Raw genomic sequence first — 72,089 nt, forward strand, 5'->3', positions numbered from 1 at the left:
TAACAAGTAGAGGACAGATTGACTGCTCCAAGGGGCACAGATGAGTATTGACAATATTGAGATCCACATGACAAAATTAAGGTGCTCAAATTTTGTGGGGGCATTTTAAAAATTCACTTGTCTTTCTGGGAAATGGACTGAGCAGCTGCCTTGTTCTTCTCCAGGAAAGGGTATTTGTGACCTTATATAGAACCCTGTCACATTTCCAGCTCACAGCCACATTTAGCAGCAATATTAATTTCAGCTTCTCACAGTTGCAGCTGTGAACAACTGAAAAAGGTCATTTTTCTATACTTGAAATATAGAACACATATTAATTTTCCAGTAGATTAACTTAATGATCAAAAATGGAAAAGAAAACACTTTTAGGAGGAAAGAAGGCAGGCAGCCGTCTGAGTCCACAGAGCCCTGTTTCCTTCCCTGCAGACGGGCTGTGGCTCTCACCTGATGCCTATATTCCAGTTCTGGGCTGCGCTGCCTGCATCGGTGTCACCCTTGTCTCCCCAGTGGAGCAGTGAGGGGCTGCAGATGCAGCTCTCGTGGCAAGGAGAGAGGTTGCACAACAGGTTCCGCAGCCCCTATGGAGTCGACCCCTCCGCATACCCCACGTTTACTCTAGATGCCTGGAGGCTGCCTGAAGAAACTTACTGCCATTTATTGTCACTTTTGCCTCAGGGTCCCTTGAGTCCTTGTGATGTCCTTGAGTCTCACCCCGAGATCTGGGCCCCTTGAATTACTGGAAGCACTTTCCTGGCCTCTCTCACTTCAGTAATTCCCTTTTTTTCCAGGATGCCCATAAGTGTAAACACTTCTCCCAGTCACCATATTCAGAATGGCGAAAAACTTATGTAACCATTTTGATCAAATTCACCACAAAATATTCTTATGTAACTTCCACAGAAGCATCTACTCCCTTGGCAAAACTATCATTCATTTGGGGAATTCAACCAGATGGTTGAGGATGTTTATTGAATATCTACATTATCTCAGCAACTCAGATGAAAACGCTAAAAAAAAAAAGAAAAAAGAAAAAAACAGAAATAAGGGAGATGACATAAGCGGAGTTTGTATAGAGTCAGTGGCATGACTGGGATCCTGGATCACCATTTAAAAGGCCAAAGGAGCAGTGATTTGCAAAACCAACAGATGGTCATGTGGAGGAGGGCAGTAGCCTATTGGCCTCTAAAAGCTCTTCCCTGATTCTACATTCTGTTGGATATACATCTATCTTCCTTTTTTTTAGGTCCCTTTTGACTTGTAACATGATTGGCACATGACAGGTTAGCTGTATGCGTGAAAAGTGCATAACTAGTAAATGCCATTTCTCCTTGCTGGACACCTGCATTTAGTTTATCTGATTCCTTATTAACATGAGAGAGAAGATAGAGATAAAAAGACTTTGTGCCAAACCTGTAAATTAATTGTAATAGCTGTATTACCCTTCCTGGGGTCTATGTTATGTGTTTGTTCTTCCTTTTGGCATTCCAAGTAGTTACCAGTTTTTCTCTCTCTTATTGTCCCCCAGATCCTGGCTTTATATTAGAAAATTATTGCCTTCAGTAATATTGACTAGTCCATTACTGTACCTGACATACCCCTCACTTTTTGTAACTAAGATATGCACATTCTCTTCACTTCACAGCCATACTCCACAAAGGAAGTATAACCTCATCACTGTAGTTCTATTCTTTATGATTACGGTATTCCAGAACTTGCTGGAATACAATTCCAAATTCTTTCATAGTATAAATTCTATAATAAAATTCTAAATTCTTTTATGGCTTCTTTTTTTGTTTGCCAATTTAACCAAAAATTAAAAAAAAAAATCCTTTTAGGATTTTGACTGAGGTTGCATTGATTCTATTGATCATTTGGGGAAGAATTGAGATCTTCGCAATATCACGTCTTCCGAACCAGAGGTGTAGAATCTTTTACTTAGGACTTCACTTTCTCTCAGCCAGGTTTATAGTTTTCAGAAGTCAGGCCTTGCATATTGGTTGTCAAATTTGTTGCTTACTATTCTATATGTCCATGCCATTATGCACATATTTTATTTATTTCAATTTCCATTTTGTTAATTGCTAGTCTATAACAATATGATTTTTTTGTTAATTTTCTACTCTGAAACTTAAAAAACTCATTGATTAGATCTAGTACTTTGTAGATGCTATTAAATTACCTGTGTGGATAGTCTTGTCATATATGAATAATGATCATTCTACTTACTAAGGTAAATACCCTTTTATTTCTTATTCTTGCCTGATTGCACTGGCCAGACTTCAGTGCAATGTGGAATATATGTTGTAAGATAAATATCCTTCTCAGTCTCTCATTAAATATGAAGATTTAGCTCATGAGTTTTGTTGATGTCCTGTGTCAGGTGAGGAAGTTCCCTTCTGTCCCTAGTTTTCTAAGAGCACTGATCAGGAAAGAATGTTGGATTTTGGATGTATATGTTTACTGCACATATTTAGATGATCATGTGGTTTTTCTGTTTTGGCTTTTAATGTTTTGAACAACATTCTTAGATTTCTGAATATTAAATCAACACTGTATTCTTATGAGGAGCCATATTTAGGATATATTTTCCTTTTTATATGTTGCTGGATCAATTTGCTGAAAGATTGTTAAGAATTTTTGTATTTGTTCTGAGGGAGATCTTACTGCATTTTTCTTATCTTGTAACAACTTTTTCTGATTTTGGTATCAGGTATCTGGTTTCTGGCTTCAAAGGAGTTAGAAAGGTTCTTTCCTCTATAATTTTCTTGAATAGTTCATGTGTGTATATTCTGTTATTAGGGGCATAATGTTCAGGTAATTGTTATAAAATGACCTTCATTCTTCCTGTTAATATTCTTAAAACTGAAATCCTCACTAGGTATTTATAGAGCCTGTTAGATTTCTTTTTTTAAATAATTATTTTTTATTGAAGGGTAGTTGACGCACAGTATTATATTACATTAGTTTCAAGTGTACAACACAGTGGTAGAACATTTATATACATAATTCTAGGTTCCAGCTATCACCCTACCAAGCTGTTACAATATCTTGACTATATTCCTTATGCTATACATTACATCCCGGTTACTTATTTATTTTACCATTGTAAGTCTGTCTTTTTTTTTTTTTTTTTTTTGTGAGGGCATCTCTCATATTTATTGATCAAATGGTTGTTAACGACAATAAAATTCTGTATAGGGGAGTCAGTGCTCAATGCACAATCATTAATCCACCCCAAGCCTAATTTTCGTCAGTCTCCAATCTTCTGAGGCATAACAAACAAGTTCTTACATGTAGAACAAATTCTTGCATAATGAATAAGTTACATAGTGAACAGTACAAGGGCAGTCATCACAGAAACTTTCGGTTTTGCTCATGCATTATGAACTCTAAACAGTCAGTTCAAATATGAATACTCATTTGGTTTTTATACTTGATTTATATGTGGATACCACATTTCTCTCTTTATTATTATTATTTTTAATAAAATGCTGAAGTGGTAGGTAGATACAAGATAAAGGTAGAAAACATAGTTTAGTGTTGTAAGAGAGCAAATGTAGATGATCAGGTGTGTGCCTGTAGACTATGTGTTAATCCAAGCTAGACAAGGGCAATAAAACATCCACGTATGCAGAAGATTTCTCTCAGAACAGGGGGGGTGAGGTTCTAAGCCTCACCTCTGTTGATCCCCAATTTCTCACCTGATGGCCCCCCTGCGACTGTGCCTGTCTTAGGTTGTTCCTCCCTTGAGGAATCTTACCCGTCTCTGGCTAACCAGTCATCTTCTGGGGCCATACAGGGAAATGTGAAGTTGGTAAGTGAGAGGGAAGCCTTATTGTTTGAAAAGGTTAGCTTTTTACTTCTTTGCATATTTATGCCCTGTGGCTTCTATGCCCAGCATTTGTCTTGAGGTATCTTTACCACTTGGAGGAGTTATGATACTCGGTAAATTTGATATGAGGCACGAATTCTATTTAAGGGTTGTAATTAGGAAGGAAGAAGAAAAGCTATAGAAGTAGCAGGCGGAAGAAAACATGGGAAGATTGATTATTTCTTTGACAAATCTTCTTGTAGAGTAACTTCAGCATATATAGGTTTTAAGCTACTACTTAAATTGCGCACACACATTAACATAATAGGAGTATAGTTACATAACCAAAGCATATCTGTAATTACCAGCCATCTCCAGTGAAACCAAGAAAACCATTAAGGCACCTTAGGCATTTGTGAAAACTTATCTATGATATGGTGAATATTGTCCAACTGAACTTGAACAGTCTGAGAGAAATCAGACAAATTAAAACAACCCATTCCTGGGGACTGTTCACATGCCATATGTTCTTTTAACAGTAAATAGTCTGTAGTTGTAAGAGTTTGGAGCGCTACAATTTGCACTTCTCCAAATTCTTGGTTGAGTTCCAACAGTATAGATCCAATCAAATTTGTTGTTTTACTGTATGCACAGGCCAGCTTAGATATCTCCTTCCTCATTCCCATGGCAAGTCCAGGAACTGGTGGGATGAGTACATCTACAGCTGTAGCAGTGCGTGGATCTTTGTTGGGGTTTTTTGATGATCATCTTCTGGCATGAGTCTTCCAGAGAGTGCAGATGTTGGAAGTTCTTTTTCATATCGTATCTTAGTTCATTTTCGGGGTAGCCCAATTAGGCTTTGATCCTCTGTATAAACACAAACAGACCCTTTGCCTACACTTTTATATGCCCTTTATACCCTTGTGTAGAACTCGTTGGAGGTTACCACACAGGAACTGCCCTTTTTTTTTTTTTTTTTGCTTTGTTTTTGGTATCACTAATCTACACTTACATGACGAATATTATGTTTACTAGGCTCTCCCCTATATCAGGTCTCCCCTATAAACCCCTTTACAGTCACTGTCCATCAGCATAGCAAAATGTTGTAGAATCACTACTTGCCTTCTCTGTGTTGTACAGCCCTCCCTTTTCTCCTACCCCCCCATGCATGTTAATCTTAATACCCCCCTACTTCTCCCCCCCTTATCCCTCCCTACCCACCCATCCTCCCCAGTCCCTTTCCCTTTGGTACCTGTTAGTCCATTGTTGAGTTTTGTGATTCTGGTGCTGTTTTGTTCCTTCTCCTTTGTTCTTATATTCCACAGATAAGTGAAATCATTTGGTATTTCTCTTTCTCCGCTTGGCTTATTTCACTGAGCATAATACCCTCCAGCTCCATCCATGTTGCTGCAAATGATTGGATTTGCCCTTTTCTTATGGCTGAGTAGTATTCCATTGTGTATATGTACCACATCTTCTTTATCCATTCATCTATTGATGGACATTTAGGTTGCTTCCAATTCTTGGCTATTGTAAATAGTGCTGCAATAAACATTGGGGTGCATCTGTCTTTCTCAAACTTGATTGCTGCGTTCTTAGGGTAAATTCCTAGGAGTGGAATTCCTGGGTCAAATGGTAAGTCTGTTTTGAGCATTTTGATATACCTCCATACTGCTTTCCACAATGGTTGAACTAACTTACATTCCCACCAGCAGTGTAGGAGGGTTCCCCTTTCTCCACAGCCTCGCCAACATTTGTTGTTGTTTGTCTTTTGGATGGCAGCCATCCTTACTGGTGTGAGGTGATACCTCATTATAGTTTTAATTTGCATTTCTCTGATAATTAGCAATGTGGAGCATCTTTTCATGTGTCTGTTGGCCAACTGTATTTCTTTTATGGGGAACTGTCTGTTCAGTTCCTCTGCCCATTTTTTAAATGGGTTATTTGTTTTTTGTTTGTTGAGGCGTGTGAGCTCCTTATATATTCTGGACGTCAAGTCTTTATCGGATGTGTCATTTTCAAATATATTCTCCCATACTGTAGGGATCCTTCTTGTTCTATTGATGGTGTCTTTTGCTGTACAGAAGCTTTTCAGCTTAATATAGTCCCACTTACTCATTTTTGCTGTTGTTTTCCTTGCCTGGGGAGATATGTTCAAGAAGAGGTCACTCATGTTTATGTCTAAGAGGTTTTCGCCTATGTTTTCTTCCAAGAGTTTAATGGTTTCATGGCTTACAATCAGGTCTTTGATCCATTTTGAATTTACTTTTGTATATGGGGTTAGACAATGGTCCAGTTTCATTCTCCTACATGTAGCTGTCCAGTTTTGCCAGCACCACCTGTTGAAGAGGCTGTCATTTCGCCATTGTATGTCCATGGCTCCTTTATCAAATATTAATTGACCATATATGTCTGGGTTAATGTCTGGATTCTCTAGTCTGTTCCATTGGTCTGTGGCTCTGCTCTTGTGCCAGTACCAAATTGTCTTGATTACTATGGCTTTATAGTAGAGCTTGAAGTTGGGGAGTGAGATCCCCCCTACTTAATTCTTCTTTCTCAGGATTGCTTTGGCTATTCTGGGTCTTTGGTGTTTCCATATGAATTTTTGAATTATTTGTTCCAGTTCATTGAAGAATGTTGCTGGTAGTTTCATAGGGATTGCATCAAATCTGTATATTGCTTTGGGCAGGATGGCCATTTTGACGATATTAATTCTTCCTAGCCAAGAGCATGGGATGAGTTTCCATCTGTTAGTGTCCCCTTTAATTTCTCTTAAGAGTGACTTGTAGTTTTCAGAGTATAAGTCTTTCACTTCTTTGGTTAGGTTTATTCCTAGGTATTTTATTTTTTTTGATGCAATTGTGAATGGAGTTCTTTTCCTGATTTCTCTTTCTGTTGGTTCATTGTTAGTATATAGGAAAGCAACAGATTTCTGTGTGTTGATTTTGTATCCTGCAACTTTGCTGTATTCCGATATCAGTTCTAGTAGTTTTGGGGTTGAGTCTTTAGGGTTTTTTATGTACAGTATCATGTCATCTGCAAATAGTGACAGTTTAACTTCTTCTTTACCAATCTGGATTGCTTGTATTTCTTTATTTTGTCTGATTGCCGTGGCTAGGACCTCCAGTACTATGTTAAATAACAGTGGAGAGAGTGGGCTTCCCTGTCTAGTTCCCGATCTCAGCGGAAATGCTTTCAGCTTCTCGCTGTTAAATATAATGTTGGCTGTGGGTTTATCATAGATGGCCTTTATTATGTTGAGGTACTTGCCCTCTATTCCCATTTTGCTGAGAGTTTTTAACATGAATGGATGTTGAACTTTGTCAAATGCTTTTTCAGCATCTATGGAGATGATCATGTGGTTTTTGTCTTTCTTTTTGTTGATGTGGTGGATGATGTTGATGGACTTTCGAATGTTGTGCCATCCTTGCATCCCTGGGATGAATCCCACTTGGTCATGGTGTATGATCCTTTTGATGTATTTTTGAATTCGGTTTGCTAAAATTTTGTTGAGTATTTTTGCATCTACGTTCATCAGGGATATTGGTCTGTAGTTTTCTTTTTTGGTTGTGTCTTTGCCTTGTTTTGGTATTAGGGTGATGTTAGCTTCATAGAATGAGTTTGGGAGTATCCCCTCCTCTTCTGTTTCTTGGAAAACTTTAAGGAGAATGGGTATTATGTCTTCCCTGTATGTCTGATAAAATTCCGAGGTAAATCCATCTGGCCCGGGGGTTTTGTTCTTTGGTAGTTTTTTGATTACCGCTTCAATTTCGTTGCTGGTAATTGGTCTGTTTAGATTTTCTGTTTCTTTCTGCGTCAGTCTTGGAAGGTTGTATTTTTCTAGGAAGTTGTCCTTTTCTCCTAGGTTTCCCAGCTTGTTAGCATATAGGTTTTCATAGTATTCTCTAATAATTCTTTGTATTTCTGTGGGGTCCGTCGTGATTTTTCCTTTCTCATTTCTGATACTGTTGATTTGTGTTGACTCTCTTTTCTTCTTAATAAGTCTGGCTAGAGGCTTATCTATTTTGTTTATTTTCTCGAAGAACCAGCTCTTGGTTTCATTGATTTTTGCTATTGTTTTATTCTTCTCAATTTTATTTATTTCTTCTCTGATCTTTATTATGTCCCTCCTTCTGCTGACCTTAGGCCTCATCTGTTCTTCTTTTTCCAATTTCAATAATTGTGACATTAGACCATTCATTTGGGATTGCTCTTCCTTTTTTAAATATGCTTTGATTGCTATATACTTTCCTCTTAAGACTGCTTTTGCTGTGTCCCACAGAAGTTGGGGCTTAGTGTTGTTGTTGTCATTTGTTTCCATATATTGCTGGATCTCCATTTTGATTTGGTCATTGATCCATTGATTATTTAGGAGCGTGTTGTTAAGCCTCCATGTGTTTGTGAGCCTCTTTGCTTTCTTTGTACAGTTTATTTCTAGTTTTATGCCTTTGTGGTCTGAAAAGTTGGTTGGTAGGATTTCAATCTTTTGGAATTTTCTGAGTCTCTTTTTGTGGCCTAGTATGTGGTCTATTCTGGAGAATGTTCCATGTGCACTTGAGAAGAATGTATATCCCGCTGCTTTTGGATGTAGAGTTCTATAGATGTCTATTAGGTCCATCTGCTCTACTGTGTTGTTCAGTGCTTCCGTGTCCTTACTTATTTTCTGCCCAGTTTATCTATCCTTTGGGGTGAGTGGTGTGTTGAAGTCTCCTAGAATGAATGCATTGCAGTCTATATCCCCCTTTAGTTCTGTTAGTATTTGTTTCACATATGCTGGTGCTCCTGTGTTGGGTGCATATATATTTAGAATGGTTATATCCTCTTGTTTGACTGAGCCCTTTATCATCATGTAGTGTCCTTCTTTATCTCTTGTTACTTTCTTTGTTTTGAAGTCTATTTTGTCTGATATTCGTACTGCAACCCCTGCTTTCTTCTCACTGTTGTTTGCTTAGTTTGAAATATGTTTTTCCATCCCTTGACTTTTAGTCTGTACATGTCTTTGGGTTTGAGGTGAGTTTCTTGTAAGCAGCATATAGATGGGTCTTGCTTTTTTATCCATTCTGTTACTCTGTGTCTTTTGATTGGTGCATTCAACCCATTAACATTTAGGGTGACTATTGATAGATATGTACTGATTGCCATTGCAGGCTTTAAATTCGTGGTTACCAAAGGTTCAAGGTTAGCCTCTTTAGTATCTTACTGCCTAACTTAGCTCGCTTATTGAGCTGTTATATACACTATCTGGAGATTCTTTTCTTCTCTCCCTTCTTGTTCCTCCTCCTCGATTCTTCATATGTTGGGTGTTTTGTGCTGTGCTCTTTCTAGGAGTGCTCCCATCTAGAGCAGTCCCTGTAAGATGTTCTGTAGAGGTGGTTTGTGGAAAGCAAATTCCCTCAGCTTTTGTTTGTCTGGGAATTGTTTAATCCCACCGTCATATTTGAATGATAGTCGTGCTGGATACAGTATCCTTGGTTCAAGGCCCTTCTGTTTCATTGTATTAAATATATCATGCCATTCTCTTCTGGCCTGTAGGGTTTCTGTTGAGAAATCTGACGTTAGCCTGATGGGTTTCCCTTTATAGGTGACCTTTTTCTCTCTAGCTGCCTTTAAAACTCTTTCCTTGTCCTTGATCTTTGCCATTTTAATTATTATGTGTCTTGGTGTTGCCCTTCTTGGATCCTTTCTGTTGGGGGTTCTGTGTATTTCCGTGGTCTGTTCGATTACTTCCTCCCCCAGTGTGGGGAAGTTTTCAGCAATTATTTCTTCTAAGATACTTTCCATCTCTTTTCCTCTCTCTTCTTCTTCTGGGACCCCTATAATACGGATATTGTTCCGTTTGGATTGGTCACACAGTTCTCTTAATATTGTTTCATTCCTGGAGATCCTTTTGTCTCTCTCTATGTCAGCTTCTATGCGTTCCTGTTCTCTGATTTCAATTCCATCAATGGCCTCTTGCATTCTATCCATTCTGCTTATAAACCCTTCCAGAGTTTGTTTCATTTCTGCGATCTCCTTTCTGGCATCTGTGATCTCCTTCCGGACTTCATCCCATTTCTCTTGCGTATTTCTCTGCATCTCTGTCAGCATGTTTATGATTCTTATTTTGAATTCTTTTTCAGGGAGACTGGTTAGGTCTGTCTCCTTCTCTGGTGTTGTCTCTGTGATCTTTCTCTGCCTGTAGCTTTGCCTTTTCATGGTGATAGGAATAGTCTGCAGAACTGGGACGAGTGACGGCTGGAAGGACTTCCTTTCTTGTTGGTTTGTGGCCCTCCTCTCCTGGGAGAACAGCGACCTCTAGTGGCTTGTGCTGCGCAGCTGCGTGCAGACAGGGTTTCTGCTTCCTGCCCGGCTGCTATGGAGTTAATCTCCGCTGTTGCTGTGGGCGTGGCCTAGCTTGGGCAGCTACTCCAAAATGGTGGAGTTGCGTTGGAGCAGGAGCTGCTTGGAGGCTATTTATCTCCGTAAGGGGCCTCCCTGCTCCCTGCAGCCCAGGGGTTAGGGTGCCCAGAGATCCCGGATTCCCTACCTCTGGATTTAGTGACCCGCCCTGCCCCTTTAAGACTTCCAAAAAGCACCCGCCAAAACAAAACAACGCCCACCAAAAAAAAAAAAAAAAAATTTTTTTAATTGGAAAAAAAAAAAAAGTTTTTAATTAAAAAAATAGGTGGTCGTTCGTTTTTCTTTATTCTCCGGTGCCAGCCTCAGGCCTCTGCTCACCGGTCGGTCTTTCTGCCCTGTTTCCCTAGTATTGGGGTCCCTATCCCTTTAAGACTTCCAAAAAGCGCTCGCCAAAACAAAACAGCAAATAAGCAAAAAAAAATGGTCGCGCGCTTTTCTTATGTCCTCTGTCGCCCAGCCTCCAGTGCCTGCTCACTGTTCTTGCTGCCCTGTTTTCCTAGTATCGAGCGCCCTGCACTCTGGCCCGGATGTCGGGGGCTGGGTGCTCGGCAGTCCTGGGCTCCGTCTCCCTCCCGCTCTGCCTGCTCTTCTCCCTCCGGGAGCTGGGGGGAGGGGCGCTCGGCTCCCGCGGGGCCGGGGCTTGTATCTTACCCCCTTCGCGAGGCTCTGAGTTCTCTCAGGTGCGGATGTGGTCTGGATATTGTCCTGTGTCCTCTGGTCTTTATTCTAGGAAGGGTTGTCTTTGTTATATTTTCATAGATATATGTTGTTTTGGGAGGAGATTTCCGCTGCTCTCTTCCGCCCCTCTAGATTTCTTTTTGATGGGGATTAGCCTGATATGTCTTTTTCTATTCCCCTCCTTTTGACCAACTTTCATTTATATTTAAAGTGCATTTACTATACAAAATATTTTTCCTACAATCTGACAAGTTCTGATTTATGATTAGAATATTTATACCATTTATATTTCATGTGACTACTGATAGAAATACATGTAAGCCTATCATTTTTCTGTCTTCGATCTATCCTATTTGGGTTTTTTTGTTTGTTTTGTTTGCCATTTGTCTCCTTTCTTTCTTCTTTTGGACTGAGCATTTTTTATTACTCTGCTTTATCTCCTTGTGGCATATTAGCTAAAACTCTGGTTTCGTTTTCAACTCATCAAATATAGTGTTTATAATATGTCTGAAAATATCTTGATGTTCACTTCATTTTTGAAAAAAAAATTTTCTCTAGATAGATTTCTAACTGATGGATTTTTCATTCATAACTTTGAAGATGCTATTCCCTTCTCACTTGCATTTTGTTTCCAATGAGGAATTGCCTGTAGTTTTTAACCTTGCTGCTTTCTGCACAGTGTCTCCTTTAATATTTTCTCTGTTCCCTTTAATCTTTTTGGATGATTCTTTCCTCAGCATCAGATAGCTTTTCACACACATGCACTGAACTGACTAGTACTCTGCTAAATACTTGAAGGGGACCATCTGCAGATTGCCGGTCTCTCTCTGTCTCTATCTTTGCTTCCTTCCTTTCTTTCTTTCTTTCTTTTCTTCTCCCTTTCTTTTTCTCTCCTTTCTCTCTCTCTCTCTCTCTCTGTGCCTTTCAAAAGTAACCATCATTATATTATTAATTCCTATGATTCCAAATCATGTTTAGATTCTAATCGATGGTTCTTGCTAGTGTCTCACATGTAGCATCAGACAGTGGCCAGACTGAGGTCATTTCTGAGGCTCGCTCACATGGCTAGAGGTTGACACTGGCTGTCACCTGGCACTTCAGGGAGGCAGCTTGGTGGAATGCCTCTCTCCCCTTCATGGAATGGTGACCGGCCTCCAGGGATGACCATCTCAGGAGAACTGGCAGAAAATCTACTGCCAAGCCTCCAAAGTCTCAGTGTCACTTCCACTGTACCCACAAGCCCACTCAGACTCAAGCAGAGGGGGTGCCCAAGCCACACTGCAGGGAACGCCTGTGGAAGGGAGACCGTCTGCAGACTTCACAGGAGTATAACTGCCACAATGACCCTCATTACAATGCTTGAATATAATGACATATCATCACAGGCAGTGCCATGAGCCGGAATGTGCTAAAAATAACAGCTCACTCTGGGCTTCTTGGGCAATAAACTAAGAATGGGGAATGCTCCTTCCCCTTACGTTAAATAAGCCCTGATGGGAGCTTAACCTCCCAGGGACCAGTGGGCTTTCCCCCGGCCTCATGCTGGGCGCTTTCCTCCCCAGCACTGGGGCTTCCCCTTCCCTCAGACCCCGTGTTTCCCAGATGCCGAGTGGCTGGGTTTCCTAGATAACTCCTGTAAATATTTGCACCCCCCTCCAGACCGCTGGGGTGCCGGGAAGCCTGAGAACCCCCACTGGTGAGGTGCCCCACCTTGCCTGCCCTGCAGAAGTGCAGAGTACTGGGGAGGGGGCTGACCTTTCGCAACATAGCCCGGCCCTGCAGGATGATGGGGGGTGGGAAGCTGCCTTGTCTTCTCCCGGTCCCCGTTGGCATATTAAGCCTCCTTTTCCTCTGATGAAGCCTTTTATTTAACCCATATTGTATGACTTTATGTAGCTTTCCCAGTCCTTAGTGAGTGATTGGCAGAAACTCAGAGGGAAGCCTCACAGCAGAACCACATGGAGTGAAGAAATGCACTTGATGTATTTGAAGGTATAGTTCTCACCCGTAGCATTTATGGTGAATGGTGAACGAACTAGTGGCATTGTATTCATTTACTTCTTATATTTATTTGCTAAATCATTGACAACTGTGCAATTTACAAGTATATAGTAAAGACTTATCTGGCATATCGTCAACTCCCTAAGAGCAGCGATGGTACTTCAAACACCTATTTTGTTTAATGTGGTACCTGGCACACAGGTACTGGTCCAATGCATTAGTTGAATAAATGAATAAATGCATATATAGGAATTTCCTGGTCATTCATACTCCAAAATACCTATTCAGCAGGCCCCCAGAGGCCACCTTTCATTTTGTGAGGGGTCCTTGGTTATCGCAATCATGTTGCACATTATAATGAGCATGACTTTCATTGGGCATCACTAACAATGTCCTGCAGCTAGGACAATGTCTTAAAATTTGTTGGACACAAACTGTATCAAACATATGACCTCCCATGAGACACTGGGGCTTAAAAAATTTTTTTTTGTAAAAATAATTTCTGTTTATATGACAACCAAAATATCAATATCTTTAATATTTAAAGCACCTTCACAAATCAATAAGAAAAAGAAATGCACATCAATAGAAACAAGGGCTTAAGGACATGAATAATCATTTCTCTGTAGAAGCAGAAAAACTGATGAATGGATGAAAACATTGTGGATGCTGACTACAATATAGATGACTAGTCAGACTGAGAACAATGAGCATGAATGATAACACACACTGAAGTGACAAATGAAATGTTATGAACTTCCAGGAAGATGGTAAATTGATGCAAAGTTTCTGAAGAATGGTTTGGTAATCTTTATTAAAAATTTCAACTAGGCAACTCTTATTTACATAAAAATAGCCTAAAGAAATAGTTAGAAATGTTTCCAGATTTTCAATTTTATTTATTATATCAGAAGATTGAGCTAGCCTTAGTATCTATAAAAATAAATTTTTAAAAATAGCAGCACATTTATCCATGGAATATTATGTAGTGAGTTAAAATGTCATAGAGTAAAATTTCATAACATGCATGTTTGCTCCGTATGAGGAACATTTCAAACCACCATGTACCACATGATCTCTTTCTGAAATAAGATCAAATGTTGGTAAGTAAGAAAAGGACTTGACGCATTACAAGAAATTGCAGAAAGAGAGTCTTGGTGGGGTTGTGGGTGATTTGTATTTCCTTTTCTGTATGTTCTCATTCATATGGTGTAAGTGAATTAATTTTGTTTGGGAAGACAATCCCAAGGAAAAGCAAATAAACAAAGCCCAGAACTGAATAGAGCTGGAAGCTACCGTACCTTCTTTGACAGTGGCCTCCTTGCCCACCGAGCAGCGGGAAAGCCATCTGGAGCCGATGGAGAGAACATATGTCCTGAGAACCTAAAGTCTTTTTCCCAACTCTCTTCAGTTTCACTTGGATAGCTTGCTGCAGTCTAAGTTAGATAACTAGGTGATTTCTCCCCAGTTATGGGTTAGTTTGTCTATCTCAATCAGAATATAAATGATTACTAGTTAATTAATTCACCCATGCAGCATATAACAAATGTTCATTGAGTTTCTGCTGCCGGATTAGGCATCTGGGGCATTTGAGAGAGGTCAAATGGAATGCCTGTTTTCTGAGTGCTTGGTGGTTGAATATCATTGCAAATAATTTTCATGCATCTTGACTGCTTGCTAAGGATATATTTTAAAGTAGGATTAAGTTAGCAGATTGACCTCAAAAATGTCCTAAAAATTAGCTGCATTATTGCATTCAATGTACTGCTTTTCACTGTGGATATTTTAATGATAGATCTTCTAAATGACTATTGATAAATGGATAACCATGATACATGTAATTAGACTATTACAGATCTTCCTACCTAATGAAGAGGAAACTTTGCAGGACTCCTGCATTAGCCTTAATTCTTTCTTCTCATATGCTTTGAATGAAGTTCACATTTTCTATGTTTATTTATAAATGGTGGAACCAGAACACATTTTCAAAAATTATAAAATAAAAAAATAATCACCATTGAAGGAGTGAAATTGAAGCTATTATTTTTAAATAGAACTGGTCACAATATTCATAAACAGGTCTCAGGAGATGTTATCCTTGCGCGAGTAATTTGCAGAAAGAAGAAAGTGTTTGAGACACTGATGGAAACACAGGAATTAATTTATTAGCCAAACTCTTTCCTGGATACAAAATATAAAGTTCCCCCAATATTCCCTGTTATCTTTCTACATCTCTGAAAACCTCCTCTCTTGTTTATATAGTGAGGCAAACATGTCCATAATATACCCAGAAGTCTGATGCAGGTATATAAGATCAAAGGTTTTCTTTCCTAAGTCGGAGCTTAAAGGAGAGGAATCTTTCTGAGTTTTCTGTTTAACCAAAGCAGTTAAGCAGTTATTATGGCCACAGGCTGTCTTCCTCTCCTTCTGTGTTCAGGAGATTTAAGTCACCATCTCTCTCTTCATAGCACTGAGTGCTGTAATAGACTTTTCTGAAAGAAGATAAAAAAATTTCCGCTATCTTTTTGTATGATAAAAATTCTGTGCCTTATAGAACTAGAAATGCTTTCCAAGCTTTTTGGAAAAGTTCATCTTCTGCAGAAGGTGAGTAATTTGATGTGGCAGTAACATACCCTCTTGGTAGAGAGAATAATTGAGTCCTACCATACTCTGCACTGGCGATAGCCATATGGACCTATGAGGCTTTATCTCACTGCAGTCCAGCAAGTTACACTAATGAATGCCTGATGCTAATTTAACATTAGGAAACCCATTTATTTTGATGCTTTATGATCACAGTGTCTGAATTGCTTTGAAACAAACCTCTTTAGCATTATTATTTTCTGTGTAGGAAGGAAAACATTATTCACCATCCTGAGTTAGTAGAAAAGGTAACTCGGATTTGAGAAACATATATACCGGGCCTCTTAAAGCAGAGAGGAAGGGAAGGGTTCCACTATCCATGACTCCAGTATAGTCTGCACATTGCCATTCAATTACATTTAATCACAAATCCTTTGTCATGTGATTTCCTTGATGAAAAATTCCAGGGTTCTCCATTTGTAAGCACCATGGCTAAATGTGGGTTATGAAGACAAAATTCTTGACATGAGGGTAAGGTCAAGATCAGAGACAGGACTGAGGAAGCCGACGGTCAACTGGGGCTAGACGAGTAGGAGTCCTTGAGCTCTGAGATGCATGGAAGTCAAAAGTCAGTAAAGCAATGGGGCAGAAGCGAGCAGGTACAGAAGAACCAGTTAAACAGAGTGTGAGCGATGGTCCAAGTCCAGAGTGCACAGTCCTCCCAGTCACTGGTTAGAGAAGAAATGAGCACCTGGCAGTTAAGTTGACATCACAGAGCAAAGACTGAGAAAAACTAGGATGACACAAAGCGGTGAATTTAACGTCCTGGCAAGTAATTCCATCATCAACAAAGTCAGATAAATTGTGAGGCTAGTGGACAAAAGATTATCCCCATTGCATCCCATCTTCTCTTACTCTAATGCCATGTTCTTTACGGGGGGGACAAAAAGCCAAGTTACACTGGGAATTTAGTGCAGTGTTATGTCCATCCTGGTTCAGTAAAAATGATGATAATCACCATGAATTTAAGGAAAGAGGAGGACCAGTTTTTCACGCTAATGTTATTCAATATCACATTCATTTGACCATGTGGAGGGTATTAGACACTTAGATATAAGGTATCATATAAATATTATTTGTACTGTAATCCTGAGGCCTTTTAATATATAAAATAAATATACAGAGACATGTCGAATTAAAATGTTTGCATTTAAACTAGGAGTCTTTTATGAGAGTCAGGGGAGAAATCTAAGAGATGTAATTGGGTAATAATGCCCCTACAGTCTGGCCACGGAGAGATAAGAGAAACAGCCTTTCCCAGATGAGACACATTCAATTCATTTTCCTTAAGAGATTTTCTTTACATTTTTAATGAGTCATTCCTCCTCTTGTTATAGCTGCCAGTTTATAGCAGGGGCAAACAGTGGTTTATAAAGAAACATGACTGTCCAGGTTCTTCTCTGTAAAAGTTGTTTCGAAGAAGTATATATAGGATAAAGCAGACGTATTAAGCTAAATAAAGTATGTTTTCTCTTGTACTGTGCATTTGTTTCATATTCAATATCGTTTACATTGACTGGAGGTTGGGAATAATTTCCTCCTCAATAAAATGGTCTAATCAGTGATGCTTAAATGATTAATCTTACAATGCCCCTCCTATCTTAAACTACCTGCCTAACTGGCTTTTGTTTCTGAGCAGTCCCCTGAGGCATCGTAGCTGGGGGGAGCAATGGCTCTACCATGTCCTCTCCATTTTGCCGTCTGGAGCAAAGGCACACAGGACAGGATTTATTATCATTTGCGTCACGGTCTGTTCATGGTACGGGTCCTTGATGTTTTCGCCCAAGTTAATCGCTAAAGCTCTCGAATGTGATGAGATCCAGATGTGTTTCACAGGCCCACCCAGGATTCCAAAAGCGCCACTGGCTTTTCTCAGTGGATATAAATCTCTGCCTTCAAGGTGTCCCAGGTTTGATGGCCAGATCGGTGAGGAAGATGAAAGGCAGCAATGATTTTCTGAGTGAGAGGAGAGAGGATGCCAGTTGTACTTACTGATCCCTTCATACAGCTTTGCTTTCTTGTGAATTCCCCTAAGCTGTGTCATAGGTGTTCCATGTGATGGAGAATTTAACCTACTTATTTTTACAACAATGACAGTAGCTCTACCTTTCTTGATCTTAGATTATAAACATCTCAAGGGCATGGACTCTGTTAGTTTAATTTGCCTCAAATCAAGCGTAGCGCCTTTACAGAGAAAATGTGACCCTTCATCCTTTTTATGGGTAACTTTTTACCACTGTTATTCTTTATATACCCATTCCTTTTCATGGCTAAGCTTTGGATTGGTGTGCTGTCTCCCTTGCTCTTTGGGCCGCCAAGGTGGTTGTTTCTCTGAATGATTGCATGTGCACCTGATTCGTTAAGAGGATATATTCCTCCATGTCTGGAGGATTGTGTCGGAACTCTTTCCTGAATGTATGCCCCTGACCACCTGCTGTTCTTTTCACTGAAGTTGAATTTAATTCAAACTGGATATTGTAATCCTGGAATGTCTTATATATCTATGCCTTTGTATTCAAAGAGGCCAGGAAAATCAGGATTTGGGGGAGCATGGTGGAGGGGCTTCAATGTTGTCATTAGATCGGTTATTGGAAAGAAGCATCCTAATTTACAGCTCTGCTTTTAGGCTTAATGATCATTCTGAAGGCTTTTATTTAAAAGAGCAATTTACCTCTCAGAGCTGCTGACCAGATGATTTGAGTTCCTGGATCAGCTTCTAGCCTCCAAAGAGTGTGGTCCGTGCCTGAGCATCATCAGCATCACATGGGAAATTGTCAGAGCTGCAGAAATCCTGGTCTTCAAGGCTCACTCCAGACCCCTATGTTATATATACATAATACATAATATATATACCCAAATAAATATGTATATACTTAGATACATACTTACAATTCTATAATATATATTCTTATGCTTTATATATATTTTATATATTATGTATACTTACAATTACTGAAGACTGAGAAAACGCTGCCAAAGAGGAACAAGGAACACCTGTGATTTGTGGTCTCCTAAGTGGCAAGAGAAGAGAGTGTTTCCACACAGAAGCAGACAGCTTGATGCAGGCACCTGCGAAGTCAGAGGAGTGCTGAAAAGTGTCCGCTGGATTCATCCCCATGAGTCACTTTCCGCTGGACTCCGAAGAAGCAAAGGCATGTTCTAAACCCATGCATTTTTGTTTCCTAAATATTAATACTCTGCCCTATTGGTCAGTTTATCCAAGGTCCTAATTGTGGAGACTTGTAGAGGAATTCCCATTTCTTTATTTGAGAATTTCAGATATTGTTTAAACTCTGGGGTTTCTGGTGAGGCTCTAACAGCCCTGGCAGCTCATCAGAAAGGGGGCAGAGGTCTCTTCACTGCAGCCCGACAGACACACTCCGCAGGCTGTTTCTGCTGGAACTCCCCACAGGGGTGGCTGTTGGTCTCCTGAACCCTGCCTCTCATGCACCACACTTGTTAGTTTGACCTGGGAAGTCCAATATAACTCTTCCTGAGTAACAAAGAACATCAAAATATTAAACTGACATTCCTTTCTTTCCTTCATTTAACTTGCAACTTCAATCTCAAATGCAAATTATCGGTCACAGCTTAATAACACTAAATGTGCTTATCATTGTCTAATTGGGAATAATCACCAGAAGTGAACTAATACATTTACATTGTCTGGCACATGGTTGGTATACTTAATAAAATAGAATCCCTTAGTAATATTACTACTGGAGATAGAGGTAAAATAAAACCCTGCTTTAACTACATGCAAAAGGAAAAACAAATCTGATTTTTCCTTTTATCATCCGTGCAGGTAGTTCAACATAATTTGAAAGAACGGACTTGTCCAAAGCCTCTTCTGTTACATCCTTGATGAGGCTGATTGATGAGTATGACAGAGGTACCTGGAGCTACACCTCTGAGCCCATTGCCAGTTACGGAGGTGGTGTGGAACCGAACTGAGGACTTAGGTATCGGTTGGAAATGACCACAGCTCTGGCCTGGGTGCTACTCATGTTTACACTCCCAGGTCACAGCTGTGGAAGCACCTTGAGTCTCCAAACCACGATCAGGTCCTCTGCTCTCTTCACAGAGCTGTGGTGAAGGCCAGAAGTTTAATTATATAGTTTCTGGAAAGTTTAGGATCCAAGAATTCAGAATTCAGAGCAACTATTCCCTATTCTCTTCAAGTATACTGGAAGCAATTGTATTATCATTGCCAGCTTGGCACATTTGCCTTCTCAGCTACTAAGCTAAGACTTTAGTCCAATTTAGAAAACAGAACACATACCAAAGTGAATCAGCTAAGTCAATTCATCTTTAGAGGCATTTAAACCCTCAAAAATTCTCATGTTAAATAAAAAACATGGGAATCCAGGTCAAATTTGGGGATCAAAGCACATTTCATAAAGAATATAATTTTATTTAATAATGGAAATGTATTTTATTTACCAAGTGCTTATTCCATGTATGGCTTTTTATCAAGAAATAATATGTATCATATTATTTATTTTGTCTAACAGTCCTACAGGGTAAAACTATTCCTTATGTTCAGTGAACATGTGAGAAAAAAAAAGTAACCTACCCAGTTGCACACGACAAACGAGCAGCGTGACTGGAATGTGGAGTTATGTCTGTCTCCTGTAGGGACTATGTCCTGCCCTCTTACGTTTCCACTCCAAAGCAAACATTTATTCTTAAAAATGTTTATATCCTATAATTTAATTTGGAGGTGTCCCTACTACAGAAATAATCATAGATGTATTCTCATAAGTATTTTGAAGTATGTTTGGTTTCCCTTTTTAAAATAAGAAAACATTAGAAACAGTCCATGCACACAAAAACTGATTATTGATTAAATAAATAATAAAAAACATATTATTTTATTTTACCTAGCCAACATAAGTGAACATTCTAAAATTTTGTCGAAAATGCTTTCAATAACATGGCATGTGACAAAAAGCAGACTGCAAATATTACATATTTTCACAACCCCATATACAAGTTTTGACACATTTGCATACAAGCATTTTAACACATACTCTGAAATGTAAACAGATTTTTATTAGTTGTAGCATTATGACCTTTTTGTCATTGTTTCCTTTTACTCTTTTGTGTTTTCAAGGTCTCTACAATGACTATGTGTTGCTTTTAAAATGAGACAATCACTAAACGAAAAAATAGATTTGGTTTTTAAAGTTAACGAAAGAATCATTATACAAGTTTTTCTTAGGCTAGAAATATGGCCGTTCATTCACATGGGACCCCACGTCCCTGGATGTATTAAACTGAACTCCTTCCTGGTTTCATGGAAGTCCAGGATCACACCCACCCCCCTTCTCCAGGCCTCCGGGCTGTGCTGTAAGTGTAAGACGCACTGAACTCCCCTGGACTACGCTCGCACTTCTAACTTCTGGATTCCAGCGTCTGACTTCTTTGTTTTCAGCAAGTACCGCAACAACTAAGGCATTTATAATAGTGTGTTTCAGGGTACAAATCAAATTCAGTAACTGTTAAGTCAGACAAGGTGATATGTGCTGTCAAACTCGACCACTGTGAACTCTGACAGACCCAAGCTGGCCAGGGAAAGAGACTGATATTGATTATTCCCCCTTCCGTGGGAGGCAGTAGGTCTTTGTGAGGTGTACACAGGAAGGAACGAGTGGAGATACAGTTGACGTTCCTGACCGGTATTGGATTCTCGGCAGCTAATGGGTTCTTCGGGGAGATCTTACACTCCCAAGGCGCATTTGTCCCGATTTCAAGTTCTGTAAGCTGTGAGGTGTCTTGGAGGTTGGTTCAGTGTATTGTAGCTTAATGTAAATACGGAAACTTTTAAAATCAAACACAGAAATAACACGCATGTGAGCCTGTATAAAAGCCATTCAAGGAAGCTGACTTTGTGGAAAATTCAAAGATAATATGCTGCTCTGGGACAGGAGGAGGGTGCTTGGCCAGGCTTTCCTGATCAATTATAAATCAACAACATTAACTGCTTATCTGCTGCAGACCAGGCACTGTACCAGAGGTTGGAGCGGTCAAGTGTGATGAGACCAAGTGGCTTTGAGGAGCCTTTAGACACTTCCTTTCCATGAGCTGGAGTCTCAGAGTTATTTCTGCAAAATTTCAAGCCAGCACACAGTCAACCAGAGCTGTGCCTCCCAGGGTAGCTCATACTTGCAGAACACAAATACATGGGTGCCGAGCATCTCGTGGTCTATGGTGATATGGACAGAGCTGTTTCCTCACTTCCCCCCTTCCCCTTTTCTGCCATCTCCATCCCCCTGGTGCCTCCGTTCAAACCCGTAACCCTGCCCCGAAAACTGGCCTGCCACAATAACTTCCTGATTACTCCTTGCTGCAGCTGGTTCCCTGTGATAAGCCCCTCACCGTGTCAGCCTGTTCTTGCTAGAGCTCACTGCTGCTCTTGGCTTTTCGTGCATGAAAATACCTGATGATTTCCTATGGTTAAGAGCATGGATGAACTGCGGTAAGTCTTACATACACATATATGTTTGTGTGTGTGTGCCCATGCACACTGATATGTATATACTTGTATAGTGTTCATTCTCTACATGAAATTTTGACCATGATTTGAAGAAATAGTTTGAATATATCCCATTTAATTTAATAAAGTACAGTTGTTTAAGATTTTTGAACCAATGTGTGTTATTCTATATATAACTGGACAATATATTTAGCCAATCTATTATCATTGGGCATCAATTTTATTTCATTTTTCAGTAGTGTAAACAATGACTAATAAACATCTTATATCACAACATAGAAATCATATAGAAATCTCTGGTTATTTTCCAGGATTGAATCAATGGAACAAAGAAAATAGTTATTTTGGTATAACTCTGCATTTGTCAGTATACATCTTTTCTAAAGTCAACATTTACTGATAAACGTGTAGCTCTTTTCCCTTGAAAGTTCTGCTTCTAGAAATCATCAAAGAAGCATCCATTTTCAAATATAAAAGCACATGCTTTGGGTATAGGTGGGAGAAGAACCATATAGCTTTTAGCACTTAATGCAAAATCTTGAGGTTTTAAATGTTAATTGGTCTACCTATCACAGATAATGTGATAAACCCTCAAACTGCCTTTTTAAAGGGAAATCAAGAATAAGAATTTTGAATGTGTTAAATCCTCAATGAGCTTCTTTTCGGAGAAATCATAGAATCCGATGTTTTTGTTAGGAGGGGTATTTACAGTGATCACACTCACTGGGAGAAGCAGAAGAGCCACACACAAAAAAATGCTAACGCTGCATTATTTTGCAGGCGCCAGAAATGGCAGGTTCGGAAGGGGATAGCAGAGTAGGTGGTGATACAGAGTAAATGCAAATCAAACAGTCATTTGCTCTTTCCTTTCCCAAGCTCACCAAGAAAAGATTCAGATAAAGAATTGTATCTTTAGCTTCTAGCGTCTAGTCTAGACTCCCAGATAAACTCTAAAAAGATAAATGATATCATGCGAGGGAAGTAATGACAAAGTTCTTTTCTATTTGTCTGTATGCATCAGCTTGGTCTTTTCTACTGTACATTGAAGAAAAAGGAGATTCATTGGGTAGTTGCTATATTGTTGAAGACTCTGAGACTAAGTCTAAGACTTTTAATATAATCTAGTTATCAGTTGAGCAAAAAGAACAGCATATACTATTCTGAACCATATTCTACCTGAATATACTTTGCAAAAAAGCTAGTTGCACACTTAAACCACCTGCTTGCTGATGAGAATGGGATTATATTCTGTTCCATGAGAAACACATTGGACAGGCACAGGAGCAAGGCAGAATTTATCGAGATGAAAGCATTGATACCTTAATCCTTGGGGGAGGGAAGTTAGCAAGTGTCCTGTGTGAATGGTTGAAAATAGTTATTTCTTTAATTAATTACAGGAAAGAAATGATAATACACTTACTTTTTGTGGATTTCGAGATGTTAGAAGTTTTAAGTATTGCATGGAACTTAATTTACTAAGATTTTTGCTTCAAAATTTAGTTTTAAAATAAGGAAAGCCATTGGTGTCCACTTCAAACCCTGCAAGTCTCTCTGGCTCTTGTAATTTATCTTATGCACCTTACTTTTTACTTATTTATGTTTTTTTCTCAAGAGTGAAAATTTTTAGAAAGTGCCTCAAGACTGTTCTGGAGGAAAAAAAAGTAAAGAATAATAAAGACACAAATCTGACTCTTCAAATTCATGTGGCTTCTCTCAGTGATGTATTTATCATTGGGTGGACTCCAACAAAAAGCTTCAAAAGATGACTAAGCATGTTGTTATTTACACCTGTCGGCAAAAAATCCTTTGGTAGCTATCACTAGGCATTTGTTTCACATACATGTTAACATGTATGGTATAGGTCTAGATGTGGGCTCATAAAAATGAACTCATTACCTGGAGCTGCGTTTATAGCTCCATTGTCAATAAAGCACCTTTTGCTTAATGGAGGTGCTTTAATTATCATCATTACTGACTGTCAGTGAGAATTCAGGTCCTTAAATTTAACAAGGAAGTAAACTACAGACTTGAGTAAATTTCCTAGTAAGGGGCCAAGCTCAGAAAACACATTCATAAGAACCACAGCTCTGGAGAATGTACATGTTGCTAACAGCCTGCATCCTGTAGATGTGAACAGCAATCTTGGTCAACAGGTGGGCGCAGATTCTCCGAAGCCACAGACCCATCACAGGATGTGACCCTCAATACTGCCCAGCAAGCGGGTGTGTCCCCTAGCTGGGCATAGAATGACCCTGACACCGCCTTACCTAGGACCCCAACATCTTCTCCGGGCTGTCACCACCTAGAAGGCAGCCACACTTGATTCTTCACAAGTAAAGAGAGACGGGAACTCTCTTTTACCTCTCTACTAAATCTTCCAGCCTCCGTGTATGGGTGCTTAATTCCCAGCCTCCGCTCCTGCCACATAGGAAAGAGCATCTTCATGTTCCTGTGAGGCAGGGCTTCTCAGCCTTGCATTCAAGAAACCTGTTCAGGCTACTTTTCCTAATTTTGACGTAACAGAATACTGTATATAAACTGCATAATATCTATGCTTTAGGCATAAAAGGAGTAAGATATATTGCCCCCTGAGAACTTTTTCTCAGCCCAGTGGTGTTGAAGCTGAACCTACTGAGAACATATGCTCCAAAGGACAACTGTCCGTGTGTGCTGTCAGTGGACGTATGTGAGCATGTGTGGGTGTGTGCACACACATGTGTGTAGGGGAAGGGTAAGTAATAGAACAGTCAAACTAAGGCATCTGACATACAAGAGTACAAAAAGAGTACTTACTGTTGACTCACATTTCCAAGACTTCAAGTAAAAATGAATTTCATACAAGATAATCAGGGCTTTAGCTCCATTTTTCTGATTCTCTTGTCTCTGCTCTTAAACTCTCACTTCAGTTGCATTTAAAAATTGAGCTGTTAGCTTATTATTGCATTTTGAGAGTTCTATATATATATATATGGGATATAATTTCTTTATCAAACATGCGACTTGCAAACATTTTCTGCCAGCCTGAGGGTTTTTATTCTCTAAGAACACCTTTTAAAGACATAAATTCTTAATTTTAGTGAGTTTCAGTTACCAATGTTGTCTTTTATGGTTCATTTTTTTGTACTGTATCTAAGAAATTTTGCTTGCCCCAAAATTACAAAGATTCTTCTTCTTTATTTCTTGACATTTATATTATGATCCATTTTGAGTTAATTTTTTATAGGATACAAGATATGGATCAAATATTTTTCTTTTTCTTATAGATTCAATTCTTTTAGCACCATTAAACAAATACTATCCTTTTTCAAATTGCTTGCTTTTACTAAAATCAATTGATGTTCTATATGGTTCTATTTCTGGCCTCTTTTTCTCATTTAATCCTATATGTAAATACTTCTCCAAATATACTATGTCTTGAATATGTTAGTCTTATAATAAATATTTAAGTCAGATGGTGTAAATTTAATTTTGTTCTCCTTTTTCAAAATTGTCCTTTCTAGTTTCTTTCTATTTCTGTGTAAACTTTAGAATCACCTTGGTAATTTCCATAAAACTTTCTTTTAATATTTGTCTCTAATTGAGTTGAATCTATAGATAAGTTTTTGAAGATTTGATTTTAGTATCATATTGTCTTTCAACCAACATGATGTATCTCTCCATTTTATAATTTTGTAAATCATTGTATTGTCCTTGATTCTTTTCATCAATGTTTTGTAGTTTTCAGTATATAATACATTTTGAAAGATTTATCCAAAATGATTTCATGATGTTGGGTCTATTTTAAATGGCAATTTTTAAAGTTTTAAAATTGCTCATTGCTAGCATGATTTTTGAAAATATATCTTATGACCTGTGTGAACCTAAACTCACTTCTTAGTTCTAGTACTTTCTCTGTGGTTCTTTCTGAATATCTAGTTAACAATTTTGTTGTCTACAAATAAAACATTTTTATTTCTTTCTTTCTAATTGATGCATCTTTTGCTTCATTTTTTGCTTTCCTGATATTTTCAGTAATTTGTAACAGGAGTTCTGAGTGGACAGTCATGCTTGTTTAAGACCTGAAGGGTAAAGCATTCAATTGTTCACCATTATATGTAGCGTTATCCATAAGATTTTTGTAGATAGCTTTTATCAGATTGAGGAAGTCCACTTCTATTCTGGGTTTGCTGAGAATTTTAATCACAACTATAAAAAGACGAGAAGGGCATGGCCAGGAAGGAGCCAGGAGATACTCCGCATTTAGAGGGAAAGAGAAATGGATGCAACAAATGCACCTGAGCAGGAGCAGCAAGTGAAGTAAATGTTAGGGGGTCCAAAGGAAGTGTGTTGAGTGACTGAGTGACAGAAAACGTGGCCATGGAGATTCGCAACTAGGAGGTGAGTGTCACCCTTGGTAGGAGCAGCTTCAGTGAAATGGTGGGAATGGGAGGAAGATTCAAGAGTTGCAAGAATGATTAGAGGGTGTTAGGTAGGCAACTCGTCTGTTTTAGTCCTTTCTGTGTCAAGGGGCTAGAATCATGAGAGATTTCTTGCGAGATGGGGACATGAGAACAGGGTTTCCATTCCAGTGCACTACAGTGTGCTTCTGGACGAAGGCCGTGATCTGAGAGAAAAAGTGAAAATGGAGGTAAAAGAGAAGAAATGGGAATAACTACAGATACGTCACAAGGTCAGAAATAGAAGTAAAACCAATGAATTGCCCAAGAGGAAATGAGTAAAGATTTATTGTGCACACACCAAATAGAAAGTTTGCAAATCAAGAACATTCAAAGCACCCTGGGAGGAGGCTTGGGGAATATTGTTGTAAAGCAGCTTCTGCAGTGAGAAAGCTGTGGCTGCTGTTTCTGCACAGGGATTGATGATCATGTTGGGTGAAATGATGGGGAGCTGGTCAGCGGTCACCTCCTATCAACCTCAGGAAAAAATTCAAGTTTTGCTTATGATTGCCAGAGGCCTAAGCAAGAAGGGACTTGAGTCAAGTTAGTCTTGCAAAATAAGCTAAATTAAGCTTTGTTTGTATGACTAAACAGGTCTGGTCTGCTTAGGGCAGTTTCATGGCTGGTCTCCTTTGCTTTATTTTTATTTCACTAGATGTAATTTCATGAATAAAGCAACAGTGCAAAGGAGTCGAAGCAAAGCTAGGCTAGCTTGGTCTCTAAAAAGAGCAGGGAGCTTCCTTCTGAGTATTCTTATTCCTGACACAAAAGAGAAAGAACTCATAAAATAGAAAAGTGCAGAACAGATATCCAAATAGGAAGGAGTGTGAAAGCAGGGGTACCTAATCCACCGCAGAAAAAATATATAACTAGCAAATAGAATCATTTTAAGAGCCTCAAAGTAACAACAATAATAATCCAACGCAAGTTAAAACATCTAAGTGATTCTGGGTACACACGTCCCTTTAAGTCCCTAAACTCAACTGTAAAACTTTGGAAGAAGGCATGTGCACAGTTGAGAATTCTGAGTAGTGTATGTGCCTGGCTGGGTCATAGACATGAACCAGAATGCACGTGCAACACAACAGTGAGGAGGTGACTCTCATTTTCTGTCTAGTATCCCCCAGCCTGAGCAACACAGAATCTGAGTCCAGATGTGACCAAGTGGTGCAGGTAGGAGAGATCCAAGAAGGACTCCAGTTCCTGCCCACACAGGAGAAAGCTCAGAAAGAGCTGGGGGACCCACCAGGACTTCCCATTTTCTCCTCTGGTCATGCCTCCAGCCCTGGGCTGTCCCAGGCAGAGGCAATGGCAGGACCATAGCTGCCAGGACCTGAGCTGTAGGGGTCAACTTCCCAGCAAGGGAGCCTTCCTCTAAGGGCAGTGCTTACGGTCTGTTCCAGGTACCCTGTCACTGCTCAGTCCCTCACAGCACCGTCATGGAAGTGGGGAGTTTCCTGCAGGGGAATTAAAGGGGATCCTAGGGCAGGGGTGAGCCCCTGGGCTCACCTTATGGGACATGATGGAAAGGGAAGAGTATGGGAGCGCAGCCCTGCATGCGGCTTTATAGACTCTGTGCTTGCCCCCCTGGAGGGCTCTTAGCTTGGTCGCATAGCGAAGGTGCCTAGAATTAAGCTACAGGGTGGACTTCTGGCCAGGGCTCAGACCGGCCACGGCTAGCATGGCATGGAACACCATGGCAAAGGCTTTGTCAACAGAGCTGACACTTTAGCCTTGGCCCACGAAAATGTCAACATTCTCCACAGAATGTAAACAAGACTCAGACTCTCATAATGTACCATGTCCAAGGTACAAACCAAAATTACTCAGCATATGAGAAACTCAAAAGATCTCTGCTCACTTTGGAAAAGACAATCAAAAGAAATAAATGGAAAGAAAGAAAGACAATAAAGAAAATGTCAAGTACATATATGTAATTATGCAGTGAACTTGACCTATTTAGTATACCTTTGCATTAATATTTTTATACTGCAGACAATACATATGAAAATTTCCAGGGCTGACAGCTTGGAGGTTGGGAAGATATTGCATGGGTCTTCACATGATTGTGTGTGAGATGTACCCCAACAGTAACACCCTTGCTCCCATTGTGCAGACGAAGATTCTGAGGCAGACTTTTCAATCACTTGCTCACTGTCTCCTAGCTAACAAATATGTTCTGGAAACTATTCAGAGCATGTGGCACCTGCTTCCACCTACTCAACCACTGTACAATGGTGCCTCCCAGAGAAGCCAGCAAAAAGCAAGGCTGAAAATGCTGCAAAAAGAAAGGGAGACAAAATAATGTGTGGAAGGTTTTCCACTGAAATGTAAATAAATTTTACTTAAACCTTCAGTGTTTCAGAATATCATTTTTCAGGATATTAGGAAAGAAATAGAGAGAAGACACAAAGATTAGCAGTATACACTTGGCTGCTGGCTTCAGGGAGTTATAGTCTAGTGGGGAACTTCAGGCCAATTATTAAAAGGCAATAAAAATCCATAAGGCTTTTTAGACATATAACCTCTGTTTGGGGATGAATTGTGTCCCCCCAGAATTCATATGTTGAGTTCTTAACCTACAGTATCTCAAAATGTGGGCTTATTTGGAGACAGAGTCTTTAGAGGTAATTATGCTAGAATGGAGTCCTTAGGGTGAGCCCCAACTCGGGATGCTGATGCCCTTATAATTAGGGGAGATGTGGACACACACACATAGGGAGAACACGTGGGAAAGTTGGGGTTACACTGCCACAAGATAAGGAGCTGCCAAAGCCAGGAGGGAGCCTGGCACAGATTCCCCCTCACAGCCTCAGAAGGACCCAGCCCTGCCAACATCTTGATCTTGGACTTCCAGCCCCCAGAACTGAGAGTTAATACATCTTTGTAGTTCAAGCCGCCCTTCAGTGGCACTTTGTTACAGCTGGCTGAGCAAACTGGCTCCCCTGGGTGATAAGAATTTAGGAAAGAATTGGTGACATTGGTCTTCAAGAGAGAACTGTGTTAGCAGCCATGAACCAGACACACTTTTCTTTCATTCTCTACTAATCCCAAATAAATACCATGGCCTTGTGGTCAGAGCAAACATAAGAGACTGAAAGATGGAGAGCAGGAAAATGGGCCAGGCACCTCAGGATCCAAGAAATGATGCGGTGCTGAGTTCTGAGTTTTCTTTTTCTCTCATATTCCCCAGACATTTCACTTGCAACCCAGAAAAAAATACACACACACACACAAAGACCCATGGAAAGTTAGCTTTTCCCAGCCAAATGTCTATAAAAGGGACATACCAGAGTGGTCCCAGTGGCCATGGGAATCTCTAACTGCATCACTGTCGATATCCTGGTTGCGATTTTACCTGTGTTTTCTTCTAAGAGTTTTATGGTTTCATGACTTATGTTCAGATTTTTGATCCATTTTGACTTTACTTTTCTGTATGGAGTTAATGCAGCTGTCCAGTTTTCCCAACACTAGTTATGGAAGAGGCTGTCTTTCCCCCATTATGTATTTATGGCTCCTTTATCATCTATTAATTGACCATATGTGTGTACATTTATATCTGGACTCTGTTCTGTTCCATTGAGGGGTCTGTTCTTGTTGCCAGTACCAAACTATTTTGATTACTGTAGCTTTATAGTAGAGCTTGAAGTCAGAGAGTGTAACACCTCCAGGTTTACTGTTCTTTCTCAGGCTTGCTTTGGCTATTTGGGGTCTTTTGTGGTTCCGTATGAATTGTAGAACTATTTGTTCTAGTTCATTAAAGAATGCTTTTGGTATTTTGATAAGGATTTCATTGAATCTGTAAATTGCTTTAGGAAGGATAGCCATTTTGACAATATTAATCCTTCCTATCCATGAACATGGGACAGATTCCCACCTATTTGTGTTTTCTTTAATTTCTCTCAGGAATGTCTCATAGTTTTCAGAGTATAGGTCTTTTACCTCCTTGATTAGGTTTATTCCTAGGTATTTTATTCTTTTTGATGCAACTGTAAATGGAATTCTTTTCCTCATTTCTCTCTCTGCTAGTTTATTGTTAGTATACAGGAATACAACATATTTCTGTGTATTAATTTTGTATCCTGCAATTTTGCTGAATCTATTCTTAGTTCTAATAGTTTCTTGGCAGAGCCTTTAGGGCTTTCTGTGTATAATATTATGCCATCTGCAAATAATGAGAGTTTAACTTATTCCTTACAATTCAGATGCATTTATTTCTTTATCTTGTCTGATGGCCATGGCTAGGACCTCCAGTGCTATGTTGAATAAAAGTGTTGAGAGTGGATTTTATACTCTAGGTTTACAAGATGCCACCATGACAGACACTTAGGTGCAGTGTACATGAGGGTTCTCTGTATTATTTCTTAAAACTGCATGTGATTTTAAAGTAATCTCCAAATAAATAAAAAGTTTAAAAATATAGGATTGGGGAAGAAAGAACCCAGCATAGAAGGAAAATAATAATGATGATAATAATAATAATAATAATAATAATAATAATAATAAAGCATGAAAATGCATAGGATTCGATTTAACATTCTATTCATGGACTGACTTGAATTTTCATAAACGGTGGGTGTTTTTTCAGCCCTCCCTGTATAAGAACGTGAGCATGGGCTTTGGAACCAAACTGTATGAGTCCAAAATCTGGTGTGGGTCACCAGGCAGAAATGGTCTGTGAACTGCTTTCTGTTTTTGTTTTTCTTTGAATCAACTCTCTGAAGGCAGAGACTTGTCTCTCTCAGAGTTTATTTTCTAGTGCCTTGTCAAACACATTAGGAGAAAAAACATTTGGGTAATTAAAATTAGAATGTGTTCTTAAGTTCAAATAATTGGGTTTTTGAAAAACGAGTTGTTTTAACTTGTTCACTATGTATAACTCTAAAAGAGTCTTTTACTCCTAGTAGAATAAAACCAATATGAAAACATTCTTTTTTGTATTCCTGAATTATTTCTGTCTCATAAGTTACAAAGAAATAGGCCACACATTTTAAGAACTAAGCTATTAATATTTTCTAATAAGAGATTTTATTTTTTACAAGGACAACTACAGTGTAATTCTAGTTAATATGATTTAGCTTCTTCTTGATTCTTCCTAAAATCAGTGACACCAGATTTACCTATGCTTACTGAGCATAAATTTGGTAAGTGTTGCGAAAAAAAAAAAGGATAAATTTTATACTTAAATTGATAGCATGTGAAAGAAAGCACATGCATCAATTATATTTAAAACATTATATGTTTTTTCTGTAGTTTTGTGATTAGCTAAGCATTTTATACCAGATAGATTTAATTTCCTGATGCCAAAGCAAACTACATTTTTCTCAAAAATATTTATGTAGTTTCTTCAATTTGCATTTGCTTATAAAGTGTTTGATTCATTTTGGTAATGTTACTGAAAGATTTCTTATATAAAATTCAGTTTACCAACTTCAATTTAAGCACATACAAAATATGACCTTGCTTAACAACTTTATTCTATTCATAACTGGCAAATAATTTGAGCCACTATTACAATACTTTATGTCATTTAAGTTAAATTTAAGTTGGTGCAGCAAATATTCTCTGAGCATCCACTATGTCCATAAAAGGGTACTAGGTGCCTCAGATACCAATAGGAAGGAAAGACTTGTGAATTTCCTGTCATGGCAGAATCCATACTGAAAAGTAATCAGGCAATTATAATGCATTGTGATAAATGCTATCATAATGGCAGGGGTGGTGACCATGAGACACATAAGAGTATTTAACTGGAAACTGGGGATTGAGATAGAGAAAACATGTCCAAAGAAGTAACATTAAAAGTGAGACCTATTAGGTGAGTAATGAAGAGGTTATGCAAGCAAAATATCCGGGAGGAGATGGGAGAGGAGGGTGCCAAGCAGAACTAGTCCGTGCTCAGGCTCAGGTGTGAAAATGGAGCACATCTCAGGGTCTGGATCTAAGGGCAGTACAGGAAAGCTGGAGGGAAGGGCACGTGAGGAGTCACAGGGCTGTGAGAAGTCAGCAGAGGTAGACCTAGAGCCCTGAGAAACAGTGAGGGTGATGGGAACCTGTGTGGGATTTTTTGAAAGGGTCTATGCTTTAGTTCAGAAGTATCACTGACAGTGCAATGGACAGAATGTTCCAGAAGACTGTCAAAAATAAATGCTGAGCCCAAGCAAGATGCTGCAGACATGACCCCTGGAAGGTGATACCAAATGTGGGGAGCAGTCGATGAACTGAGACAGTCAGAGCTTTAGGTCAGTCACAGCAGAGGCTGCTTCTCTGATGGATGATGATTAAATATAAAAGATGACACACATTCCTGATTAGAGCCTTGGGATGCCAGCCACGCTTCACCTTCTAGAGGCGAGGGCCACTGCCCAGCAGTTGCTGTCCCGGGGAGAACACTTCCCTGCTCCCCATGCGTTCACATGTGGCCACGTGAGCAGTTCTCAGCAGAGCCGAGGCAAACCACTTTCAGGCTAAGGACCTGAGGAGGCAACAAAGCCTGGACCCCCAGACTCCATCAAGAGAAGATCTCTGAAGGCTGTGTTGGCCCAAGGAGGGGCATAACCAATGATGTCCCCTTAGATTTTCCATGAAGAACAAAGAGCAAAACGAATTCCCAGGACTGAGCTGGAACCACAGGGGAAAATGGGTAAGGAACAGAGCCGGTGGCTGGACAATTGGTTAGGGTGACCACCCATCTTGACTTGTCTGGCACATCCCTAGGTTTGGCTCTGATAGTCCCACGTCCTAGAAAACCCCTCAGCTGCAGGTACACCAGAATGGTTGGTTACCATACAGCTAGGAATGAGTTTTTCAAGGTGAATCCTCTGATAGAATAATGGGACATGGAACATGGAGATATCAGTAAAAGTGTGGCTGTAGCCATTCTTGGTAATTCCAAGCCAACTGGGAACAGAAGATATTAGGAGTACCTAGGGGGAATCCGGAGGGAACAGGGGATAGAAGTCACGGTGAAGCCACAGTGGCTTTTTGATGCAAAAATCTTGAAAGTGCAGGCAAAGTCATGAATGAGGATGTAAAGAAAAGACACCAGATTCCTCAACTGAGAGGTAGTCCAGAGTGATTTATTTGCTTCATGTCAGGGTCTAATGTAGACGGCAACCTGAATGCAGTGAAGGCCTGGGTGAGCCAGAGAATCCTTTGTAAGCGCGCTGAGAATGTGGATATGAAGGCATTACAAGTGAGCAGTTCTGTGCCTTCCATTGTGGTGATTCGATTGTAAAAGCCTCTAAAATTTTGTTTCCAGTTCATCCCGGTTAACAACCGGCCTCAGCACACCCCACTCCCTGTTGGTACTAACCTAAAAAAATCCCCGTCTGATGTAAGAGAGGCGTTCTTTCTTTAATAATTTGGGTGAGCTGGATAGAGTCAGCACCAAGTTACCTCCAGAAGATAGAGCAGAAAGCAGACATGGGTTTGGTTTTATTTTATTGTATTATTTACTGTCTGACTAATGTTGATAGGTTTGGAAGAAGGCAGGAGAATATGGAGGGTGAATTTTAATTCAATTCACAGTATATGAAGGGCAAGTTCACAAATGATGTGCAAAAAAAAAAACAATCTTATTGGTGGGTTAGTGGATGAGCTTGGAGCTAAATTATGCATTTAGGCTCTTTTACTTGAAAATGAGATTACTCGCTCTCAGATTCATGGTGTCTGCGTGGTGATACAATTGTGGAAGTTTGGTACGAACCATATTGCAAGCTATGAGTTTGAATTAAGCAATTGTGATGATCATCAGAATCTCAGAAAAGCAAAACAAAACAAAAACAAAAAAAAACAAAGGTACTTTTCTTGACATGAATAAAAATGATTTTGAGCACTGAGCTGCCTTAGGAAGAACACTCAGGGTGCCACTTAGCTGGTTCCTTTTGCTTTTCAGTCATTGTTTAGAGGCATTGAAGTTCATCAAGTTAAATCTGTGGCTGGCAGTTACTGGGAGAAAAGAGCAGGGTTAGGTTCCAGAGTCCTGACTGAATGAATCAGCTAGCTTTAGACTCTGCAGAACCTGGACGAATACAGCCCAAGCCTCGTTAAGCATAACAGGTGAGCAGTCATGTTGTGGTGGGCTTCATTACCGTCCATCACTTGCCTATATTTTTGCAGAGGGCATAGGTTATTAAATGACTGTCAAGGGAAACAAGACTTACTAGGAAGGGGAATCAATTGTATTGTATTATTTGGCTTTGATTAACCCAATTTGAGTGCCTGCAATTATTAGAAATACCAGAGATAAATCTTTGTAGTGTACACAATAGGAAGTTATGGGCAATATATTGGCAACTTTCTTGTGAATTCCTCAGAGAGATTTGGGGAAGGTTTTTCCCTTCAAACTGGTGGGAAAAACATTCTATGATTGATGTTTGTTGTGGTTGTGGCTGTTCTTTGGGACCCCCTGACAGTCAGGCAGCACAATCTCCAGCCCCCATCTCTCTGAAAAGACCAACTCAAATCTATCCAACTTACTCCTACCCAGCAAATACTTGGCTTCCTGGTTTACAAAGGATGCCAGGATCTTTTGACTTAGAATTAAATAGACATTAAATGGCTGTCTCACAATTCACATCACAAAGCTTTGTGAAATCTCTAAAGACAAATGACAAGATCCTACCCTAAAAAGATCAACAGTGTAGCAGCTTTTTTTAAAATAAAAAATCATAATGAATTTCCTACAAGTTTTCTCGTTGCACTGGCTTTTCCAGTCAGTTTATACTTGTTTTTCATGCCTTACTTTTAACTGATGAGATGAAAACATCACTGATTCCAGCTCATGAACAGAGAAGACACCCGAATACAAGGTGGAACTCAGCTGCCATGAAGAAAAAGGGTAAGATTGCTAGAGAGACTGGCCAGGGAGCACAGGCACAGCACGCCTGTCAAGGGACAAATCGCATCAGGGCATGAGAGTGGCAGTCCCCATCCCTGCAGTCATCAACACTACCACCACTGGAGGTGGGTCTTAAAGGAACTGTGATCGATATGTGCAAGGATTTAAGAGAAAAATGTGGCTGGCATCCATGAACAGGTGGGGATTTAAGCAGAGGGAAATAAACTACAAGCAAGGAGTGCATAGAAATATCAGAAATTTAAAACAATAACAGTTAGAGAAACGAATATCTCAGTGGAGATTCATCAGTAGACTTGACACTGAGAAAAGAATCAGGGAATGTGGAGATACATCAAAAGAGATTATGTAAATGGAACCACAAGGTGAATAAAGGGATAAGCAATGAAAATAAAACAAAGGAATTTCCAAGGACTGTAGAACCATATCAAATGAGCTGACATGTGTATTGGAATCGCAGAAAGAGACGAGAGAGTGAATGGAGCACAAGCAATACCTGAAGAGATAATGACTGTAATTTTCCAAGAATAATTAGAGATAACAAGAAATAATAATAAGATCTAATAAATTCACTGATTCCAAAATAGGAAAAATACCAATAAGAAATAGACATATTATATTCAAACCACTGAAAACTAATGAAAGGTGAAAATCTTGAACATACCCAGAGTGAGGGAATAAACACACACAAAAGAGCAAAGATAAGGATTTTGTCATATCTCATCAGAAGTGTGCAAACCAGAATAATTGCCTTTAAAGAGGTAAAAGAAAAAAAAAACACCAAAAACTTCACAAACCCTAATTCTACACAGAACAAAAAGTTCTTTCAAAGATAAATATGAAACAAAAACATTTTCAGATAAACTAAACCTGAGGAATCCCATTCCCAGAAGATTCACTAAAAGAACTGTGGAAAGAAGTTCTGGCAGAAGAAAGAATTACCAGACCTACAAAAATAAAGGAAGAACTCTTGAAATGAGCAATATGAACATGAATATAGGGAATGTTTTTGTTGTTTTAAGTGGCTAATAAATAATGGATTTTCTAAAGCAAAAACATGAACAATAAACTGAGATGACAAGCATATATGAGGGTAAAATATATGGCAAAAATAGCATACATGAGAAAATATAAGCATGTTGTTTTAAGTTTCTTAAACTACATATAAATTGGTTAATTTTTAATAAATGTAAACCATAAAAAAGTAAAATACACATTGAAAACCCTATGGCAACACAAAAATACTAGAAGATGCATAATTAATAAACCCATTGTGGATATAAAATGGAAACAAAAATTACTCAACTAATCCAAAAGCAACCACAGAAAGGGAAAAAATGAAATCAGAGAAGGAACCAAGGAGTCACAACCTGCAAGACGATAGGTTTAGATGCAACTGCATTGATCAGCCATGCCCACAGCTGAATCTTACAAAAATAGTGCAGAGGCAATTGGACATCCTTCTAAAAGAAATACCCCCACCTTATCCCATCTATGAAAATGAAGTCAAAATAGATTATTGGCCTAAACATAAAACTGAAAGCACAAGAATTTTATAAGAAAAAAATCTGGCACCAGATCTTTGCAACACTGATTTAGATAAAGACATTTTTTAGATAGAACACAAAACATCAAATTATAAAATAAAAATTGATAAATTATACATCATCAAAACTTCTACACCTTGAAAAACACTGTTGAGAAATTTCAAGGATAATTCAGAGACTTGCAGAAAACTTAAACATAAGTTTTCTTATGCATATTATAAAAAGGGCTTGTCTCCAAAATATATAAAGGGCTCTTACCATTCAATAATACAATAAATTTTAAAAATTGATTAAAGATATGAATAAATAGCCAAAGAAGAGGAGTGGATGGAAAATAAGCACATGAAAAATTCTCAAAATGATTAGTCATCATAGAAATGAAAATTAAAACCACAATGAGAAATTTCTAAATATTTGTATAATTAAAATAAAAATTAAACATCTTATAATACCAAACAAATACTAGTAATGATGTGTAGCAACTTGGACCGTCATAAATCTCTCATGGAAATTTATAATGGTATATCCATTTTGAGAAATAGCTTGGCAGTTTCTCAATTTACTTTTACTTTTAAAATGTGGTTAAATACACATAACATAAAATTGATCACCTGAACTATTTTTTAAATTTACAGTTCCATGATATTAAGTACATTAATATTGTTGTGCAACCAGCACCACCAGTCATCTTTCAAACTTTTTCATCTTGCTGTGCTGCAGCTGTGTACCCATGAAATGATTACTCCCCATTCCTCCCTTCCTGTGTCCCTGGCAACCACCATTCTACCTTCTGTCTTTATGAATGTGACTAATCTGTGCATCTCGTATGAGTGGAAACATCAAATATTTGTCCTTCTGTGAATGGCTTATTTCACCTAACATAACACTGCCAAGGTTCACTGAGTGTTCTAGTTTGTGCTAAAATTTTCTTTTTTAAGGCCGAATAATATTTTAATGTATGTATATGCCGCATTTTGTTTAACTATTCATTCTTTGATGGACACAGATTGTTTTCACCTTTATGGTATTATAAATAATGTCTTTATGAATATGGGTATACAAATATCTCTTTGAGACCTTGATTTCAATTATTTTGAGTATATACTCAACTTGTTGGATAATATAGTCAATCTATTTTAAATTTTTTGAGGAACACCATACTTTTTTCAACAGTGCACCATTTTATATTCACACCAGCAGTGTACAAGGGTCCCAATTTCTCAATATCCTTGTCAACACTTATTATTTTCTTTTTTTAAAATAGTAAACTTAATTTATGGCCAACATGTATATAATTTATCCTGGAGAATACCCCATGTGCACTTGAGAAGAATGTTTATTCTGTTTTTGTTGGTATAGTGTTATGTCTGTTAGATTTAGTCCATTTATTATGTTATTCAAGTCATCTATTTCCTTATTTATCATCATTCTGGTTGTTCTATTCATTGTGAGAGTGTGGTATTGAAATGTCCAACTATTATAGAACTACTATTTTTCTCTTCAGTTTTGTCAATTGATTCTTTGTATGTTTTGATGGTCTGTCATTAGGTGCATAAATATTTATAGTTGTATTTTCTTGCTATATTAAAACATTTATTAAAATATTGTATCCTCTTTGTCTCTTATAACCCTTTTTGATTTAAAGACTATTTTGTCTGATGTTAGTATAGCCTGCTATATCTCTTTTCATTACTATTTGCATGGAATGTCTTTATTCTTTGTTTCCAACATGAGTTTCTTGTTGAGAGCATATAGTTAGATAACTTTTTTTGCCCAATTCAACTAATCTTCACTTTTGATTGGAGAGTTTAATCTGTGTACATTTAAAGCACTTAGTATTAAGCAGGGAATTAATTCTATCATATACTACTTGTTTTCTACATGCCTTATTGATTTCTTTTGTCCTTTATTTCCTTCATTTGTCTTATTTTGTATTTAGTTGATATTTTCATAGTGAAGCATTTCAATTCACTTTTATTTCTTTTTGTGTATACAATGTAGCTGTTTTTGTGGTTACAATGGGGGTTACATTCAACACTCAAAGGTTTCACACCCTGAATTTATACCAGCTTAACTTCAATAAATCTGCTCCCTTAATAGTTCTATTCACTCCCTTTTTAGTTATTAACATCACAGAAAAAATCACATGTTTATACATTCTGTGTTCAAAACCATAGACTAATAATTTTTATTCATTAGTTTTTTAAAACAAATAGAAAAGCAAAAAGTGCAGTTAAAACTAAAGTTACAATAATACTAGCTTTTATAACTGTTCATGTATTTTCCTTAACCAAGGTCTTTGTTTCTTCATATCATTTTAAATCACTCTCGGCTACTGTCCAATGTCCTTTCATTTTAATCTGTAAACCTCCTTTTAGTCTTTCTTACAGGGAAGATCTAGCAGTACCAAATTTCCTCAGCTTTTATATATCTGGAAATGTCTTTATTTCTCCCTCACTTTTGAAAGATAATTCGGCCACATAGGATTCTTATTTGACAATTTTTTACTGTAAGCATTTTAAAAATATCAACCCATTGATTCTGGCCTGCAAGGTTCCTGATAAGATATCTGCTGAGAGTCCTACTGAACATGCCTTGTATGTGATGAGTTGCTCTCTCTTGCTGCTTTTATCACTCTGTCTTTTGAAAGTTTGAGTATAATGTGTCTTGGTGTGGGTCTCTTTAAATTTACCCTGCTTGGGGTTTGTTGAGCTTCTAGATATTTATACTCATGTCTTGCATCAAATTTGAGAAGTTTGGGTCATTAATTCTTCAAATGATCTCTTGCCTCTTTTTGTCTTCTTCTGGGACTGCCATCATGCAGAAATGAGTCCATTCATAGTAGACCACATATCCTTTAGGCACTGTTTCTTTTCTTCAGATTTTTTCTTAGACTCTATAATTCTCATTGTCCTGTCTTCAATTCACTAGTTCTTTCTTCTGCCTAATCAAGTATGCTTTTCAATCATCCTAGTGAATTTTTCTTTTGGTTATTATACTTTTCAGCCCTATAATTTCTTTTACGTTTTCTGTTCACTGATATTTCCATTTTTACATTTGTTCTTGACCATTTCCACACCTATCTGTAACTCTTTGAGCATCTTTAAGACAGCTATTTTAAAGTCTTTGTCCAATAAGTCTTCCACCTGGTCTTTCTGTTGATTTCCTTTTTTTCTTTGAATAAGCCACACTCTCCTACTTTGTGTGTCTTGTGATTTTTTGTTGAAAAGTGGACATTTTGGAAATCAGGTTCTCCCCCTTATCTAGAGTTTGTTTTTTGTTGTTTTTTATTTTATTTATTTTTGATTGTTGTAGGCTGTTTGTTCCAGGGATTGTAAGGTGCAAACCTAAGGTCTTCTCAGGTCTTATCTGATGCTGCATCTTTTCCTGGACTTGAGCCATGACTTTCTAATTTCCCTTGTGATTTTTGAATGTCCTAGTCCTTAAATGTCTGGTTTCCAAAAGTGTAAAAAGATAAAAAAAAAAAAATTCTGTCAACCCTCCAATATTCTGGAGATCATTTCAGCAGGATGGGGCAGGGCTTTCAGCAGTAGGATGGGGAATTGTGCAACAATGGCTGTTCACCTCTCTGCTTACACCTCAGTGATCAAAGCCAGCAATCAGAGAACAGAACACAGATCCCCTATATTTGGAGAGCTGTTTTTTTGCTCACTTGGGTAAAGTGTGTGCAAGTTTTTCCAGGAACATGTGAACAGTTGCTTGCCATGGGGCTGGGTAGTGGATGATAGCCAATACTGTGCTAAAAGTAGAAATTGACTGAAAGTAATCGTATTTAACATTCACAACTTTCCCTGAAAGTTACAAACCTTAAAGTAGATGCAATTTCCAAAATAGTTACATCAGACAGATTTTGCCAGTTATTTTCAAGGTAGGGAAACAGATTTCTGGTGTTTCCTTCTCTGCCATCTTCCCTGACTCTTCTTTGGCAATTTCAGTTTGTTGCTTACTATGTGCCAAGGGTTGTCCTTACTACTGGACTTATGGGTGTGAGATGAACAAACCTCAGTCCTGGCCCTGATAAATCCATTTCTTATCTTATACAATGATGGGACAGTCCATAGACACACAAGTAAGAAACTAGGTGTGATCTAGGGAGTCTCCTTTTCTTTACCTGCATGAAACTAGTTGCACCCAATCTTTTCTATTCTAACTGCTCGCCTGCTTTCACACAAATTCTTTTTGCTCATTCCCCACTATTGTTTCCTCCCACAAGACCACCATCACCTTTACTCTGAACTATTGTAATCATATCTAACGGGTGCTTCTCCTTCAGTCTTACACTCCTGTGAACTCCTCTACTGACAAATGTTCTGTAAGTTTCCTTTTTTTCTCCCCAAACATCTTGCTACATTCTTGTGTATAAACACAGTCCCTGTTCTGGAGGATAAGAGATAAGTAAATAGACACAACAACTCACTGGGGGAAGATCAATAACGTAAGTGAGCTATGAATGTTGTCAAATGGTAAAAGGGCTCTATGCAGAGATTTGAAGCTTCCCCAGCTGAGGGCTTAACAACAAATACATTTGACTGGTTTTCTGTGAGGATATGGATTCTCTTTGTTAAATAAGCAGCATTCTAATCACGAAGTTCGCTTAGTAAAAAAGTCTATGTTTCTGTGATCCATTTTTATAACAGATTTACAAATTTCATTCTTTTAAATGAGTACACTTTCAGAATTAACATACTTTTGAAACTCTTCATCTGAAGTGCCTAACTGGCTCCGTGCGAGCCAAAAACACAAAAAGTTACTTCTTTTTTTAATCAGAAAAGGGGCAACTTAGCTAACCATCTTACATAAAAATCTGGGCCAAATTATAATCTCTGTGAACGGAGGCTAGAAAAATTCCTTGCTCATCAATATTTCTCCCTTTGTGCCTGTCACTTAGTATACTCCATTAACTTTTTGAGGAATAAAAAATGAAATTAAAAAATCAGCCTCTTATTGAATTGCCCTGATTCAGAATGTTCAAATCAAACTCTATAAGTCTTAAAAGTTACTGAATATGAAGCATTCAAAGTGCTTTAATGACATCTCATTGCAATGCATAAAAACATCCCACTGGATAAGTTCAGAGCCTCCCAAGGAGATGCCCTGACAATTAGTATGACCATTTGTGTGTATAGCTCTGGCAGATGTTTCAAGCCATTATTCTGTAATAAGAATAACAGTGGCTGCATTTAGTGAGAGCTTAGTTTTTACCAGGTATCCTTTTATATATGTCACTTTATATTCCCAATTACTCTTTACAATAATACTATAAAAGACCTCTTAATAGTATTCTGATTTACAGATGAGGAATGGAGGTATAAAAGGATTAAGCAATTTGTGTAGGGTCACAGAAGAAGTAAATAGTGGAAACGAGTGACTTTGTCCACCTTGAATTGTGCCAGACATGGTGAATGCCATTTGCAAGGTACCTGTAGGGAGAAAATAAAAACTCAAAACCCTGCAAAATAGGATTTCTACCTACTAACTACTTGCAGGCTGGATAATCTAGTCACTGCTATTTTTCCAGTTATATCATTGCACGCAGTTAAATAGTGCAAGCTGAATCTGTGAATGATAGTTCATTATTTTCTGGTTGGGATGGGAAAATGAAAGGATCAGAGATTTTCTAATGCAGAGATAAGAGTATAACACCAAAGGAGTAGTTTGCAATCATAGTGTTTTGCCTTGGTCATCACAGACTCGTGGGCATTTCTGGCACATTAGGACTAAGCAGTGAGGGATGTCATAACATCTGCAGCAATGAATATGCAGAACAGCACACTGATGAGCTTTAGCTACTATGAAATCTCAATTAGCTCCTCAAACCACCCTAAATAAACATATGATCTAAGAAACACACATGATATGAAGCTTCAAGTAATGTTCTACTGACAAGATTTCTTCCTCCGGGTTTTCTTTTTGTGGAAATTTTAGGAGCCGCCACTGATGAGCAATATGGAAAATGTGGAGCAACAACATTTCTGACTTTTTCCTCATCCAACCATCCTTTCCCACTGGATGCACACGTTTGTGCACACACACACATACACACACCCTTTGCAGAGAATAATGTGATATCATAATATAGCAGAATTTAGAATATATTTCCAGCAAGCCTCTGTTTCAACCCTCAGGATTAATCCTGACTTTCAACTTGACATCTTTCATAAATGAAAAATTCAGTTTAAAGCACACACAAACATTATTTTATGACCGCTTCATATTTAATATTGTTACTGTTCTATAAAAGCTGAATTGGACTAACTATGCTTTTATTTAACACACACACACAGTTACCATTACTAGGAAACTGTATGGAAGAGGCTGTACCTATCTGTTTCCATATACATTTTTATACACACTATTAAAATGCCTTACTTTGCCAATTGTATTTCTCTGTGCCTGGTTACTCAGGCATCCTTTATGCCACATTAATGCCTGTGAATGTCAGTCTACATGCTTCCAGGTAGCATTAGAGAGGCTTCCAATTTCACTTCTATATAGATTCTTTCTGAAGCCCCTGTCATTAAACAAATTTGCCTGTGTAGCTCCCAGTGGGTCACACTGGGGTTTATGTCACCATGACAGGTCACTAAAACTTGTCAGTACCACACCGACACTAGCCTTGCAGTTTTCTTTTACATTTGTTTTAGTCTTAATGAAGACTTGTGCCAGAAAGATAGACTGGCACAGCTATGAAGAATGAGTCATCACAGTCCTCTGCAATCTAGAAAGAACTGTCAGTGCGGCAGTTCTCTCCTCACTGCTTTTTATATCTGAGCACCAGCTGTATTTTAAATTTCTTTAAAATATTTCCACTAATCAAGGTCCCATCCCAGTCTCTCTTCTTCCTCAAAATCTGAAGTCTCTTTCCTTTTCCTTTTCTCGTATTCAGAGAAAAAAGTAATCATCTCAAAAGGCATTTGTACTAAATTTTTGTTTTGATTCTCCAGGAAATCATGAAAAATGTAGTTGGGCATAAATTAGAGACATTTTGGCCTAAAGTGATATAGTTATGAGGCAAATTATTAATCTTTATTCTTCAGGTGAAATAAAGAATGAATGTAGAAGAAAATTAAAGTACATTGACTTGCAAAAGCTTACATATTTTAGATGTATGCATTTTGATACAGGTGTTCTTTTAAAGAATTTCTTTAAGAAAATAGTTTCTATAGCAACCACATTACATTTAAGACCAAGAAGAATTAATTTCAACTTGAATCGAATAGTTTCAATTTGTATTTAGAGTATTCAAATAAATTGCTATAATCTGTGCTAAAACTCTAATATTACTCAGTTCTTATTTTTGTTTTTGTTTCTGTTTTTTTTTGTAACACATTTAAGTATGCCTTTCTGACTTAAGGAAGGCTCAGGGTGTAGACTCTAGATTGACAATTTTTTTTTCCCTTTTAAGGACTACATGAAATGACAGTCAACCATGAGTGCGCAGGGATATACAGAATACGCAAACAAAACCAAATGCCAACTTACAGTTGCCAACTATGCGATAAAACTATAAATTTTACCAATTGAACAAATGGAAACATTAGCTCTGGTTTCATTTGCATTTTCTGTAATACTAGTGAAACTCAAGAATTTCATTACTGTAAGTAATTTATAAACTGTATCCTTTCCTGTTTTTAATTATTTAGGGTTGTCATTAAGAAAACTAATTTGTAACTTTAAATAATTTTTACCATGGCCTTCCTTTGTTTTATATTTTCTGCAGGTCTTTATCCTTTACTTTGCTTTTAAATCCATACAAAAGCACTTCCTTTTGGTAAAGAACATCTATCAGTCTGCTAGGTTTGGGTTAGAGTTTTCTTCATGAGCCCTTTCCTCCCAGTCTTAGTCCATTTGGGCTGCGATAACAAATACCCCAGACTGGGTACTTATAAACATTAGAAATTTACTTTTCACAGTTCCTGAGGCTGGACGTCTCAGACCAGGATGTCAGATGGTCACTGTCTGGGGAGGGCCAGGCTGCAGACTTCTCATTGTGCCCTCACATGGTGGAAGGATGAGGTTGCTCTCCGAGGTCCCTCTTATAAGGACACTAACCCCTTCCATGAGGACCCCACCCTCACGATCTAACCACCTCCCAAACACCCACCTTGTAATGCTATCATGCTGGGCATCAGGACTTCAATGTATGAATTTTGGAAGGACGCATTCAGACCATAGCACTCTCCTTCCAACTTCATGAATGAATACATACCTTCATTTTCATACCCTCAATTTTCCCCCATTCTATTCATTTATACAAATTCTACAGTGTTGGAGTAACTTGCAATGTTAAATATGTTTTTATATCTTAAACGTAAAACTCTTCTGTTGTTATTTTCCATAATAGTCTTGGCCCTTGTGAATACATTGCATTACATACATTTTAGGAATCATTTTGTGAGATTTTATGAAAAATCCTGTTAAAGCTTTGACAGCAACCATGCTGTGTTCATAGATTAATTTTGGAGACTTGATATTTTTGCCATGTTGGCCTATACTGTGGACATAACACTTTTAGTAATTTAGGCTGCCTCTGTATCCTTAGTAATATTTAAAATTTTCTTCATAAGTGCCTTTTACTGTTTTGTTATGGTATTTCCTAGGTATTTTATATTATGGGGTTTTTTTTACACTTTACCACTATATTTTATAATCTGTGTTTGTTGGTATATGATATTTATATTTTGATCTTACATCAAGTCATTTTTTTGTAACTAGCTTTTCAGTTGATTAAGCATTGTCTGGACATTCTTAACCATTTTTCATTTCTAGTGTACTTATTTATTTATACTTATATGTTTCTTTATATATTTTTTTCCTATTTTTGCCCTCTGTCTCTATCATCTTCTTTAATTATTTACATTTCCTTCTTCCCTTTTGAATTCTGAGCATGCATAATCCCTTCCTCTCTATTTTTCTGCATTAATAAATTGCCTCTTTATTTATTCCTAAGGCCACAGCAAATTGTTATAGCATGACTTGTTATTTCCCTTATATTTTTTAAGTGTGACAACATCTCTTTTCATTTGAAACTAGTTTTAAAAAATTTTTAGTGTTTTTATCTTATTTCATAGTGCCCTTCTTTTATTTAATTTTTGAATGATTTCTAACAGATGTTGTCCAAAATTAATTTTTTTAATTTAAAAAATTTTAGAAACTGAATTCTCCCTGTTTATTTAGAGTCAACTTGATTATTTTTATGTTGCAAAATAATTTCACAGGACTCATGTTTGTTGCCACACTTTCTAATCATTGAGCAAAGAGAAGGCTGTGACCGATGCCAGTCATTGCTCAAGTGAAGAGTGAGGGGTTCCCTCACGGTTCATTTGGTACCATGAGGTTTTATCCTTGGATCTCAAGTTGGAGGATGAGATAAGGGACAGCAGCTGAGAGAGGTGGACTTTGGTGAAGCATATGAGCAGAACATCTCTCCAGCCAGTGAAGCCCCTATGGTGAGATACAAACTTCCTTACCTAGTTGGATCTTAGCCCACAGACGTACTCAAGTCGAAAAATAACCCCTGCATCAAACCAATCTCTCAAACCAGACCTGGGAATGACTCCTGACATTTACCTCTTTTTCTCCACTGAAGAACCTGTCACTACAATTTCAAGGATTAAAAAAAAAAACACCCTTCCCTCCTTCTTTATTAAGTAGCCAAGACCCTATTTAAAGTCACCACGATTCCTCGATAGCCTATAGAATCCCTCCCCCTGGTCTCCTGACTTTGATTCCCGCCCTACCCCAGTCCATGCTCAATACAACACTCGGGTCATTTTTAAGCATCTACGTTGGTATGTGACAGTCTGTTACTTAAAATATTCCAAGATCTGCATATGGTACTTTGTTTAAAATATAAAGTCAAAAATAGGGCCGTGTGATCCATCATCTAGCTCTTGATTCCATTTCTAGTTATCTTTTTATCATTTTTTTCCTCTCTAGTAATTTGGCAGACTTTCCTTCAGGGCCCAACTATACCAACACTTTCCCAGCAAAGAGCCTGGTTACCCTTTGGTCCATGTGCTTGGGTCTTGCACACTCCCCAGAGTAAGTGGATGCCTTATACAACTGCCTTAACAAAATGCCACAAACTGGGTGGCTTAAACAACAGGAATTTATTCTCCCATACATTCTGCAGGATAGAAATCTAAAATCCATGTGTGGACAGGCTTATTCCTGGCACAGGCTGTAGGGGAGGATCCTTTCTCCCTTCTTCTAGCTGCTAGTGGCCTCAGGCATCCCTTATTTTGTAGATGTGTCATTCCGATTTTTGCCTCTGCTGTCACATGACTGTCTTGTCTTTTCACTGTCAGTCTCTATCTTATTTATTTTTATAAGTACACCAGTCATATTAGATTAAATCCCACCCTAATGACCTTATCTCAACTTGATTATATTTGCAAAAACCCAATTCTCAAGAAAGTCATGTTCACATGTACCAGGGATTAGGACTTTAACATATATTTTTGGGAGACACAATTGAACCCATAACAAATAATGTCTATGGTTCTTGAAAACATTTGTAACTTTTCAAATTTAAGTTTTAAGAATGAGGAAAGGTAAAAATTGGTAGTATAATTTAGTATTCAGAGCATGGCATAACCATATGAAAATAAAATTGATTTCTATGTTTTCTGCTAAAATGCTCCATGAAGAAAATCTTAAAACCTGTTTAACAATGATGGTACCATTGCAATAAATATATCACCTCTCACATGCTCTATCTGATTTATAATTTCTGACAGATGTTATAATAGCTAAGCGCTGATACATCTTGTTATGATTCACATGTCTAAGCCACTTCTAAACTGTTGGTGGTTTGAAAATTTATCCCAGTCATAAAAGAAAATTCAAATAGCCATTTTCTAGTTACTGGTATTAGTCTGAGTGGTTGTTATATATACATATTTTTTCTATTTCATTTGACTTAAAATAAAAGTTCAGGACTTTAGTCAAGAGTGGCAACATTTAAAATGTTGGAGACATGGAGTTAACACAGGGTCAGTGAGCTGCTTGACAGCCTGTGTCATCGTGTATCCTAACTACATCCTCGTGGGTACAGTTGAAGATGCAGAGGACTTGGAGAACTGAACAGTTACATTGTGTCTAGGAATTCAAGGGCAATGGAAATAAATTCAGAAGAATAATGCCTATAGAATTAGACATCTTATTGAGCAGTATAACTTCCTATGTGTCTAGGGCACTAGAAGTTTCTAAAAATGCTTCTGTGTCTTATGCTTATAGAACAGTTTCGACTGATGTTAAATGCATGTGAAAGAGCAAAACACAGGCAGTGAAACTGAGTGTAATACCTGGGAGGTATATTTTCCATTCCCATCTTGTAAAGTCCTCATCTTGTATATGTTTATTCAGTTGTTGATGAAAAAGTTCAGACAAATATTAAAATAGAGACACCAGCTCTGGATTGCTTAGAAGACTGTTTCACTTGTAATGTCCCTCAAACTTGTGGGCATTCAGCAGCAAGCACGTATGTTGAATCATGTGACCCCTTTTCCCAAGCAGTGAACACTTAGCCGCTGTCTAGTGTGGTGGTTAAAATCCCAAGAACTCTGACTATCTTCTTGGGGCTCACCTTGCTTTCCTTTTGTTACATCATAGATGACACATATCTGGCCGCTTGATCACATAACTCTTTTCTAACAAGACTGAGCTAGTCCTCTATATTCTACAGAGCTTATTTTGACGAAGCAATATTTAGTTTTATGTCACATCCAAAGAAAGTAAAACCACAAACTTGGGAGGCAGTGTTGAATATTCTTTTATATGGTCGGATGTTACAGAAATCCTCTTGATTTCTGAGACTTGATAAATTTGTTTTTTCTTTGTCCTGAGGTAGTCATCCTCCATTGCTGACTTGTTTATGAAAGTAAGATTAAGATCAGTGTACACTCATCTTATGCAAGAATGAAATGATCTTTCTTTGTCATGCAGTAGCTAAAGCACACGGTGAGGAAAATAAGTGTATGCTAATTTGAATTGGCTAAATAGCAAGAGGAGGGCTCTACATGGCAGTGTATTTTTAACCTGGAATATCTTTACTCTACACAGGCCTAGGTCCAAGATAAAGAAACAATGCTGCATCTCCTGTCACTCAGTTCTCTTCTCCCATAGATTGTTAAGTGGGTAGAAATACGATAAGCCATATTTGTTTTATTCCTAGTGACTACAATCCAAAGAAAAACAACCTGAGTGCTTACACTCAGTGGGTTGGCATTGACCGGATTTGGTGAAGAATGAATGCCACTAAGTTTTGTTCATTTGTAATGTCTTTTAAACTTGTGGACATTTCGCAGCAAGCACATACAGCAGATATGGTTGTGGCTGCCATCAGTGGGTCAGGTGGCCAGGGCCTGGCATTTGCTCCTAACCCAAACCTGGAGTCACATGAAGGTTAGTTTGTAATGGAGACTGAGTTTCCATACCTCTTTTTAAAGTTTCATATTTTTTTTTCCAAAAAAAATTCAATTTCCCAAAACCCCAAACAGAGCAAACTCTTAGGTTTAAAGGTCTAATTTGTGTTTTTGACCACTTGCCAATAGATGTGATGAGCTGAACATAATGTTGGGCATTCATCAAACTCCAGTCAAGTTCTCTGTGCTATGCTGAAGTTTTTACTTGTTTTTGTTTTCCAAGTTTTCTATTTCTTCCAATTTCCCAGTGTGTGCTTGTATTCGTCCAAGTTTTTTCCGCATTCCGGGAATACTTTGAGTCATTTAACTCAGGCTTAACTCAGATTAAGAATCTCAATAGGACGCTTAATCAATCACATGTGGACCCAGATCTCTGTGTGAACTTTACTTTGAAGGTCACGTTACCAATGAGATCATTTGTTCCTCCATTGCTTGCAACGTAGTCCAGGCTACCTATCGTGGCAGAAGCACTTCCCGTCCTACCTGCTTTCTTAAGATGCTCAGCAGTGGGCCCGTCACATCTCTTGCTGGCTCCCGTATTTACAGACCTGCATGTGGTACATGCTCTCTGCGTCTACTGTGAGCCTTTCTTAATTATCTTACAGCTAAACTTCTAGGTGCTCTTCAAGCCTCTGCTCGCCTGGGGCTGTCATGAGTGCCTCCGGACACTTACAAAGGTGGTTGATCACTACCTCCTCTGTGACCCCACCGCATGCTTTTCATTCCTTTATTGGAGTGTTTATTATGTGGAACTAAAATTAGTTAATTTTGAGTCAGCATTCTTGTAGTCCTATAGGGCAGGGAAGTTTGTTTATCTCCATATTGCTTAGCACATTGCTTCCCATTCATATTTTTTTATTAAATGCCTGCATCATGCCTCATGCTCACTATTTCTGCTTCTGGATGGGAGAACCCTTCCCCTCCATTCCGTGTGCATTTGATACACCTTAGAGACTGTATAATTGCTTACCACTGAGGGGATGACACAGATATCGATACCAATGAGGAGGAGGATAAACAGAATATAGTGATTATTGCACATTCTGAAATTTGGACCTCTCATAACACATACCTTCTGTAAGTGTGGGAAAAGTAATGTGGACTAAGCCATCCTTTTCTAGCTTAAATTTGAAACTAAGTTTATAAAAATATGACTCTTAGTGTTTCTATCATGGTAAACAAAATAGCCACAGGACCTAAAGGTGACATATAATTTGCCAATAAAAATGGGTGATGCCAACACAATGTTTCTCTTCTGGCTCTGCAGTTTGTAGCAGATCATCTGAACAATGAGATCAATTAGAAAAGCGACATAAAATAAAAGCATCCGTTTGAAGGTATCTGACAGTGACAAAATAATGAGGGACTTTAAAGGCCAAAATCCCTGGGGAAGGAAACCTCGTGGAGGTGAGCCCCATATTTCATGTACCTTTCCCTTTCAACACATTCGCCAATTCATAGCTGCCCACACAGAGAAACCAAAGCAGTCCCCAGCAGAAGCATCACCCCAGGTGAGAAGGAGAGAAGGTGGTGCAGGGCACTGGCATGGGGGTCTGAGCCGCTTCGGGCATTGAGCTATTAGTTTGATTTTAAGCATTGCCAACACTCGGTGAAAGTGGCTCCTAAGAAAGTGAGAAACAGAATAGGATTTCAGATTTTCATGGTACTGAAGAAACAAAAACTGGAGTTCAGAAATTGCCAGGGTGGGAGGAGCTTGGGAAACCCTGTCGGCTGTAAGGTGCATCCCTGAAGGTTTAGACCTAAAGTGTCTGGTGACCCAGAAGGAGACTAGACTCTCAAAAAGTCTCCCCCGAGTAGAATCAGGTCAATTTCTGATAGTAGTATGGCCATTTTTCTCCTGCATTCTTTACTGGCAATAAACTAAACTAAACCCTTTATGAAAGAAATAGTGTCAACAAGAAACTACATTTTTATGCACTTAATGCCTAGCTTTCAATTAAAAAAAAATGATGTGCATAGCAAGATACAGAAGTAAAATTAAGAAAATAACAGAAGAAGAAATAGACTAAGTGGTGATAAAAATGTCAGGTTTATCATACATGAGCTTTAAAATAACTGGGACTAACATATTCCAAAGAAGGACATGACAAATAAGGATAAAAAAATCTTATAATTTAAATTAATAATCCAATCAATGAATGGATTTAACAATTATTCACCACTGAAGAAAGGATTAGTGGTCATCGAATATATACAGTGTGAAGTGTGAAGAGAAAAAGCAATTAAAACTAAAGGGTATAAGAGACATATTTGACATGGAAAAAAAAGGTTTATACCTATTAATGGCCAAATTTTTTTTTAAACTGACAAAGATATTAAGACACAGATTCAAGGAGTATTACAAATGCCAATTAGTAGAAGAAATGTGCATCTCTTCAGAGCATAGTAAAACTAGTCATCAAAATAAACAGAAACATCTGAAAGTAACCAGAGAAAAAAATTCATATCACCCTTCAAGGAGCAACTAATGACTGATGACCGCCTTTTTAGCAGAAATGGCAGAAGCCATGTGGTGACAGGATGCTGTATTTAAAATTCTAAAACAAAGTGGCTATCTAACTAGAAGTTGATGTCCAGTGAAAACAGCTTTTATAAATAACAACTGCCAAGCATTGTGAGCTGCTGGGAGAGCCCATGCTGCCTGCTGATGACTTCTCAATTCCTGGACAAAAAAAATGGTCTCTGAAAAGCAAAGACAGTTGGACCAATAACACAAACAGGAGTAAGTTTCTCAACTTCTCAGTTCTCACGGCTTTGCCCAAAGATGGACTCCAGTCAAGTAACACAGCTGCACAGAATTCTCATTATTTTTCTGGCCAGAATAAGCATGGAAGAGGATACTAAAGGCTGGAGTTCAGGGGGGTAACTTCTGAAAAGGAGAGAAAGCTGTAAAACAGGATGTCCTGATTCTGCATATGTGAGCCTCCATGAGCTGTAAGCTGACGCCGGACCCAACATGAGTGCGGTGTTGCCAACCCCACTCAGCAACCAAACTGATACCGGAGTCACCACCCACGTGGGTGAGAGAACCTGCTGTGTGATGCTGATGGCACTGAGGGCTGCCTAGATGGTGAATATGGTCCAGGAGAGAAGCCAATTCAGATTCAACAATGTAAGATTGACAATATCCAGGACCCAATCCAAAGTATCTCAATATACATAAAACCAGGAAAATGAGACTCACTTAACAAGGAAAAAAAAATCAATTAACTGATGCCAATCTTGATATACTTAAAATACATTAGAATTAGCAACACAAGAGCTTATATGGGCAGAATTGTACTCCTCCTACCCCAACTCGTGCATTGAAACCCTAAGCCCCAATGTGACCAAGTTAGGGGACAGGGATTTTAGGGCATAATTAAGGTTAAATGAGATCATAAAGGTGAGTTGTGGCCTTGTAAGAAGACAGATGTATTTCCATCTCCACGTGCATGACCCACGAAGGCCATGGGAAGAGGCAGCACAAAGGCAGCTGTCGGCAAGCTAGGAAGGGAACTCTTCCCAGAACCCCCCGTGTGATGTTGGCCGGGGACTCCCAGCCTCCAGATCTGTGAGAAATACATTTGTTTAGGTTGCCTGGTTTATGACAATTTGTTATGGTAGCCTAAACTGAAAATACAAGTACCAGTTTTAGCTATGCTCCATGAGTTAAAGGAAAACACACTTGAAATGAATGAAAATATAGAAAATCTAAGTGGAGAAATGACAACTATGAATATGAGCCTAATAGAAAGTTGAACAGCAGAATAAAGGTGGTAGAGAAAAGAGAATCAGTGAACTCAAAGGTATTTGAATAGGAATTACCCAATATGAAGAGCAGAAAATGAATAGAATAAAAAGAAATTAAATGAGTAAATTCCTAGCCATTCATAAAAAAATTCTAAGATATACTTATTTGCAGTACTACAAAGAGGGAATAGTGATGTCTACCAAATAAGGTTAAAACATTCTCGATGGTCAGAAAATTTAGCACATTTACTAAAGACATAAATTTACAGATTCAAGAAACTAAGCAAGCCCCAAATAGGTTAAACGCAAAGAAGTCATCTCTAAACACATCATAATCAAATAGCTTCAAAATATCTTGAAAATAGCTAGAGAAAATGATACATTTCACACAAAAAGACAATGATTTGAATGGCTGCCCATTTCTCATCTGAAAGTTTAAAGACTAGAAGACAGTGGGAGAGAAACTCCCCTAATTAATTATAATTATATTAAATATACTTAATGCTTTAAAAGAGTATTAGGTTCTAGGCTCAGGTATTCATCCTTCCATGGAGTGTTAGTGGGACATGTGGTTACCAAGTAGGAAAGACTTTGAACAACTTGTGGTGGTGCAGGACCGTCCTGTGAATTTCAGAATGTCTAACTCACGTGGGTCCATAGCATTAAAACTCAGTGACTTGATACTCTCAGTAACAATATGAAATAGCTCACATGTTTCCAAATAGTTTTTGAGCCTGTTGAGAACCACTGGCTAATTCATGCCAAGCTTCAGATTTAGTCAGTTAAGCCTGGAAATATTTTATTTAATAGAAATGATAGAATAACAGTTTCTTACGTTTGTTTTTCTACTACTTTCAAAGTACTTCCTATATAACTTTTCTTCTTAAAAACAGTAAAAGGTAGCCATCTCTACTTTTCAGATAAATTTGACTTAAAAAGGTTTAGTGATTTGCTCCCAGTTAAATAGCCAGTGGGTGGGAGAATGGGTTTTTATTCAGCTGTAAGGTGAACCATCTAAGCCCTTGATATGAGTGGATCTTTTCCATGTGAGGATGTACGCCATTTTTTTGTGGCTGAATTCAGCAAAGGAAAGCATAGCAATATGCTGTGGTTCTCTGCTGCCATCTTCCATGGCTTCTGCCCCATGGATCCCATGGGCAGAACTTGTTTTCCCCAGCTTGTACTTCATCGTGCAGCCAGCAGGTCTCCGAGATGTGCACCCAGCATTTCTTGAAGCCTGGGTGATGTATTAAGAGACTGTGTTCACTATTGAAGGCAACCATCTGTTACAAAGTACTGACGCATTTGTTCTGATAGCAGCACTGGGAAAAACAATGTCACAGAGCTGCAGCAGGGAGGTGGGGACAGAGAGCAGCTGACAGCCCCGGGAGACCCATAAGGCACAGTGGAAGTCTCTGTGGGCACCGTGAAAGACCAAAAACACTCACTCAAGCAGTGCAGCCGTGAAGCCCGAGACATCAGCCAAAGCACAAAGTGTAAGCAGCTTTCTCATCTCTCTCCTGAAGAGTGTGGGGCATCTGAGGTCGTCCTGGGGAGACATCTGCAAACTCACCCCTCCTTTCTGGAATAAACAATTCTGGTATAAAGAGACTATATCAAATTCTTTGCTTAGATCTTGAGGCTTAAGAACTAACTTGTTCTCTGCGTCTTAACAACACTATGGCGCAGGAGGTGAGAATTTACCGATCAGGGACACCCTGGTGGGCTTTCCTGGGGTGAAGGCTAAAGCAGGCTCACAAGGGGAGAAGGGTAGGCAAAATAATGAACCCCCCAAAAGGGCCACATCCAAAACCCTGGAACCTGTGAATTTTTTATAATGTTTTATGGCAAAAGGGGGTTAAGATTGTAGATGGAATTAAATTTGTTATTTGTTATTCAGATAACTTTGAGATAGGGAGATTATCCCAGCTTATCTGGAGAGGCTCCAAGCGATCACATAGGTCCCTGTGCATGAAGGAGGGAGACAAGAATGTCAGGGTGACACCGTATTAGACTCACTAGACATGGCTGGGTTTGAAAATGGAAGGTGGTCACCAGCCACAGAATGCTGACAGCCTTTAGAAGCTGGAAAAAAACAAGAAACTGGGTTCAGAAAGGCACGCATCCCTGCTGAGACCTTCAATGTAGCCCATTTCATACTTCTGACCACTAGAACTGTCTGATAGCATTGTAATCTAACAATTCACTAAGTTTGTGATAACTTTTACAGCAGTGAGAGGTAGTGTAGCTCGGGGCCTTTCAGTTTGTTGCATGATGACAGACTCGAGCAGCACGATGATAAATTTAGCAGCAGTGACTTACTGGTGAGGGAGAAAGCTTCATAGCTGCATGTGTTTGCATCATATGTTCAATTCTATCATAATTTGAGCTCTCCCAGTTTAGAGGCGATAGGGACTATAATGAAACAAGTTCCTCTTTGGGAATAATTCCAGTGCTCTGGTGAGAGGAAATAATGAACTGTGCCCAGGCAAATTAACTTGGGCTGCAGTGTGAAGGATTTTATATAATTCAGACTTTGCATTTGTCAAAGGTAGAGTGATTTTGAGAAGAGAAGATTTACAGGTAATGCTTTAAAGAGGTGTGTGAGATTAACTGAAGGCAGCTGAGGCCAGCTAATCTCCTTTGCTTTATGCATTCATTTACTAAACATGTTTTAGGAGCCATGTTCAGGGCAGAGATGATAAAAAGATGACTAAACTTTGTGTTCTCAAGAAGTTAATTGTCCAGTGAAGGAGACAGTGCTATGGTTGATTAAATACAGCACGATATTGCTTCCCTGGAGGGATGAATAGGATTTGGGAAGCTGGGAGATGGTGTTTGAGTGTAACTGGGAGAAGATAATCAGCAATATTTCCCAAAGGATGCGTGCGTGCCCTCCCTGCATCCATGAGCACTCCGCTATAGCAACCAATATCATATTACACTGTTTTATTTACATCTCTGTCTTCCTTGGTTGTCTTTGTGTCCCTTAGGAAAAGGGCTGTATTTTTTTCTTTCTTGAATTCCCAGCCACGACTTCTCAATGAAGATGATGCTCAGTGAAGTCACTCGCTTGCGGAGTGAGCGGATGACTCAGTGGGCGATGAGGGAAGAAGGCACGGGACGGTGAGTGGGCGGTTCGGGACACATTCCGCCTCTTGGGTCTGAAGCAGGCTCTCAGCAGGCTGGGGCAACTTTTTCCAGGTAAAGCAAACAGTGTTTCATTGTTGGGATTCCAATTCCAAGGACATCCCATAACAGGTGCTATTCTCACATATAATGCCTGCTAAATCTTGGTGCTGTCAGACCTGGAGTGTGAGACTAGCACTGGTGTCCGAGGTGGTGACTGTACAAACATGCTCTCCTTTTCCCCATCCGCCGCCCTAAATGATGCTGACATGTGGACCTTCATATCAAGGCTCCAGGAAATGGAGGATGGGGAAGGCTTCCTTACTTGGCCCCTGGACTCAGAAGCACCCTGCTATCACCATCACGTGGCTGTCTCCCGTGGTCCACTCCCTGTTCTTCCCTCTGCACCCATGAGTACTGGATGAAACCAAAATCACCCCCAGATCCAAAATCAAATGGCTGAATATATGTCTTTGGCTGCTTCTAAAAGGTTCAGAGACCCTGACATGATTAGAACCACAGTCTGATCATCAACTAGCCCTACTACTTCCAGAGCGCACCTCTGTAGTGCGCTGTAGGCTTGATTTTTGTTCATGTCCTCCCCAATCTTTTAAAACCATAATCCTCTCACTTTTCTCCCTCAGGAGAATATTAGAGAAGAGAAGCTGCAAAGATTAAGGGGTGCAGTGTTTGTTCCTTAGTAGCTGTATCAGGGCTCATCGGGGAAGAAACATTTGGAGCCAGTTCGTTCTTGGGAAAAAAACATATGTACAGTTTCTCCAACAATAACTGAAAGTTGAATAAAATTTTGTTTAAATATTCATGTAAAAAGTTATTTAAAGTGCACTTTTTGTAGTAGCATAACTGTGGGCACTAACGAGCTTTTATAATGATAGCTGGTGGTAAGAGGTGTTTCAAATGGCTTAACAAGGTAATTTTTGCAATTTTAAATTATAGCTAGCATTTATATATGGTTCCTAAACATGATTTTTGCACATATTACATGAGAAGAGAAGAGATTATCTGCAGCTTATGAATTTTATTAAGTACTTGACACTTGATACTTGTTAGATATTTATATATCCCAACAATATACTACAGTTGTCTCTTGGACTTTCTTATTTATAAGATTAGTCACTGGTTTACAGATTTGCAGAATCATAAACATGCAATATTATGCCCCAGTAGTTATTTCCATTTAAATGCTTGAGGGCATTTAGGGTTTATAATGGAGATTATCTATTTATAAAACAATAGAATTTGCTAGAAACAACATTAAAACATAAAGTTTTGGTACTTTTATTGGTTCTTTTGAGCTAAGTGGTATGCTATTTATCACATATGCACATAATCACACTTTCAGACTGAATGGAGCAAGGGAGAATAATCCAGAATACTTTAATATAGGGTCCAAATATCCAGGAGGAAATATAAAAGTATTATAGGAGAAAATACTGCAAATGTCCCCATAAAATTCATGGAATTTACCTTGTCAATTCTGAAATATATCAGTTACATTTTTACAAGGTAAAAATTGCAAATTTTTCATTGAGATTGCAAATCATAAATCGAATAATCTCCTGGAGAGTCTTGAAGCTATTAAGTTCATATTGTCCGTGCTACACTGCTGTCTCCTTTCTCTCTTTCATATACATATAAACTTTTTTCATAGTTTAAGTGGGAAATTGAAGTCAATGACATATTCCTCCCAGTACTACAGTTCTTTGATACAGTGGCTATAAAGAAGCTACAAATTAGGCTCTTATTTTTTCCTTTCAGACAATTAACAAATGTTCTAAGAAATGGAAAACATACCTAGGAAACTTTAACATTTAACATTCTTGAGAAACTAGGCTTAGAGAGACTATTAAGCTACAGTTTCTAAAGGCAAATGGTCTTCTTAACCTTTTTTAGCTACAAGACTTGAATTTGGATGTGACCTTCAGTTTCTTAAGAAGTTCTACCAGGGTCACTGGTAATGTAAGAACACATGAGGCTTAATAACAAATGGCAGCAGATCAATAATGAAGCGGTTCTGAAGCAGTGAAGCCAAGCATCCTGATACAGGCATGTCTATGGGATGATTGACAGCATGACATTTGAGCAACTCCTGAGCATCTCCGATGAAGTAAGGTCACCCCAAGAAGCAGGAGTTGAAAGCGGGCACAATGACATACAGAATCATGTCTTCAGATGGAGATGTAGCAGTGGGCATGTCTCTGTGCCAGGCAGCCATGTGAGATGGGATGATCCATTTTGGGCAAGAAAAGCAGCCATCCAAGGGGCAGAAACCCAGAAAATGACAGGTCTCAGAGCTTAGGACACCACTGTGCTCTAACGAATACGTGTCCGCTGTGTTGACATAGCTGCTGTGCATGCTGTCAGCGGTGATGTTTTTGAGAGCCCTCCGTGAAGGGTGGATTCTTTGAGATGGCAGTTTCTGGGTAGTTGACAAAACGATGGACACTTAGACAATGTCATTGCAGCAGCTTTGATAAGAATAATTTATTTATTAAGGAATTTAAATTGCCCTTCCAGTATCTTAGTGCCTAATGATCTGCAGTGAGGTTAAAAAAAAAATAAGAAAAATGAAACTGCAGATGAGCATAAGCAAAGGGCAAAAGACCAAGTTTTACATATTTCAGTATGAGAATAGGCCTTAAGATATAAAGAAACACTGGAAAACAAGGTTATGCTTATTATACAATAGTACAGAAAATTGTTAACATTTCATTTGATACAAAGCTTCAGATAATGGACCTCTGACACATTTTTACTACCACAGATAACACTGGGAATATATTACAATACAATCACAGTTGCTTGGGGATGAGACTTTTGATGAAAGAAAAATATCTTGAGAATAACATATCCATCAACTTTTCCAGACTGTTTGGAAATTCCTCAAAAACCAGTCATCCTTTATGAAATATTTTAAGCACAGGTCGTACGCATGCACCGAGCTAGATATTAATGATAAAGAGATACAAAGTCTAATTCCTTTCCTCAAGGAAAGTGAGATAGTAACACCAGGCATCTTCCTGTCCTCTGGGGTGGAACTTTCCTGTCCTCTGGGGTGGACAGTCAAGAGCAACAGTAATTCAAACACATTATGATCAACACTATTAATTGATAAATAATGGGATACACAACCAGAAAAGAAAAAAATACCTTTCACTGTTTGGGAGAAGATGAATGCATATTAATTCAAGTATTAATGAGAAGATATGAAAGCCAAGTCTTTACTAACACAAAAGATTTGGTCCTTTGGAAGAAACTGAAGGGAATTAGTTAAGGAAAAGTTCGGCAAGAGAGACTATTTCTAAGTTATCAGTTGGCTTGAGGAGTGTGATGTTATTCTTTTCAAATATTTTAGCCTCAGGATTTATTCAGACTCTTCAAAGTTATGGGGAACGCCAAGGAGCTCCTGTTTCTGTGGCTTATGCTTGTCAATATTAGAAATTTAAAAATACATTTTATTAATGTTTTAAAATAAGAATAATGAACTCATTGTTAACATAAACAACATCACAAAACATTTTTCAAAACAAAAGAGGCAGTTAGAAGAGTGACATTATTTTACCTTTGAAATCTATTAATATTTGCCATAACAGAAGACATATGGGTTCCCATCTGCTTCCGTACGTCATCCATCGCAATACGTACTTTAGCTAGAGTTTGTAAGGAAAATCTGGTCATATACAAATACATAGATGGAATCAGAAGGAGTATTTTGGAAATTTTCTGAATATAGTGGGTATTATTCTTTGATATTACACCTAAATTCAACGAATGGTAGTTTTTCAAAATTTAGTGGCAATGTAGAATCTCAAACAATATCAATAAGCTTTTATTCTTCTGTCTTATGTTAGCCTATTTTGTCCTTTCAATGGATCTTTAATCCAAGCATGGTTTGGGTTATTTAGAAAATACTGCTTTATTGAGTTATGAAGATCTTTCAAATATCGACTCATTTTATTACATGATATTTCTAAAATGACATTTTAGCATCACCACTGGTATTATCAGAAAATTGTAATAGTGAGAAGTTTTTAAGCTTAGGTGGATGGATATTCTTTTCTAAAAATCTACATTTCATTTGAAAACTAAAAGTTTATTTTTAAAATTTGAAAATTTTATGGTTTCTTATTTATGTATAAATTTAATAAAAATTGTATGTAAGGCATACAACATGATTTGGTATAGATATGTACTGAAATGTTTACTATAGTCAAGCTAATTAGCATATCATCTCCTCACATTATAACCATATTTTTGCAAGAGGAGAGCTCCTGAAATCTACCTTCTAAGCATAGTTCCAGTATTCAGTACAGTACTATTACTATGCTCATCATCTTCCTTATTAGAGCTGCACATTTATTAATCTTGAATACTACAACTTTGTACCTTTAACCAAATTCTCTCCATTTCTCCAAATTCACCATCCCTGGGCAACCAATGTTCTAGTCTGGGTTTCTATGACTTCAACTTCTCTTTTCTTTCTTTTTTCTTTTTAGATTTCACATATAAATGAGGTCATGTGGCATTTATCTTTCTCTATCTGACTTATTTCAGTTGGCATAATGTCCTCTATATTCATACAAATGGCAAGATTTCCTTCATTCTCATGGCTGAATAATATATATTACATTGTTATTACATACATACTCATATGTTGTACATATATATATATATATATTAGATATGTGTGTGCATAAAAGATATATGTATAGTATATCTTCATTCATCCATCAATGGGCACTCGTTGCTTCCATATCTTAGTTACTGTGAATAATGCCCCAGTGAACATGCGACTACAACACAGATGTCCTTTGACATAGTATTTTCATTTCCTTTGGACATAATGTGAAGTGAGATTGCTGGATCACATGATAGTTGTATTTTTAATTTTTTGAGGAACTCCTATACTGTTTTCCAATCACATTCCCACCAACAGTGTACAAGGGTTCCCTTTTCTCCATATCCTTGCTAACACTTGTTATTTTTTGTCCTTTGGATAACATCCATTCTAAGAGATGTGAGGTGGTCTTGATTTGCTTGGTGGTTTTGATTTTCACTCCCCAAATGATTAATATGTTGAGCATCTTTTCATATATCTGTTGGCCACTTGTATGTCTTCTGAGAAATGTCTATGCAGATCCTTTGCTTGTTTTAACTGGATTGTTTGTTTTTGCTGTTGAATTGTATGTATGTTTTTAAATATCTTCTCCCATTTTGTAGACTGTCTCTACACTCAGTTGAACATGCCGTGTGTCGGGCCGAGCTTTTTAGTTTGACACATTCACATTTGTCTTCTTTTGCTTTTGTTGCCTATGATTTTGGGGTCATTGCCCAGAACAAGGTCATACAAAACTAACCCAGGCCCCATCACTTATTCAGTCGTTCTCAGTTCACCCTACATTTTTTCTCCTTCACTCAACCACTTCCCCTTCCCGGCGCCACTCCGAGGAGCTCGGCAGGAGCAGTAGGAGAGAGCTGAGGCAGGCTCCCGCTGGTGTCCTCTCGCGATCCTCTCCTCGTTTGCCTTCTCTTTCCCTCTCCCTGGGGTGCTGGCAGTGAGCCATATGCCGTGAGCCGGCAGGCTGGGCAGCTCCTTCACCTCAGTGTGAGCTGATCTGCCCAGAGAGCAAAGGAGAGGGCGCAAGAAACGGAGCCCAGGGAAGAGAGAAGGCATCTCAACTCTGCTGAAGATTCCCTTGGCATTTTAATGCTGATGAAGCAGGTAGGCTTTAGGCGAAGATGCCTGTAAGAGTCTTAATTAGAGACTTTATAATGTTTCGTTTTGCTCTTTTTGAAATAGAAACCCCTTTCCAATGTATAAATATGTTTTGAGGCTTGGAGACATCTCTAGGCATCAGGGACACAATGAGAATGTAAGACCAGGCCTCTCAGCTCCCCTGGATCTTGGGCGCATCTTGTTTTCATGGAGCCCAGACCTGTCGCCTTTCACCAAGCACATACACTTTTGGTCAGTAGGAGCCTGCTGATCTTTTCAAGGGGAAATTCACAAAGTCATTTCTCAATGGATTTGTCAAACCAGACCATTAAAAGGGTTTTTTAAAAGTATATTTTCATTAAGTTACATCAGATAAACAGAAAGGTACACAAGTCATAATTACACAGTTCAGTAATTACCCCTAAATGAACATTTGTGAACGTGGATCAAGTCCCTTACATTTTTACTTAATGAAGAATCTAACCTTTGGTCAGGTTTAAAAATTTTCCTCTGGCAATACACCCTTTTAAGTCCGTGGTTATAATTCTGTCCCTCATGTTGCTCTCCAGTGGATAAGAAAACAATTGCTGTTTTTTTCTCTCCAACGAGCAGTCAAACCCACTCTGTGGGACGAATCTTCCACGCACGAATGAAATTCAGGCTGGATGCAATAATTTTTCAGTTCACTTTTTTAATGACAGAAAGTTTTCCAATCATTTTTATTTTTCCACAGTGGTCTAAGTTTTATGATTATCCATAGTTAAAACATTCTAATTTTAGTAAGAAAAAGAAAAAACATTGAACATTAACTGGAAATGCAATCTTTCAGTCTGGGCTTGCATAAAGGTCGTAAGCCCGCCGTTTAGGAAGGGAGGAAGTGACCTGCCCCGCCCGCCCTATTTAAGATTATTTCTGATCTTCGAAGATGAGAGATGAGGACAAAGTGGGAAGTGGTAAATGGGCAGGAAATATTTCACTTTTACTGGTACTGTCCTGATAATCCCTGGGACTTGGTTATTATTCAACCTCTGCATAACTTGATGCATGGTCAACTACTCAGATTCTCTTTGCACATTGGTGTGTTTTTGGGGACCCTCTGAAGGCCATGAAGCTCTCCCCGCTAGGACCCTTCAGACAGTCTATGGCTCTAGCTGTCTCCCTCAGCCTTTTGTCATCCACCCATCAGTCATCATCTTTCTATTCCAAGCATTTCACCTGGGCAAGACCTAAGAGTGATCCAAGGGAAGCTCTCTCTCACTTGGCTGTGTCTTGTGAACAGGAAACACTGATACCTGTTGCCCCAGTGCACTATGGGGTACTCTGCGTTCATATGCCTCCAACTTCCTAGCACATGGACACCCTAGACCTCCTCCCCTTCACACCTCTCAGACAGGAGTAGGACACCAATGCACATATGTCAACCTCTTCAATGGTTTCCTCAATGTCCCTCTAAATAGTGTTCTTGCTGCATGCATTCCTCATAGTTTCATTGGGGTTGAATCAGAAAGGTGTCATATGTCATTTTGTTACAAAGTCTATGGTCATCCTTTTGAAATCTGGCTTCCAAAGTAAATTTGCTGCCCCCTTCAGCTTGGTTTCACCCATAGATTTTATATGCAGATATTCTGTATCACTAACACTTCAGTTAGCAGTTGGGAGAAAAGGGCATGGCCAGGGATAAAGTCTACATGGCAGGTCAGCAGACACTTGCTTCGGTTTTGGCATGACCTAAAAATCACATGTTATTTAGTCAAATACTTATTTTCACTATTACATATCATGAGTGAATTTTTTCAAATGCTTTTCAGAAATAAGCAGATGTTAAGGGAATTTTTGAGGAACTCATTTCAAAAGCAAGCACAAGAAACCAAAAATTTAGGTGATAAAAGGAAGACTTTTTAAAAACTTATTTGAGATTTCTTGGCATGAGTTGCTGACTGAGATGTTAGAAATGGAAAAACTAAATTTGAGTATCATTAGAAAATTGTTGGTGTGAATAAAAGGCAAATTATAAACCAGGAAGAATATTTATAACATGATAGGCAAATGATTGATGCTCTTATTATTTGAAAACCCTCAAGAAATCAGTAAAAAAGACAATAACTCCATTAAAGCTGGCAAAAGATATGAACAACTAATTCATAAATTATGGTCAAGTCCAAACTTCTTAATTATATGAGAAATGCAAATATAAACAAAATAGGAAGTCATTTTTCATTTTCCAAGTTGGCAATGATAAATGGCAATTGTTGGAAAAGGTTCAAGATATTCTCTTGCAAAGCTGATAGAAGAGAAAAAAAGATTGTATATCTAAATTTAGCAAAGTATATGAAAATACTTAAAATATGCATAGCTTTGACCCATCAGTCTCATGTCTAGAAATTTAAATCAAGAAAATGACAAAGGTTGTGGGTCAAGATTGCCACAAAAATGTTCAGCAGGACTTCTCATAATGAAACTTTGGAAACAAAATTAAAGGTAAAATACTAGATCATTAGTGGAGTGACTTAATATTTCCTTCCAATGGTGTATCTTTTAACTACTAAACCACGTGTATCAAATGATTTGGAAAACAAAGTATTCTTTCATAAATTTTATTTATTCAGCATCTGCTTTCAGTGAGGAACTCTCCTAGGGACCTTGATGAAGCAGATGAAAGAGCAAGGGACAAGAGGGTGGGGCCCCTAGTGCCACAGTTGACCTTGTAGTGAGTTCAAGATAATTTCTGATGACAAAGCTTTGGTATAAATAAAGCAGGCAGGTTAATGGAATAGAGTAAAACTGATTATGAAACACTATATACAGCATGATACCATTTTAAAGGATAATTATACACATAGAAAAAGTTTATGTACACATATAAAAGACTACTTGGATATTTTTTGGTTTCCTATATTTAGAAAATAGTACATACATGCTTTCTTTACAAGAGACATCTTTTTAAAATTAAAATTTAATCTGAACAGAAAAAATTTCAATTATTTTCTTCTAGTCTAATTTATATCTTTTTAGTATTCTGTTATGATTTCATATATCTTAATTATTATAAGTTAAAACTCAGGTTTTATAATGTAAAGTGATCTAAATCATCATTAGATAAGCTGTATCTCTATTCTCAATTTATGCAGTCTAGGAAATACTCATTAGAATACTATGTATCCACTACACACATTTTTATATCCACCCACTTAAATAATTTTATAGCAATGCATAAAAATGATTACATGCAGGTATGTGTGTTCCTTCCTCAGTGAAGTCTATTTTCCTTCTTATTGTTCATTTTATTACCCAGGTGTCTTCCATCGTCCTCTTTACTAGAACATGGTGACCCATATTAACAACCAGAATGCATCAGTCTCTCCTCTTCTCCAACCCCACGACAGGTGACACTATAAAGATAAGCCAGTGCTGTGCAGAAGTTGGTATAGGAGGAGTGGAGAAATCCTTCCCATCCTTCAGATGGGCAATTCCGGAGGCCTCCTGCATGACTCCCAGCAGTCCTGCAGGAATGTGCTAATGTGACCTACAGAGCAGGCACCTCTTGATACAGCCCGTGTCAGCACCCACCATCCTTGCTGCTCTCTCACCCCTGCCTAGGCACAGAAGCTGAGTTCCCCTGAGTCTTTGTACCAGGCTCTGATTAAAGTAAGATGTCACATGTCCATGCATGGGGCTATGAGTTTAGCTGGGTTTTATATATATACATATAAATGAGCTATGCTAGAGAACTTCTTTTTATATCATGATTCATTCATTATGTTTAATGGAAATTCCTCTTAGCACGTTATTGCATATGAAAGTATCATTCTCCTCTCTCCCTCCTCCTCCACCTCTGCCTCCTTCCCTCTCTCTGTCAAGTGTACATATATATATATGGATAGAGATGTGATGTGTCCTGTGCATACACATTATATGTACATATATATGTGTATACATACATATAAACTATATGTTTATATATATAGTCATAACTATACATAACTATATAGTTATATATATACACTATACATATAAACTATACATTAACTATGTATAGTGTATATATATATATATATAGTATAAACTATATATATATATGGTTTCTTTGTTTATTCTTTTCCACATCAAAGGAAGGACTGACGGAACCTGGCTGGAAGGAACCTGTGTATGTTCTAATACTTGATGTCTATGGGCTAAATTTAGGAGTGAGATTTCCTTGTCAAAAGGCATACATATATATTTTTCTTTATAATTTTAATAAATGTTGCCAGATTATTATCTTTAATAAAGGGTAGTATTTCCCCTTTTCATTAAAAATATTTTAAAGTATCCTTTACCGCAAATGACTACTAAAAATATGTTTTATATCTTAAATGTTTTCAATCTGGCTAATGTAAAGTGATAAATTATTGTTACTTTTATTTATGTTTGTCTAGTAGTGAATTTGATCTTTTCATCTGTTTCATGGACTTTAAGTTTGTACTTCTGTTAGTTATTTAATTTTCTTTGCATTATTTGTGTCCTTCCTACAAATGTGTAGTAACTCATTTATATTATAATTAATAATACAGTACCATCTGCATGATACAGTTTTTCCACCTCACATGTTTGTCTGCCAGCATTTTGCATGGTAAATTTTGTTATACAAAGGTTTACATTTTTCTATACCCAGTCGGCCAATTTTTCTTTAACAACTATCTGGGTTTCAAGCCTTGGTTAAAAAGAGACTCTTTGACCCTTGCTTATTATTTGTTGGGTTTTCTATTGGCATTAACTCATCTCATTTTTAAAAAATTTATTTTTAGTACATGTTCCAAAATATGTCTGTGTAGAAGCCCCTTGTTTTTATCTTCTAGATAATCAACTGTGGCAATAACATTTATGAAATAACCCTTTGGTTTTGTATTGGATCATGCTAACACCTATTTCTATGTTTTGATACCCACTTTTGTTCCAGTGATTTTTTTTTCTGATTCTATGTTTCATAACTAATCAGTTAACTTATGAAAAGTTACAAATAGCCCCCAACTGCCAGTGTTTTAGCCAACAAAAATTTAATTTTTCCCATTCTGCATGTCCAGTGCAGATCTTCTGAGATGCACGGTGAAGTGGGCTGCACTCACAGACCCCTTCCACTAGTTTAGAGCAAAGAGAGGGGAGACTGAGTAAGTACCCACTTGTGTTTCTGCCTGGAAATGACACTCAATATTATGTTCATATTTCAATGGCCAAAGCAAGGCACATGACCATATTTCTTCAAGGAGGGTGGGGAAGAAGAGGAGAAGTAGAAAAATGATGAACAACATACAATTGCCCTTACATGCAAATACCAGACTGATTTTATTAGTATCTTTGATACTGTGAATTGGTGTCTTTCATAAGTTCAAAAAATCCTCAGTCTTTATATCTTCTGTTGATTCAAGAAATATTTGAGGGAACAATAATTAAAATTTACCACATTTGATGAAAACATTAACATAGGGATCCATGAAGCTCAACAAACTCCAAGCAGGATAAATAAAAAGAAAAACTCAACTAGGCACATTGAAATGGAACCACTGAAAGGCAAAAATAAGGAGAAATTGTGAAAACAAGAGAAAAGTGCTATATAAAGGGGAGCAAAAATATAATCCATCGTGAATTTTCTGTAGAAAAAAAATGGAAGCCAGAAAGTCTTGGCACACATATTCAACTGTTGAAAGAAAAAAAAAGAAACAGCAATACCAAAATTCTCCACTAAGAATTTACGGGCAACTAGAGAATCCTGAAAAAGAAAAAATGAAGGGGAAGATATATTTTTGGTATTAGATAAACAAATACTGAGAGCATTTGTCCTCAGTAGACTTGCATTATGAGAAATGCTATAAAAGTTCTTTGAGCTGAAGGGAAGTGGCCCAAGACATCAAACCCCATCTGCAAGAAGAATGAAGAGTGATGAGAATTCATGAGCAAACATGAATTATCATCACATTTACACACATGTGCATGGACACGCACATTCATGTAAACACGCTGAGGGTTAATCACAGCCATGGCCCTGGAACTGGCCTGAGCTGTTTTGTTGAAATAAGTGATGTCCTTGCACAGCACTGACCCAGTGAGGGCATTCAGTGTACCTGTAGTAGAGGTGTTGCTTTGTGATCACAGGTAAAAGGGGAGTTTTGGTTGTTTTCTGCAACAGGATTGATGAGTTGTGCTGGTCCAGGTAGATGCCCTGAGGGCTCTGCCATGGTTGCTAGTCATATAGCAAGACTATGCCCATGTGATGGGTGGGTTTGTAAGACATCCTGGTTGGCACTGTTTTGAGGTGCTCCATGTACTTATTAGTGACTCTGGATTTGAGAAAGAAACCATATCCAGTTGTCAGGCCCTGAAGACAGGACTCTCAGGGTGCACATGTGCCTCGGTGGGATGCACACAGTGGGGCAGCCTATAGACATCTTTACTTTCATGCAGTAGCTCTAGTGCCTCCTTTTCCGGGAGCAAAGATTCATAGATTGTTGCCATTTTGGGTCCCATGAATCTTCCTTGTAAGCAGAGTCGAACCCTATCTAACTGAAACAATTAGTATTTTATCCATATCATTAAAAGGTATATGACTGTTAGAAAGAGTAGTGGTAAGAATTTTTTATTCAGTTTATAGTGTATAAAGATATAGTAAATAGGATAAGAAACACAAAGGATGGCTGTGTTAAATAGACATACACTGGTTAGAAGTTTCCTATTTTACCTGAATAATGGAATAATAAATCTAACTCTACTATGATACATTAAAGATGTATATTGTAATTGCCAAAGAAACTACAAAAAGTAATTCAAATAAATATATTTAAAAAGCCGAAAGAAAGAATAAAATGGAATCATAAAAATATTTACTTAACAAAAGAGAATGAAAAAGGAGTAAAGAAAGAACAAAAATTTAACAAAAGAGAAATATACTGAACAATTAGTAAAATGGCATATTTAATCCAACCATATCAATAATGGTGTTCAATATAAATAGACTGGAGGATCCAATCCAGACAAAGATTATCAAGCTGGATTTGCAAAGGGCCGATTCTATTCTGCCTACACCAGGAACGCTTAAGATACACAGACAGAAAGGTTGAAAACATAGTGTTAGAAATAAAGTGCCATGAAAACAAACATCACAAAAGAGGAGAGGTCATATTAACAAAAGACAAAGCCAAGTTTAAGATAGGAGTATTACTAGAGGAAAAGAGACAGAGAGAGAGAGAGAGAGCAGGCATAATGAAAGACATGTTGTCAATACATCAAGAAGCTACAATAATTACATATATATCTATACACACACACGCACAAAATTGTTGTAGTAAAAACTGATAGAATTTTAAGGAGAAATAGACAAATCCACAAGCAAATCTGGAGATACTAACATAGTGGGCAATAGAAATTCACCCTTTTTTATAACTTACTGGAGAATTAGAAAAATATTTCAGAATACAGTCGATGTGGAAAACCATCTGAAGTGACATTTCTGTAACAGCTTATCCAACAACTGAAAAATGGATTCTTTTCAGTTCTGTCGTATCTGTGTATATAAACGCCACACCCACTCCTCTCCATGTCTCCTCTTCTGTGCTCCAGACCCTTGTCTCTTCTGCCTCATTGTTTTGTTTTTATTTCTGTTTTTGCTTTCATTTTGGCTAGAGTCTTCTCTCAAGCAGTTTTCTGTGAGCAATATGCTCTATTTGCACACCCTTGCTAGCTTTTTTATTTTTATTCTGACAGGTCTGTATTTGATTATCTGTGTATGTCTGTTTTCTCTTTGCTCCTAGTGTTGCAAAGGAAAAGTTGATTTTTTTTAATCTTGTAAGAAACTGGACTTTCAGTGGGAAAACTTTAAAAATATTCCCTGAATCCTCAAAAATCAAGTAATTCTGCCATGCCTTGACTTGATTTGTGGTTGTTTTTATCAGTCCTCTCTGGAGCATGTGAGCCATTCCAAACTGCAGGCCCGGCTCCTTCCTATATAATCCTTTCCCTTCTCATCATCATTTAATTGATTAATTCTTACTGAGAATCAGTTCTCTGTCTGTCTCTATTCTCCTTGTGAAGCTCCTGTTATGAACATCTTAGTCACTCCAATACCCTCTGCAGTGTTCTTGTATTTCCCTCAGGATTGCCATTTTCTTTGTCTTACACTATTCTTTGAAATTTCTTGAACTTGCTTTTCCAGGCCACAGTCTCAGCAGCGACCACGCTTTTCTCCACTGCACCGACTCATTGCACAGTAGAAAATCTTGTGCATTCTTTTTCATCCCCAGAAAGACCTGTGCGTGTACGTTACATTTCAAACCCCCAATGGTCTCTCTTTCTCTCATTTTGTGGGGCTCACCTGTATCCTCTGGCAGGCCAATATCTTGTCTTTCTGTCAGGTCTCCTGTCTAGCTATTTGGTTGGGCAGTTGTGTGGCTGGTTTCTTGTGTTTTAGGAGCTGAATGGTTATAAGCCTGCGCCTCCCTCTCTGTGGCTGCAGCATCAAGCTGAGAGATTCAGGAGAGCCTCTTCACTCGTTGGCCCCAATCTCTGGGACACAGAAGACCCAACCCCCCTGGTCAGCTCTTTGCTGTCTTCTGGGGAGTCAGAGCAACCTATGATTGTCACATAACGGAGGGTGTGACTTGTTCTCAGGCCATGTCATTAGGCTGCTTGGCGTCCTCTCCCTGGGCCCTGGCACTGCTCGCCAGTGTTCAGCTGAGGGGCTGGACGCCTGCCCGCATGCTCGTCCTCTCTGCAGGGACCCTGGCGAGGGAATCCCCGCTCCTCCCCTCAGGTCTCCCACTGCTCCCTTTTCGGGGGCACCGGCTCCAGAGCCACACGGTGGAATCCCCCTTCCACGCGGGCACTGAGTCATCCTGAAGCTGAGGTTCAAACAGATTTGGGAATAATTCTGGGTGGGGAGGGGAGCCCTCGGCACGTGGGCTGCAGGGGCCCTGAAAGGGTGCATGAAAACGGTACGTCTTGCTTCTCTTCATCAGAAGCAAGGAGATCCTGCATGATAGGGCAGCGGAGGACGTCAAGAAGGCACAGCTTCGCGGGATGGAGGGACCGTGCAGGGCGGGAAGCTACCGCGTGAGTCACATGACCCTGGCAGGAAAAGGCGTTCCCAAGCATAGCTGCAGTTTTTTCAAGAAAATGTACTGTTACAACTTTTAAATGGCACTGCTTACAGTGCTGGAGCCACTAAACTGAGAGATCAATAAGGACCATAAATCACAAAGATATTGAAAGGAAATTTAATATACATATTTTGGTTTTAGAATTCACGAAATATACTTAAGTCATAACATCAGCTAGCATTTCCTACAAATTACTACAAGCTTTTCCAGTTAATTATACTAAAATTCAACTGAGAGAAAAACATGTATATTATATTCCATCTAAGATATTGAAATGCCCTCATGCAATTTACCCATTATGATAAATATTCTAATCAAGTTTCTCATTCAGAATAGAAACAAATGCAATACATTATCAAGAAGTTACTTTCTCTTTCTTCACATTTTAATTCATATCACTATCAAAACCTTTTCTACAGAAACACCATGCATATGTATTTATAGCACAGAAAGCAAAAGAAGAGAGGAAAAAAGAGAAAAGCCTACATTGTTGTTGCTTTTCTTTTAGAAAAATTTCTAGGGAAATGCCAAGTTGACATGAATGTGGAAAGAAATAGAGCAGGCATAACACATGGCCATTTAAATAGGTGGTATTGATCTCCATTTATTGTAAACTGAAAAGCTCAGGAATTGTTGACATGCTTGCTATCGGCTTTTTTTCTCTCAAAATCTGTTCTAGAAGATAGCAATTTGTTATGACAACTTGTTCTATTCATCATGACTAGAAAGAATCAGGCATTTGTCAATATGCATTTGGAGAAATGTATGCAGTTCAAGTGACATACAGTGGCTGAAAATTCATTGGCAAAATCAACTACTTGACACACTAAGTACAATATAGCATTTATACTGGTCTTAAAGAAATAAAAATCTAGGAAGAAATTTTGCTTTTTACTGATGCATAGTTATTCATTTTCTTTGATACATTAAATGCTGGGTTGTGCTTTGGGAAGCATGTGATATAAATAGCAATAATATGCACACATAAATTCAACCATTCTTGCCCTAATTCTAATGAGTTGCTG

This window comes from Manis pentadactyla, chromosome 12, assembly GCF_030020395.1.
Source record: "Manis pentadactyla isolate mManPen7 chromosome 12, mManPen7.hap1, whole genome shotgun sequence".
Taxonomy (NCBI): Eukaryota; Metazoa; Chordata; class Mammalia; order Pholidota; family Manidae; genus Manis; species Manis pentadactyla.